Raw genomic sequence first — 58362 nt, forward strand, 5'->3', positions numbered from 1 at the left:
GGGTTTTCATACTCTTAAACCCTCAAAATTTTTCTTGTGTTTTAATATTCTTCTATGATATTTCTTACGTTATTTGCAATCTCTAATCAAAACCTACTGTAGAAAATCCTTTTACACTTTGTAATAACATAACACAATATAAAATAAATTTTTTAAAATATTTAGTTGTTTAAAAAATTACTTGGGTCGTCTCCCAAGGATCTTGATTCAGTATGATTACATACTATTATTTAGTACACATAATGGTTTACAAGTGACACGTCATTTAGCCATCTACTCTATAAATGTAATACTCAGTTTTTCACTAAAATGTTTGAATCTTTTTAATCAACATTTGAATTTTTTTGAGCCCACTGTGATATTTACCCTAGCAACATTGACTTTTATACATTTAAGCTTTATAATTTCTTGGAATCGAATGCTCATTAGAGGAGAAGGCTTATAAGCAAGAGAACTCCAGAATGACTAGAAAAAGTACACTCTTTGTTAACTTAAAAAAAAAAAAAAAAATTGTAAACATGTGACGACAAATGGAAAATAAGCAAATGATCAATGTGTTAAGTGGTTTATGAATCCACCATATAATTTTGGTTCACTTCAATGGCTATTATAGAAACCTATTATTAGTATCCTAACTTCTTTGAGTGCTTTTTTTTTTTTCTTGAAGAGAATTTGTATCTTCTCCCATCACTATGATGGCAGTTGGCGCCAATAACCAACTTATGGGTTGCTTGTTGCCGATGTTTGTAATAATTTATTTACAAGTTAATTATATACATTGCTTTAATTTTCTTATCTTAAAATTATATAATTATTATTTTCAATAGTAAATATAACATTTTGTTTTATTATTTTGTTACTTGTAAATGTCCAAAACTTTTTACAAAGAGAGTATAACAATGACACAATTTCTACACAAACATAGTCTGTACAATATTTGGTCACATTACCAACTAAAAAAAATAAACACCATCGAATTTAGGTGTATAAATATACAATATAAACAAACTAGTAAGTTTTTATTATATGCAATTTATTTCTTACATTATTAAGATTTTATAAAATTTAATTGATTTAGTAAATATGGATGAGAATAAATTAGTGTGTGTAATAATGGTATATGATAATGACTGTTACTTACCAGCTTTTATTTTCACTCAAGAGTGCTTAGAAAAGCAGAAAAGAAAATTTAAAGTTGTCTCTTTTAAGTTTTTTTAAAAATTAAATTATTCTGGCGTCCGCCCATTAAAAGCGTGCGAGTTTGCATGGTGTTGGGGCTCACGCGTATTCTCGTTAAAAATTTAAATAAATGGGTCTGGTAGAATTTTAATCAAATTAACTAATTTATATCTCTTCCTTAATTTCAACTTTATTTCCCAATTTTCTCTCCTCGCTTTTATTTTGGTGATTAATTTTATTCAATTTGATCCCCAATTTGTACTTTAATCTTCTTCTTATTTCTCCACTACGATGCCTGTGACAGAAACAAACTTTGGTTCTACAAAATGAACAAAAAGATAACGAAAAGCCATGTAAATAAACCCTACCTGTTGGTTCAAGAAAAAATAAGGACAAGTAAGCTTGAAAAAGAATCATAGTAGTAACAAAGTAATACTTCATTCAATTATTATATTGCAAGAATGCATAAAAACTCTTTTTTGACTTAAAATTTTATCATCAACAAAGATTTACATTTTATGGAGAACTGAAATATTTAGGGCAAATGATTGAAATCTACGGAAAAAATAATAATAATAATAAAAATAAATATCAGTTTCTTTAAAAATTCATGGTTAAGGAACTTGTTGCTGACTTATGTTATGGACAAGTTAGTGGCACGCAATGAGTTACACCCAGCAGGAATCCAGAACTGGAGTTGAGGCTGTTGCATATAATAAAGTATGCCAATAGGTAGTTATTAGTAATACAATGTCCCATTTAAGGCAAATATGATTCTTCATGGCAGCAATTATTTGAAAGACACTTATTTAGAGGGTCTCTCTCTAGTGTCAACCTATAACGTACAAATTGGTTGTATAGACTCCTAATTCAGATCTTAGTAAACTAATGGGATGTTGTTGATGAGACTCGGTGTGATAATAATGACCAATTTCAAAATGGGATTTTTGTATGGTGATGATGATGATCTTGGACAACAATATGGAGTTTAAACATAGGTTTGGAAAAGATACTAAGTAACATACACCAACTGGAGATATGTGAAGAGATATTGAGCTCTCCAAGTTATAGAACTAATGGTGCCTATTTTAATATGAAGCTGAAGGGCTGCAAGAGCTACTATGTTGACTCTTTTGGCCTTAATAACCATTTAGAGAGCAATGAGTACCACATCATCTGATAATACAGACGCTCATTCTATGAGAGAAGCTCATGTACAAGGTATTATTCAACCACTGTTTGGCCTCATTGGCCGAATGTCATATTGTATAGAGATAGAAAGCATTCAAGGGTGTTGTAATAAAGTATGCAATGGTTAAAGGTGTTCAACCTCAAATTTAAGAAAATGAACTAAATATAATAAAGATTGTTTGCAGACCCTAAATGCTAATCGTTATTATATGCAAGTAGCTCACTTTAGACAAGTTATTTACATAGCTGAAAACAAATGATACAAGGATAGATAAATTAAAATTAGTTCTGTTGCTCACATAGCTAATTTGCATAAGAGCATATATAATTCAAGGCCAACAGCTAAGAAATCTGAAGAAATTGTGTTAAAATGAGTTAAAAATGAACATGAAATTTAGTAAATGTTGACACACAAAAATAATGTCTCATAATTAATGGAAGGCTCATACAAGTAACAATATGAGAAGTTTATGTTACTACACAGATGAATTCTCATTAAGCAATTCAATTTCAATCATATTAGGTTTCAGAGAAAAGTGTAGCATGAATTTCACACCTGATTGTTGCTTCTTTATGTAATATGATTGGTTAGTTTGATTCCCTTGATCTAATTAGAAACTCCATAATAATAATACTCATGGTCAAGAGAATTTTCTGGATCAAATAACTTCAAATATATAGGACTTCCTTTCTTTAATGAGCTCCACAACTTAGTCATATCGACACATGGTATAACACTCACAAGATGCCTATGATGCCCTCAACTCCACGGTCTCATCTGCATGGTAGCCACGACAATTCTCTTTTCTTTGATAACAGAAAGAATTTCCATAGAAGAAACCCTTGCTAGCCAGTTTAGTAAACTCCTCTCATTAGTGTCTATATACGTGCCCTTGTATGAACCTCCTTTCCCGAACATAACAGTTTAAAGATCACCTCGAATACGTGAAAAACACCAACTTGATATTGAGCATGACATCTTAGGAACAAACGTCAATTATTGCATCCCTCTTCCATGAGATGAGGCATTGATACTAAATTCGGCAGGCATCCCTATCCATTCACAATACTAAGTCCTACACAGAATAGAGTCCATAACTCAGGATTGGTTTTCATGAAAAACCTCAAAATTCTTCAAATACTATAGATATGATATACAAGGTCGCTAAAGTGCGACATGATATTCATTTCAGTAGAAAATCTCAATCCTGAGATATTTTGTGGCTAAACCTACATATAAAAGTACAAAAATGAAGAAATGATCATAAAATGAAAAACACCACAATTTCGACTCCCTAACAAAGTAGCCAAGTTGTCATAACCATGGTGACGTTGAGGATTCCAAAATCATTCGAATAAGTACAAAGTCAAAATTAATCAATTAGGGTTGGGATCAAAAGACAATGATAGAATCTTAGTACAAGAAATATACATGACAAGTCAGTGTGAGACACTCACCTTGTTGGTGTAGACTAATCATTTCAAACTTTCTTTACATGTCAATTTTTATGCCCTAGCTACGTTTAGGCATCAACTAGGTGATGGTAGGATGGGTGAGAAATAAAATTTGGGCGTGGAAGGGCATGAGAGGAAAGAGGAAACAAGCGGACTTAATACCACTAACCATTTCTGACTAGTGTGGGAAGAGTATAACAAAAGGGTTTTTGAAGCACTTGATAATGTGAATGGGTTTGACTTACTTAAAAATAGATAGTTCTAGATTCTTGATTTTTTTTAATGGTTCATCCTCTTTATTCAATTGAGAATTTAGTGGATCTTATTGATACTATAACTGATTTGTAAATATTTATACATGGTTGATACCCCCTGATACCAATATTATTATACTTTATACTTTATATTTCAAGAAAAAATATTTATGCCCTCGCTAATATACATGTATTCTGCTGTCATTTATTCATTCAAAATTTAAATTAACAAAAAGCTAATTATAGTTGACATCATTGAACTCAAAAAAAAGAACATATCAAACACATAGAAGTTGAAGCGAGAATCCAATCAAAAATAAAAATAAATATAAGTATAAAAATAAAAATAAAAATAAAATAAAATAAAAAATAAAGAATGATCACTTTTTGTCATAAGATAATTATGGGTTTTCTAACAGTGAAAAAAAAAATCTTTCCTCCATTAATCTAATATTTACTGATTAAATAGAACTATGAATAATAATTGAACATGAAAAAGAATATAAGAAATGAACTTACTTTCCAGAGCTTGTTAACATATTCCTTTGAGATAATCCATGGTGCCTGTGGCTTGCAGACTTAATGCTACCAATATAGACATTTAATGAAGTTGCTATTAATCCCACAATGCTACCAGTATAGACATTTAATGAAGTTGCTATTAATCCCAGGAATCAAAGATATGTTACTCAAGCTTCACTACTAATTTCCTAATATAACCAATATCTATTTACAATCCGACAATAACAAATAAATAAATATCAGTAGGCTACTCACTCTTTTGAGTGAGCTTTCGGAAGGATAAGTATGATTCAGTCATTTACCACCTTTTATCAGGCTTCTGATTCCTTCACCTGCTTCTTTCTATCTGTTTTCACTTCTTTGTATACTATCTCTATTTATCTCTTTGTGATCAGCAAAAATGGGAAACCTTCCCTTCTATTTTAGTCTTCTAACCCAACTATCTCCAGATCAAAAAAGAAAACAACCTCTTCAAATCTTTCAGTCTCTCATTTTTCCAATTGTATGCACTTCTGTTGTCCTTTTTTATCATTATATCCATCAAGCTTTTTAGCTCTTCTAAAAATTCTATTTGTAATTTTTGTTCCCTTTTTGTTATTCATTATTAATATTCATGCCCATTAAGACTTTCCACATCATGCTTTCTAGTGGCTGTATTTCTCAACCCCCCTTATTCTTGCTTGTATGGCTATCGATTCTCAATTTTGTATGTTTTAATTGTTCATACTCGTTTAGCAGTCTCTCCATGTTTTCTAAACTATTTTTTCCATTATATATTCTCTTGTGGCTATTCTATTCTTCATCTCTTGCCCCTCTAGTGGCTCATGTTCTTCGAATTCTTTTAAATGGGATCTATCTATTTTTAAGACCCCTGAATTTTCTATTGATCTTCACTAGGACAATTGTATCTATCATGTACTAATCGAGTTCCTCTTACTTACTCATCGTTTAATGTCTTGCAAGACTTCACTTCCTTTTATTCTAATTCTATCCCTTTAGAGCTTAGTGTCTTACCCATAAATGTTTTTCTTCCTGCAATATTAAATCCTGATCTGTTTGTTCTTCTCAAGATTTCTCTTGGTTTCATCAACTAATCTTCATTTTTTAATTGTATATTCTTCCCTCAATATGTTTGTTTTATTCATGTTGTCTCTCATTTATCTAATATCTAGGTGATTTTCCACCTTCTCTTATATTGAGTGCCAAAATGAGTTTAATCTCACAGTTTCATTCTTGATTTCAAATGCATCTCTAGCGTTTTCTTATACTTTAGGCCATTCAACCCTTCCTTCCTCCAAGCTTTCAATTTCTTTTGTAAGTTGTCACCTTGATTCTTGAAAGCATATTCTAATGTCTTTAGTGGTTTCCCGTTCTAATTGATGGTTCTTGCATTTTACAACTTTCTAATTTCCATTCTTAATCCTTTCCCATGTTCTATTTATAATTCTTGATGCTTTCTACTTGACTCTTGAGTTCTCCAAGAGTAAATTCTCTTCTTCAACAATCTCAACTGCATACGCATTCTGGAATTCTGAATGTTTTGAGTTTTAACACTTTCATCTTTCTTCTTCTATGTGATCATGACATTGATTTGAAAAGTACTGGACTCTTCTAGTCTTCTCTCAAAAGAGCATGCCATGCCCTCATCTATTATAATGAAATCTTTTTTTTCAGTTTGGCGCTTTCAGCCTCTTACTTGATTCTACTTTTTCTCACATTGAAAAATTACTTCAACCTAGATTTCTTTATCACACTTCTCAACTCATTCATTAATTAGCACTTTCCACCTTGATTTCTCTTGGTAGTTCACAGCTTCTTATGCCCTTTCAAAGTTCACTTTTCTTTTCTGTTCCCTATGGCTATGATTACTCCTGGGGCTAACTTGGCTTCCATCAGCAATGTAATAGCATCCTCTTCCCATACATCCTACAGTCTCTAGAAAGTCGTCTTCTACATTCATATATTTTGTTTGCTCTAAAAAGAATTACCTTTAACCTTGATTTATTGCTCGTCTCTAGGAATTCGAAGATTTTTATATATGATTCCTTTTCACCCTTACAAAAGGGTAGTAATGAGTCAATTCTGACCATGACCAAAGAGCAATTTCCAAGAGCTTGCTTATCAATTTCTTCCTTGTTTCATCAATAACTAAAATCCCAATAAGCCTTAAGCAAGCCTTCTTGACATATGATCAAAATTAAAGATAACAAGCCACGCAACTACATCACCAAGTTGTGACAAAACTCTCCATAATGGATAAATTAGATTGAATAGTCATTACAGTGATCTATAATAAAATAAAAATCACAAATTTTGCTTCACTTTCGAAGGATCCTCCAAAATTCCTAGTTCAATTATCCACCAAGGTACAATAGTACTTTTATTTTTCACTTTTGAAAAGAATTCTCGCAAGAGCTTAGTTGAAGTATTTTCCAAGGTACAACCGCTATGAATGTAGACAAGATCACAACCTCTAACAATGATGACACCAGAGAAAAGTCTCATACTATGTCTACAAGATCTGTTAGAACTCCATTATATTTTATAGTGGTTGAAGTCATCTAGAAGACCTTCTATCCCATCATACTCATTCAACTGCAACAACTTGAATCTGGAGGAAATGAGCTCCTTCATTATGTCTATGGAGAGAGGGGACTCACTAATATAGCATAAGCAATTACCACAAGGTGTTCTCTACTTCCTTGAAACACATGACGTTTCCTTTAATGCGGCCATATCTATGTCCTACCTCTTCCCCATTATTTTTCTTGGTATTTTCAAGATATCTTCAAATGTTACTCCTAAGACCTTTTTTCTTATATCAACAGATAGTCCAGCTTCATGGATAATTGGCCTCTATCGATGCTCTTGAATTCACTATCCTCATGGACATAGAAATCATTTATTTTTTCTATTCAAATTGTTTTGCATTGATTGATTAGGGATTAGCTAGCTTCTTGATTTTCAGTAATTTGGCACTCTTTCCAAAGTCATTACCTCAACCACCATAGCTTAGGTCACTATGTTAGTTGTCAGGTTACCAAAGATCTTCTCTTTTTGGGTGTATTACCATTAGCCAAATCATCACCAGGCTAATCTTCCTCATGCATAATTATTATCTATTTTGAGCACTAAACCATTGTTTTTTCCATAAAAGATACCATCACGAAAGTAGTCCTTGCAAAACGAGGGTAAGTTAGTCATGCCATTACAGCAGGAGGACCTTTAATCGCAATTGAGAAGTTTTGAAGAATGAAAATCAAATATGATGTTACAAGGTAAACATGATTCCCTTTACACACCCCCAATAAACAATCCAACTTCCTACGCAAATCATACGGCTGTGTTTGGAACAAAAGATGCAATTAACATTATTTTACTTCTATTCTATAGTTTACAATGATTTTAGAAGACAAAACAAAACAAAACAAAAAACTTTATTGTCCACCACAGGCCAAATAATTTAAACTCTTCAAGTTCGTTCTAATTTTTAATATTTTGTATCACTAAACGTTCAATAACATAACGCAGACAACAAACAGGCTCAAAAAAAAGGATGTAACTATAATATAGAAAAGAGAGGATACACTGCCAAACCAGCTGCAGCTAAAAAGTCAAGAAAACTAAATATGTGTTAACTATAATATAGAAAAGAGAGGATACACTGCCAAACCAGCTGCAGCTAAAAAGTCAAGAAAACTAAATATATGTTTACCGATAGATCCAACAGAGAAAGGCTGCTCTGCCAGATAACAAGGCCTTCTCTGAGATCACTTTCTTCCTGGCACTCTCAACAGAACCGCAGCCATAAATGAAAATCCTGCTAATTTTAAATGAATTAATGCAACTTGCAAATGAATGTCATATTTTCTTTAGTTCATTTATTCCAAACATAGTATAAATAAACAAGGCCATGACATAAAAGAGGGACCTCAATGTATGTATGAAAGATAAGACTTAATCATTAATGATCATAATTGTTTGCCCGATTATCACACTCTTACATTTCATTCTCACAGAACACAAGATAACTAGGCTTCCCATCATTCAACACTTACCTTATTCTTCTTTTCATGACTAACATCCATCACAAAGAATGAAACAATAAAATATTCAACCAAAAAATGGCAGACAAGAATAATTTGATTGTTAAGGAGTAGAAAAGTATGTGGAAAGGATCTGACCGTCTCCCTCAAGTTATTTCACAGCAATCAAACAATTCATCAGAAGGAAGAGAGCCCTGCAATTTTTCGAAACTTCTCATAAGAGACCCAGAACACAAATTGCCAGGGTCCAAGCCTTGCCCACGTAGGAAAGAAACCTTTCCACAAAGCCCTTAACCCTTCATTTCTAACGGTCATCACCAGACAATCATAAGAGCTCTTATACACAACTTTATCGTCCTTGGTGGCTGCCTGATACATCATTCTTGTCTTCACAACATCAGCAGGACAACTTAAAGCAGTTGCAGATAGACCCGACATAATAGATGCGAAGGTGTGGGCATATATGTTATCATTTGCTATCTGGTTTTGAATGACAAAACGTTTTGCATGGTCATAACAAGCTAATTCTCCCATATTCACTAAAAAAGCTCTTTGGACATTTGGGAGAACGCCTTTCCAAAGCCCTGCAAAGCCTTCTGTTCTCACAATCTTGTTCAAAGCATCAAATAGCCCTGAGTATCTAGGTTGGTGACCTTGGCTCATCATCTGTCCATCTGCCTGCATTCTCACTTTAACAAGATCGGCAGGACTTACCACTACCTGTGCTACTAACATAACCATTAAGAAAAAACTTTTACTCTTCAAGCACATGTTAAGTGCAAAGAAATCGAATTAAGATTTAGAGTTGACAACCTTTTCCACTTATATAAGATGAAAAAGATATCTTAAGGACAAACAGGCACACGTATTTTCCAAGTCATTACCTTAGAAGCCATTGACTTCTTGCACATGCGTAGTAAATAATTCTCCAGATCAACGAGAAAATGAAAACAAAAGGCATAAAAACTAAGTTCTCCAAATAAAAGGGAGAGTTAAAAGAAGGCTCCACATGTTCAGATTCTTCTTCATACCTCTTCCATGGAAATTAATGTAAACATTACCTCTCTTTTTTTCGCATTTGATTTCAACAGAACTTAAGTAGCGTTCATCAATAATGTAAGATATCAATTGAATACAAAAATGTTAGAAGAGAGGGTTAGTTACCTGGGCCATCTTTTAATGAAAAGATAAAAATTATCAGAGAGGAAAATAAAGGTACAATAGCAGAGGACTAGTTACCTGGGCAATGACACCGGAAATCCCACTAAGGAGAGCTTTAAAAGAGAGAGGAATAGAGGCAACGTCATCATCAGCGTTAACGACCAAGTTCCTCAAGTTCTCGTAACCCACGATCCTGATAGGGGTGTAGAAGAGGTGCCTGGTAATCGCAGGAGACAATCCCTTGTACAACCCCAAGACACCCTCTTGCCGCACGATTGTCGAGACAACGCCAAGTGCATTGGTCGGCCGAGCAGCCGTGGCGGAGGAAGAAGTACCCGAGCCGAGAAGCTGTAGCCTCGTCTTCGTCAGGTCTATGGGAAATGTTGCCGTCTCCGCCACCATCGCCGAGAGTGAAGTCAGCAGGATTCTCCAGCGATTCCGGGTTTCTGGGAGAGTCGGATCATCTAATTGGACTCTTTGGGTCGCCTTCATCTTAATAGAGAGAAAGTGTACCCCAAGCCAACGAGCCGATACGCGCAAGAGAGAAGACAGAACAGGATCTTTGTTGATGTTTTTTGAAAACAAAAAACAAAAAAATAGTTATGTGTGACGACATTTTTTTCCCCTTAGGAAGGAAGAACGAAAACACATCTATGTAATGTGTCCAATTGAGTTGGTCAGCATTTGTATTCGTTTTCTGAAGATTATGAGAAATTCAGATATTCTAATTATACAAAAAAAGCTCCCTAAGCTCATAATCAACATTTGTGGCCGATGTGAAAAGTTTATCCATTTATTGCAAATGTTTGACAGTGAAGAGTGAGTTTATCTTAAGGACTTGTTTAAATGATTTTTATTATAATTTATTAATATACGGTATTATATTATAAGTGCAGAATATGGTAATATTAAAATTATATTATATTTGAGAAGATTGTGTATAGTATGGTAATTGTGGCTATTTTTATTTGAATTAATAGAATAGAATAATTGTATATTTAAACAAATTATATATTTTTCTCATTTTTTATTATATGTAATATAAAATAAAAAAATAAAAAGATAAAAGATAAACATATATATATAATTAAACAAATATATATTTAATTATATATATACATGTATATATGTAATTAAATATTATATATATGTATATGTAATTAAATATACAAATATATGTATGTATATAATTAAATATATAATAAATTTGTATATATAATTATATGTGATAGCTTGAAAATAACTTTGAGTTAATTTCTTATGTTTGATATATTTAACTTAACATTTATATATGTTTGAAAATATATAATAAGGTTTAGAACATAGAATCAAACAGAAAAATGATGTATAAGGATAAATAAGTGAGAATAAGCATGAAGATACATAGAAAAAAGGTGGGAACCTTTGAAATGAAGTGGTATAATAAAAAGTAATAACTATTAGATAAAATAATATAATAAAAATTAACAACTTTTAGATGAAGTGACATGTGAAAAGTGATAACTTTTAGATGAAGTGATATGTGAAAAATGGTAACATTTTAGATGAAGTATATGATGAAATGTGACAACTTTTAGATGAAATGACATAATAGAATGATAGCAATCTTTCTCTTGTGGCTCCCCACTCTTATAAACAGGGGATAGGATAAGGGAGGAAGAGACATTCCATATGAGAGAAAAATAGTGAGAAGTATAGAGGTAAAGGAAAAAAAAAAATGGAGTACAAAGTGTGTAATTTTTTAGAGTATTTTGAGGTTTTAGATCAAAAATATTGAGAAAACTCTATTAAATTTGTGAGAGTAGATGAAGATGAAGAGAAGAAAAAGAAGGCAGACAGTCAAAAGGAAGTTATAAACCATTAGAAAAGTAAGTTTTTCCTTAAGTTTTGAAGTTCGGTTTCTCTTTAATTTTTGGGATTAGTTTTTGAGTCTTGTGTTGGATATTTTTGAATCAAGAAAGTGACAAAAAATTATCTCGAAACTCTGCTGAATCTTTAAAATGAAAATATCATAAATAAAGTCAGAACTCTGCCAAAATTGAAATTACGACTGTTAAAGAACTAAAATAAGTGGACATTATGGATTCATACCTTACATAGTTTTGAAGTATTTTATGTATTTTCAATATAAAAATATACAAGTTTAATTTGTCTTTCGTACTTGTTAAGTAAGTATTTGTTAAAGTTTTAGTTTAATATAAGTGTTATTTCACTTTGTATTTTCAAAATATAATTTTGATATGTGTGCATCACTCATTATGAAAATGAGTTGTTCCAAAACCACCTACATTATGTTAAGTTTTAATGTGGTCGTACATAACCATTTCCGTATTCGAGTGTATTAGCGAAGTGATAAGTGTGTACTCGTACATAACTATTATGTGTTCTATATATGCTCATTACTTTTATTTCCAGATGTGTTGAAACAGGAATCTGAACCTAAATGCCTAGCAATAGAGCACAATACTTAAGGGATGCACGATTATTAATAGAGAATACTTCTCTTGAGATACATTTTTGTATACACCCGTGTTACGATTGTAGTTGGGATTTCATTTGTAATGTTAGGTTTATTATATTGACCTTAAGTTTTCTGTGAATTCAATGTAAAAATATTTCATACATTTTTTTTGTTGTTATAGAAATTAAGTTGGATTCGTTTTATGATGTGTGTTTATATGCAGATAGGTTGATAGGTTATCATAACGCTACCGTATTTGGGATGAGGAGTTATAGTTAGTATCAGAGCATAATTCTAGGGTCGAGTGTTATGTAATAGATTGTACAATCATTTACAATCCGAGAAAAAGAAAACTGACTTGGGCTGTTGAAATGTAGGTAAACAAAGGAGGCAATGAAGAAAGGTAGAGGTCGACCCCAACAGGGATCGACACTAACCCTTCAAGAAACACTGGCGGCACCCTATAGGGCACCTTCCTTCCAGCAAGTACCATTCTCTGCCTTTCAAGGACTGCCCCCTTACTCACCAGTACCACCCACTACCTATCAAAGGCCTCCTTCTACTTCCTAGACACCGCCTATGGAGCATACCGCTGCCCATCAAGATGATTTCAACCGATTGTGCAAAGTAGCTGAGAGTCTGGTCAAGATGATTAAGGAAAGGGAGTTACAGCCGGAATCATCCTTTCATTTACATCAGAGTGCTGGTTAAGGTGGAGTGGATATGAGCAACATTGAGAAATACCAAAGACTCACCCCCCAGCATTCAATTGAGGTTCTGACCCACTAGTGGCAGAGGATTGGATCAAAGAAATTGAGAAACTATTTGATATGATAGAAGTGACTGTCGAGCAAAAATACAACTAGCCACTTTTATGTTAAGAATGTCTACAAAACGTTAATGGAATCTGAAGAAAAGAGTCCTAGTTCCCCTAGTAACTTGATAAGTATTCCTAGAAGCCTTTAATGCTGGATATTTTTTCTATTTTCTCAGGTAAAGGAAAGAGACTGAATTTTCAGAACTGTGTCAAGGGAAGTTATCAGTGGCAGAATATGCAGAGAGGTACATAGCTTTGAGATGTTTTACTCCAAAGGTCATGATGAATGAACTGAAGAAGGCTAGGCCAGGAGGTTTGAGAATGGACTGAGACCGGAATTGTACCACTAGATAGTTGTGTTCACCTTACCTACCTATCAGGCAATATTAGAAAATACATAGTTGATAGAAACTCTGTATAGAGAACATACTGAGTACAGTAAAGGACCCCCCAACTATAAGCCGTTACCACCATCCTCTGATCTGATGGAGAAGAAACAAAGGATAGTTCAAGATTTGAGTCGGGATCATTAGATACTTTTAAAAAATATAGATTGTATGCGTTGTCGTAGGAGTCATGAGCGGCCATGTACAACTATCAATTGAAGATGTTACAGATGTGGTAGTACCCAGGATTTGGTACGTGACTATCCCATATCTAGGGAGCACAATAGACTGATGGTTCTAAGTAAAGTGTTTGCGCTGACAATAGAGTATGTAGATGCCACCCTATAAGTTATTCAAGGTACATTTTATATTTTAAATTTTTCTACTAAGGTTCTAATTAATCGAAGGGTGACACATTCGTTCACCTCGCATAGGTTTGCATCAAAGTTGAAGGTAGAGCTGGTAATGTTAAAGTGTATACTCATGGTATCCACACCAAATAGTGGCACCCTATATACTGATATAATTTATAGACCATACAATATGGAAATAGCTTAGAGGAAATTAGAAGTGAATTCGATTTTATTATATATTAGCAACTTGATGTAATATTAGGTATAGATTGGCTAGCTGCACATCATACACATATAGATTATTTTCGTAAGGAGGTTATGTTTAAAATTCCTAACGAGGAACTTTTTTCCATATAAAAAAATGTAAAGTGTTAATAAAATACAATAAAACAACATTAATTGGGCAAGATAATTGGTGAGTGTATCTTTATTTTATCTATATTCTGTACTCATGACTTTTATAAATGCAATATTGATATCCTTGAGTATATAGATTACAAGGTAAAATTCTCATAAGTGTATTTGATAGGGAACGGGAGCAAAAAAACCATGTTTCAGGAGATACCGATGGTCCAGAACTTTCCTGATGTATTTTCATATAGCCTCCCGAGGCCACCACCAGACAAAGAGGTTGAATTCACTATAGAGCTACAACCAGGAACTCAACCCATTTCCAAGAACCCGTACAAGATGGCAAGATCAAAATTTTTGGGATTGACTAAACAACTACAGGAATTATTAGACAATAAGTTTATAAGGCTAAGTGTGTCTCCATAAGGTGCGTTTGTGTTATTTGTAAAGAAGAAAAATGGGACCATGCGAATGTGTATAGACTACAGAGCTTTAAATCATATAACAATAATAAATAAGTATCCACTTCTAATGATAGATGACCTCTTTGATTAGCTATAGGGAACTCAAGTATTTTTAAAAATAGATCTATGTTCTGGATTTCATCAGTTGAAAATTAGGGCAAAGGATATAGCGAATATGGTTTTTGCACTAGGTATGTGCATTATGAATTCCTTATTATGACTTTTGGACTAACCAATGCATATGCAGTATTCGTGGACTTGATGAATCGAGTGTTTAAACCTTTTTTGGATCATTATGTGATTGTTTTCATAGACGACATAATGATATACTCCAAAAATTCAGAAAAACATTCTGAACATCTGACGGGTGTATTAAAAATACTATAAAAGGCCAAGTTGTATGCCAAGCTTAGTAAATGTGAGTTCTGACTCGATCATATATCGTTTTTGGGACACATTGTGTCGAGAGATGGAATATTAGTGGATCCGATAAAGGTGGAGCTAGTGATAAAATGGGATAAGCTGAGCACTGTGTTTTTTGGGATTAGTATGGTATTATCGCCAGTTTGTCAAGGGGTTCTTGAGTATTACAGCTCCACTTATGAGGTTGACTAAGAAGAATATAAAATTTGAGTAGAATGACGATTGTGAGAATAATTTTAATGAGCTCAAATAGAAACTCACTACGACTCTAGTATTGGTTATTCCCTCTAACGGTGGGGGGGTTATGCAGTGTACAGTGATGCATCTTGTTTAAGGTTGGGGTGTGTATTACTACAACATGAAAAAGTAATTGCTTATGGTTCCAAGCAATTGAAGATACATGAAAGAAATTACCTAAGACATGATTTGAAATTGGTTACAGTGGTATATCCGCTGAAATTTTGGTGACACTACTTGTATGGGGAGACCTTTAAAATTTATACAAATCATAACAGCTTACAACATTTATTCACACAAAGAGAGTTCAATATACGGTAGAGGTGGTGAATGGATTTGCCGAAAGATTTTGACTGTAGAATCCATTACCATTCGAAAAAGAAAAATGTAGTAACATATCCCCTCAGTTAAAAGAGTATAAAGGTACTGACATTTAATGGTATTTGTGTGGGAGCTACGTTGAGCCATGTAACAGGTGGAAATTCAAGAAATTGAGGTAAGTATGTAGTTAGTTTGAGAACCCAACCAACCCTGATTTAGAGAATTAAGGGGAGTCAAATGGCATATGTCAGTTTATAGTTGATCAAGAAATGAATAAAACAAGGGACATCAATAGGGTTCTGTTTACATGATAATTAAGTGCTCAAATTTAGGGATAGGATGTGTGTGCCCAATGATAATGACTTACAAAATGAAATCCTCAAAAAAGCACACAATACAAGATTTGCCATATATTCAGAAAGTACTAAAATGTACCAAAATCTACAAAAGCATTATTGATGGTATGGAATGAGACGGGACATTGCTGAATTTATGTCAAAATTCTTTATGTGTCAACAAGTAAAAGTTGAACATCAGAAACCTGGGGGATTGTTGCAACCCTTACCGAAATCGGAATGGAAGTAGGAACATATCTCGATGGACTTTGTGACAGAATTGCCAAGAACCTATAAGAATCAAGATATTATCTGACTAATTGTGGATCATCTAACTAAATCATCTCATTGTCTAGTTATGAAGATTTTTGATCGGTTGACCATCTAGCCAAGTTATATGTAAGAGAAGTGATCAGATTGCATGGAATTCCTATCTCCATTGTTTCAAATAGAGATCTCAAATTTACATCTAGATTTTGGAGAAGTTTACAACAAATAATAGGCACAAAACTAAAATTTAGTATGACCTTTCATCCGTAGATAGATGGTAAAACTGAGAAAATTATATAGGTACTGAAGGATATGTAAGGGCCATGTGTCATAAATATCGAAAAGAATTGGGAAAAGATGCTACTGTTGATAGAGTTCGCCTATAATAATAGTTATTATGTAAGTCTCAAGATGACTCCCTATGATACTATTTATGGTAGACCCTATAGGTCACCGATTTATTAGGATAAGGTTGGAGATAGGCAGTTATTCGAATTGAAATTAGTGGAAGAGACTAGTGCCAAGCTATCCGTGATAAAGAAAAACCTGCAAGCAGTGCAAAGTAGACAGAAAGGATATGCAGATAACCGAAGGAGGAATCTAACCTTTGAGGTAGGCGATCATGTATTCTTGAAAGTGTCATTAATGAAGGGTCTATTGAGATTTGAAAATAAGAGAAAACTGAGCCCCTGATTCGTTGGGCCTTTTGAGATTCTTGAGAGGGTGGGTACAATTGCTTATAGGATCGCACTTCCTTCGAAATATGCTAGAATGCATAATGTGTTTCACGGCTCGATGTTATGAAAGTATCAGCCTGATCTGATACACACTATACAACATGAGATTCTTTAGTTGGAGAGAGACTTGATGTATGAGGAAAAGCCAATCTGTATCATTGAATGACAAGAAAGAAAATTGAGGAGCCAGACAATACTGATGGTGAAAGTACTATGGCAACATCACTTTGATGATGAGGCAACTTAGGAGAAGGGGACAAGATGAGAACTAACTATCCGCAACTTTTTGAGGTAATGTAATGAAATTTGAGCAACCAAATTTCTTTTAAAATGAGAGAATATTATAATATCTTAGTATATAATTTAAGGGGGCTGAATTAAATATGCTCTTCGGTAAGGTATTAGAATGGATGACTAGGAGGAGGTAGGCATCTTCAACAGTCGGGATTTTAGTTAGGCTGGGTATAAAAGGGAGCTCTAGGCAGACAAAAAAAAAGAAATGGAAAAGGAAAAAGAAGAAAAAAAAGTAGAGAAAAATCAAAAAGTGAGTGAGAAACAGGAGGAAACGAGCTAGGGCGAGTAGAGTGGGAGAGCAATGTTTAACCAGAAATTTCTAAGAAAAGTGAGGATTGGAGTGGACTTTTGCTGAAACATAGGAAGATGGAAGTGAGAGGTTAGGAAAATTTAGAATTTCAGACTCTATTATGGCAATGTATGTTTGAATTTCTACATCTCTAGTTTTGAATGTTTTGTGAGTCATAGAGCAAGGAGTGGAGAGGAATAATGCAATGAAAATCAGAGTTAGACTGGAAATATTAATTTGGAGTTTGATAGAAGTAGAACCAGTTAGGAATGAGGATTATTGAATACCGATTAAAAAGGATAGATGGACGAGAGGAGTTCTTGTGATAACCGAAAGGTGAGTGTAAACTATATAGTTTAGTGTGAAACAACTAGAGTTGAGGGGAAATAATTTAGGTTGTGTGGAATAAGAGGAAAAGGATGGTGCGAGAATTGTTAGTGTATTCTTTGGTGTGACTGAGGTCGATGAAGAGACATGTGCATATGTGGCCTCCACCGACTGGTAATTTACAGGTTTTGGTGTACGAATTGGTAAAAAAGATATGTGTGTGGTGTGGCCTTCAATGGTCGGTGTTTATAGGGTTGGTGCATCGATTGAGGGGAGGACTTATGTGTGTGTGTGACCTTCCATGATCGGTAGTTATAAGGTTTGGTATGTTATTACTAGTGAGATAGTATATGTGTGTGTGGCTTTTAATGGCCAGTGTTTATAGGTTTGGCGTGCTAATATAGAGAAAAGCACGTGTTTGTGTGTGTGGTCAACAATGACTGGTAAGTTTATGATTTAGTACTAGTGCTGCTGGAGTGGTAGGTGTGTGTGTGTGGCCATTTAATGCTTGGTGCTTACATATTTTGGTACTATTGTAGGTGGAACAGTAGGGGTGTGTGTGTGGGGCCACTTAGTGGCTAGTGGTGGCATGGATAATGCGTTAAATTTATCCGGTTAATCTTAATTGCTGTGAGATTAAGTATGTTGTATGCTTCATAGCTTGGGAAAGGCGTTTACATTACTTGTTATTACATTTATCTATAGCCAACTAGGTGGGCAATCTGGGTGTTAGATTGTGGCTGGTAAGGGTCGAGTATCATTTTATATTAGAATGTGAGACAAGCTGAGGGTTCAGGGGCAGAGGTTGATGAATGGGGTGACTGGAGTGTGAGTATAGGTTTGGAAGGAATATGGACACTTAGAGAGGAAAGAGGAAGGAACATATAACAAAGAGGGGTCTCGCGAGTATGTCTTGTTGACTGGAAATAAAAAGGAATCATGGGAGTTGAGGAGTTACTATAAAAAAGAGTGAGGTTAGAGGGAATGAAGGGATGAGGTATAGAGGAAATAGATAGGGGAACAATGGGATGGGAATTTAACTAGTTTCCATAATTTAGTTTCAAGTTCTAAATTTTTATGTTGTTGAGTCGTATATGCTCATTACTTTTATATCCAGATGTGTTGAAATAGGAATCTAAACCTAAATGCCTAGCAATTGAGCACAATACTTAAGGGAGGCGTGATTGTTAATAGAGAATACTTCTCTTGAAATATATTTGTATATACACCCATGTCACGATTGTAGTTGGGATTTCATTTGTAATGTTGGGTTCAATGGATTGACCTTGGGTTTTCTGTAAATTCGATATAAAAGGATTTCATACATTTTTTTGTTGCTATAGAAATTGATTTGGATTCGATGCATGATGTGTGTTTATATGGATATAGGTTGACAAGTTACCAAAACATTGTTGTATTTAGGACAGGGCATCACAATATTAGTGTTATTTCACTTTATATTTTTTAAATATGATTTTGATATAAATGCATAACTCATTATGAAAATGAGTTGTTCCGAAAATACCTGCATTATGCTAGGCTTTAATGTGGCCACACATAACCATTTCCGTATTTGGGTGTATTGGCAAAATGATAAGTGTATATCCATACATAATCGTTATGTATTCGGTTATATGGAAAAATAGTCTGATTTGCATACCATAACCGTTTTTGTGTTCGGAGGGTAGGAGTGTTTCAAGGTACCCATGTATGTTGTTCCGTGTTCGGGTGCATGGAGAACCAGTAATAAATATATGTGTCTACGCATAATGTATGGTTATTAATTAACCTTTTATAATAGTGATGAAGTATACAACGAAGCAATTGTGAATTTATTTTCTTATTTGTGCAAATGTCTACTGATTCGTATATGTTTTGCAAAAATTATATTATATATATTTTGTTGTGTGTAAAAGAACTATAATGCATGTACTATACTGTGATTTCATAATATCGTTTATTGATATATTTTATCTCACCCCCTATCACCCTCTAGATATTGAAGATGTTGCTGCAGAGTGAACGATGGTATGGAGAAAAATTTTGAAGCTAGACTCTAATATTAAAGTTACTATTTCGTACTTTTGTTTAGTAATGTAAGTAAAAAAATTTAGAGTATCGTATATATGTTTATGTTTTACATTTAAGAGATGTAACACTTTTGATACTTTGTTATAATTAATAAAATTAAGTTATTTTGTTTAATTTAAATTTATGTGATTTAAGTAAGTATACTCTGGTCATTACTCTATAAGACGGGGTATAGTTTGTAACATTATATATACAAATATATATATATATATATCTTATTAAATATACAGATATGCGTATATATATAAATAAATGTATATATATATCTATATATAATTAAATATAAAGATATATGTATATATAATTAAATATATATATACATGTATATATATGATTAAATATATATATATATAAGTAAATATATAGATACATGTATATATAGTTAAATATTATATATATGTATATATAAAATAAAATAAATAAATTGTATTAAAAAATCAAGTGACAATAGGTTATACATATATATATGCATGTATACATGTATAATTAAATAAAAAAATTAAGAAAAAAAGAAGATATTTTTTAATATTTATATTATATATAATTAAATGAATAAATGAAATACAAAAGAAAATCAAGTGGTTATATGTATGTATGTATGTATGTATGTATAATTAAAAAAATTAAAAAAAAAAAAAAAAGTCATAGTTATAAAACAAAACCCGGATTGAAAAAGAGAGAAGATAAGCAAAAACGTAGCTTAATAAAATCTTTTTCTTCGTATTAAAATAAATAGAAAAGAAGGAAATCATTTAAGAGCTACCATTTTCATTAAAAGAAGAAAGAGAAAGATAAAATTAACAAAGCAAAAAGCAAAAACATTAGTTTGAGAATGCCAAAAAATAATCAACATTGGTTTCTGCAAATTAAACCCACATTTCATACTTATTTGAGAATAGAAGATGAAGTTGTTGCGACGGAATGGAAGACGAAGCTCGTGAGAGGTACTTGTTGCTGCAATTTCTCAAACCCTTGTTTGAGAAGAAGAAGAAGAAACATTGTGTTTCAAAAAAGAAAAGGGTAAATGGGTATATAAAAATGTAAATAAGAAAAAGATTAAGGGTATAAATGAAAAAAAAAACCAATCCAAACTACATTAAACAACCAATTCGGTGGTTTAAAAAAATGATAAAATTGTAATTTTTGAACCATGCAATAACCGTGAAAAAAATCATTCCATGTAACGACCCTAGAATGTCCAAAAGAAATAAATTATAATTTAAGTGCGGAAGCGTAATAAATAATTAATAGTTTACATTCCTTACACAATAACTTAAGGTACCGAATAGTACTATGAGAATTACCCTTTTAAAAAAATACAAAAAAAAATAAGAAAATAAGCGCAAAAATAGATAAAACTAGCATCCTACTCGCAACCCTCTTGTGGATCGGGCTCTGAATCCTAGTTTTCTTGATTTGAAATGGTTAAATAAATAATGAGCTACACTAGCCCAATAAGAATATCACGCTATTCACGGACACAGATATGAAGGTTGGTAGAAAATCAAAACAACTAATTTAGCACTTAATTAAACAAATACATTTATTAATCATAAAATTATTTACTGTCCACTTACCGTAGCGAAATTTATAAGAACAACCTATAGAGACAATAACATAGCACTTATCATGATTTCATATGAAACCGGTAACATACACACATTATAAATCTATATTTAATAAATCAAAAAATAATTGTCTCTTTCCATCAGCTTGCTGGTATCCATTGGAGTCCATAGAGATATCCCCACTACTCGTAAACCCTTTCATTTATCATTCTCAATTAACGGCCATCCCTATACCCTATCCGGTATGAGTGCCAAATTACTAAACCTCAATACCCCATCCGGTATAAGGGTGAAGCGGACCGTCTCCATACCCCGTCCGGTATGAGTGCCAAATTACCAAGTCTCGGTACCTTGTCCGGTGTAAGACAACGTTCACGGCAGGGTTCCCTATTGTACCCGATCCGTCCACCATCTCTCAGGATATCCAGTGAGGCTGTTGTTTCATCCATTCACTTAATCACACAATTTTTTGTTTTTTTTTTAGTCTCCATTTTTTAATTTAATGGTAATCACATAAATCAAATAATACATGCATTCAAAACTATAAAATCGATCAATGAAATATTATCATGCAATTAACTGTAAAATAATTCAACAGAATCAACAATAGATAATTTCCGGTTCTGGCTCTATTAGTAACTCGTAATTAATTATGAATATTTTTTAAATTATATAAAATACTGTATTATTATTTATTTAGACTTTAATTTTATAACAGAGAATAGAGTGAGAGATTTCTACTCAATTTGATGCCTGAAAGGCTAAACTGTTGACTGCGTCTACTAGCGGTCCCTAGGTTCTCTGAATTTTTCTTTGGGGATTAAAACGTGCAACAAAGTACCTACAAATATCCCAAAAAAATTCAAAAACAGTGTCAGGACCCACTTTGGCCAATTCTAGTATTTCGGTACGGCGGCTCTCTCGTACTTCGACGACGGCACCACCGCCCATGGTGGCGGTCCGCCTCGGGTCGGCTGTTTTCAACTATTTTTGGCCAAATTCGGTCGATTTTGCATCAATCCTTGTGAGAAAATACGTTAAGGGGCATTGGTTTGTCAAAAAACACAAAAAACCAAAACTCACCAGCGGCGGGGCTCTCTAGTGCGGTGGCTCCTCCAGCTCACATTGTGGTTGGGTGTTTTGCTCCAGTCAATCTATAGAGAAGGAACGGTGATCACAATTGTGGAAACATTACACAAAATAGGAATTAGAAAGGGCCTCATCGGAGGCATTTTGTGAAATTTTCTGCAGCCGCCGTTAGGCTTTGCCCGCAGTTTTAAGCCAATCAACTGATCCTTTTGCTCTGATTTGGCCATGGGGTTGTTAAAAATTTAATTTCGAGCAAAGACAGAAATTTTTACCTTTCTTGGCGGTCGGAAGTAGCTCCAGCGCAGTGGCGGGTGGCGGCAACCTCCTTCCCGACGGCTGAGTCTTCTTCTTCGGCGAGGGTGGTATGGCGACTAGGGTTAGGGTTTGGTGTGAAACGGGTTATTTATATCCGTCCTAATTTAATCTGGGTCATCCATCGCGTTTGATTTGAACCATCCGATTGCGATTAAATAGAGAGTTGATCTGGACCGTCCGATTGCATTTAAATAGAAAGTAGATCTGGACCGTTGATCGCGTTTAAATCTGACTGTCCGACACGTTTGGGGAGGGAACGCATCCAGGCCGTCCATGCAGGAACGAATCTGGATCGTTCGACCACAGGCACCCGAATCGCCCGTGTGGCCTCCCGCGTCAGCTTTCGTTGCCACGCGGCACGTTCTGGTTTGTCGGGGCTGCTGACTGGGCATCCTATGTGGCTTAAGTTTTTAAAATTGTATTTTGACTCCTGTTTTTCAATTTGTCTTTCAAAAATACTCGCAGAACTCAAATTTTCACTTATTTTCTCAAAAATCGTTTTCAATTTCATCCTCCATCAAATTTTCTTCATTTTTACACTAAATTAAAATTAAAAAAATTACATAAATTAATTTAATTTATATTAAATTAAATTTGAGCATTACAACTCTCCCCCTTAAAAAAAAATTGGTCCCTCAAATTTGTTTCTCTCACTCACCATCAAATAATTGGGGATATTGGGCTCTGAAATCTGATTCTAGCTCCTATGTGGCATCTCTCAGTGTGTGATTCTGCCATATGACCTTAACAAAGAGAATTTTCCGATTGGGGAGTAATATGTTTTTCTAGTCCAGAATACCAACTGGTACTTTCTCTTATGACATATCCTCCTGGAGTGAAAGAGGCTTGTGAGCCAAGATGTGAGAGGGGTCCGGGTTATACTTGCGTAGCATGGATACATGAAACACATTATGGATCCTGGAAAGTTCTGGAGGCAGTACCAGTCTGTAGGTGACGGTATCAATTCTATCTAATATTTCAAATGCCTCAATAAACTGGGGATTGAGTTTTTCCCTCTTGCCAAACCTACAGATTTTCTTGAAATGAGTGATCTTAAGGAACACTTGATCGGCTTTCTCAAATTTCAAATCTCTCATTCGAGTGTCCGCATAACTCTTATAGCTGCTTTAAGCCATCTGAATGTTTTTCCTGATCTTAACTACAAGGTCTGGGCCAAACAGTTTTTTATCACCCACTTCCTCCCAATATATCGGCGATCTGCATGGGCAGCCATACAATGCCTTGTATGGAGCTATGTCAATACTTGTTTGGTAGCTGTTATTATAGACGAACTCTATCAGGGGTAGATGGTCATCCCAATGGCCCTCGAAGTTAATAACGCAAGCTCGGAGCATATCTTTAAGGGTGCAGATCGTCCTTTATGACTATTTATCGGTCTGAGGGTGGAATGCAGTACTAAAGGACAGTTTCGTTCTCATGGTTTGCTGAAAGGTAGACCAGAACTGAGAAGTGAACCTAGGGTCCCTCTGAGACACTACTGTCACTGGCACTCCATGTAGTCTGACTATTTTCCGGATGTACATTCGTGACAACTTGTCCAAAGGATCAGTCATCCTAATGGCCAAGAAATGGGAATACTTGGTAAGTCGGTCAATAATTACCGAGATAGCATCATGTCCTAAGTGTGTCTTAGGCAATCCTGTCACAAAATCCATAGTGATATATTTCCACTTCTACTCCGGAATTGGTAATGGCTGAAGTAGCCCACCTGGGCATTGATGCTCTACCTTGACCTGCTGACATACAAAACACTTAGAAATAAAGTCGACTATATCTTTTTTCATCATGTTCCACCAAAATTGGGGTCGTATACTTTGGTACATCTTAGTGCTTACAGGATGCATGGCAAACTTTAAGCTATAGGCCTCTATCATAATGTCTATTTTCAACCCATTGTCACCTAGAATACACACTCTGTCCTAGAATCTGAGCAACCGATCGGTAGAGACTCAGAATTCTGAGTTAACTCTTTATTCTGTATCTTTCTTAAGGGCTGCTAGGGTGGGATCGACAGACTGGGCTTCCTTTATTCTCTGGATTAACTCAGACTGAACAGTCAGGTGGCCCAAACATGTGACTCTCTTCAAGTCCTGAAGCCGTACTTGTTGTGGGGCCCTTATCTGCCTGCATTATGAAGCCATCAAATAAGCCAATGTACCTGTATTTTTTTCTGTTGAGTGCATCGGCTACCACGTTGCCCTTACCCGGGTGATACATGAGGTCACAATCATAGTTTTTGAGGAGTTCTATCCACCTTCTCTGACGCATGTTAAGATCATTTTGAGTGAATATATATATTTCAAGCTCTTATGATTGGTATAGATCTGAAAAGTCTCCCCATACAAATAATGACACCAACTTTTCAATGTATGGATAATTGCAGCAAGTTCCAAATCATGGATGTGGTAGTTTTTCTCATGACTCTTCAATTGCCTGGACCCATAGGCTATGACCTTCCCATGCTACATTAAAACACAACAAAATCCTAGGTAGGAGACATCACTGTAAACAGTATATCCACCCGATCTGCTCGGCAAGACCAACACAGGTGCGGTAGTTAACCATTTCTTTAGCTCTGAAAAGCTTCTCTCGCAGTCCTCGTTCCACTCAAACTTAACGTTCTTCTTTGTGAGTCAAGTCGGAGGAGCAGCTAAACTAAAAAATTCTTCCACAAACCTGCAGTAATAACCTGTCATCCCCATAAAGCTTCGAATCTCCTTAATCGATGTCAATTTTTTCCAATTGAGCACTGTTTCAACTTTTTTAGGATTCACAGACACTCCATCCTTTGATATGATGTGTCCCAGAAAGGTAGTCTACTCAAGCCAGAACTCACACTTACTCAACTTTGCATACAACTTCTTCTCTCTAAGAACCTGCAAAACTTGAGTCAGATAGTGAGTGTGTTCCTCTCTACTTTTTGAATAAACCAAAATGTCATCGATGAACACAATGACAAACTGATCCAGAAATTATCTAAAAATCCTGTTCATCAAGTCCATGAAGATGGGTGGAGCGTTGGTTAATCCAAATGGCATTATCAGGAACTCATAGTTTCCGTATTTAGTTCAAAAAGCTGTTTTGGGAATGTCTTCTACCTTGATTTTTACCTAATGGTAACCTGAATGCAGGTCTATTTCGGAAAAGATCTGAACACCTTGCAACTGATCAAATAGGTCATTGATTCTGGGGAGGGGATACTTGTTTTTGATTATGACCCTATTCAGACCTCTGTAATCAATACATAACCTCAACGTCTCATCTCCCTTTCTTGCAAATATGACTCCGGCACCCCAAGGGGACACACTATATCGGATGAATCTACTATCCTACAATTCAGTGATATGTTTCCTCAGTTCCTCCATCTCAACATGGCTCATGGGGTAAGGAACAACCGAAATAGGTTGGGTGTCTGGCTGAATGTCTATAGTGAATTCGACTTTTCTGTCCACTGGTAGTCCAGATAGTTCATCCGAAAACACATCTGGAAAATCTCGGACTACCAGAATCTCTTGAACACAGATTTTTTTCTTAGGTTTACCTAGTTAGAGAAAACAACAGGATTAAAGTACTTGATAATAAAAAAATTTGCCATGAGGGAACAAACATTAAAACATTTTATTAATTTGTAAATGACTCCTCATTAGGAGGGTTGAATATAACCTTCTTGCTAAAACAATCTACAATTGCGTGATACGCTGCTAGCCAGTTCATTCCTAAAATTACATCAAAGTCTCCTGTGTAAATTTCTATTAGGTCCACACTCAATTTTCTATCTACTATATATATAATACAGGCTCTGTATACAACCTCCCCCAGTAGTGTTCTACTCCCAAGAGTAGACACAAAAAACACATAATCAAATTTTTCAGATAATATATTTAATTTTAATGCAAAAACATGTGAAATAAATGAATGAGATGCACCAATATCAATCAAAACATGAGCAAGATAGTTACAGATAGTGTACATACCATGTACAACGACGTTCGGGTTGGCTTCTGCATCCTGTTGAGTGAGATTATAAGTCCTGTCCTAGATAAGAGGTCTGGTCTGGTTCTGGTTCGTCGGGTATTCCCTTACATAATGTTAGGCGCTACCACATATACGACAGGTGTTGTTGAAGTGATAGCAAGGTCGATCCCCATGATCCTTGCTACAATGCTGACAGATCTTACCATGTCCTGCTGCTGGAACTTGAGTGGGAGCCTGAGTCATCAGCTTGGGTCTCTTGTTCTATTGAACAGGTGCTGTAGGTGCTGGTATGCGGTGTGGATCTGATGACCTGAGGTTCCCTACTACTTGAAAGAATGTGCGAAGATTCCTCTCCACTAACTGTACCTTGGGCAGAACAACCGAATAAGTATTGAGCTCAGGCACGAACAACTGCTGTCTAATCTTAAGACAGAGACCCCACTCGAATCTTCTAGCCTTCCTACCTTCATTCATCATGCTCTTAGGGAAATATCGACCCAACTCTAAGAACTTGCGAATATATTCTGATACAGTCATATCCCCCTGGATCAAATGTGCAAAATCCATCTCCTTCAGATGTCGAAGATGCTCTATGAGGTATTCTTCATGAAAGGCCATCAGGAACTGTTTCCAAGTGACTGAAACGGGTAAGGTGATCTGCTTGAGTTGCCACCATCAGTCTACTTCTCCCACTAGTATGTAGGTAGCCAGGATAATCTTCTGTTCAGGAATCACCCCAAGGGTCTTGAAGGCCTTCTCTGTCTCAGCTAACCAGTACTTGGCCTCTTCAAAGGAGAATCCCCCTGCAAAATAGATGGATTTAGTCTTTTATACATTTCTATGTAGTTTGTGTCCATAATAAGAGGAGCTAGGTCCCGTGGATGAGGGACTGGACTGTGCTGAGGATGGATTGGATGGCCCTGCAGTGGTACTTGATGGCACGATGGAGGCACCACATTATACCGTGGTGGTGCTGAGTGATGCGGTGGCTGGGGCACCAGATCATACTGTGGTGGTGCTGGGTGGTACTATGGAGGAGCAAAGTCATATCAGGGTGGCTCGGGATCCTTCTACTGTAGGGGTGGCTCAACCTATGGCAGCGGGGGAGGGTCAGGTAGCTCCCTCCTTTCCTCCCAGGCCTGTTGGGCAACAATGAGTCTCTCCACCATCTCAAATAACTGGTCAACATCCTCTCTAGGCGAACCCTCTCAGGCTGCTCGGTTTACTGGGAGTCTTCCTCTCCTTATCTGTCTGTACTTGCATTTCACAAGGAATGGTTGAGTGACAATTCTTTTTTTTTTTTCCTAAGAATTTTATGTAATGAATGGATCCGAGGAACGCGGCTCTGATACCAACTGTAACGACCCCAAAATGTCTAAAAGAAATAAATTATAATTTAAGTGCAGAAGCATAATAAATAGTTAATGGTTTACATTCCTTACATAATAACTTAAGGTAACGAATAGTATTACAAAAATTACCCTTTTTAAAGAAATACAAAAAAATAAAGAAATAAGCACAAGAATAGATAAAACTCGGGCTCTGGATCCTGATCCTCTTGATCTAAAATGGTTAAATAAGAAATGAGCTACACTAGCCCATTGAGAATATCACACTACTCACCGACACATAAATGAAGGTCAGTAGAAAATCAAAACAACTAATGGAGCACTTAATTAAACAAATGCATTTATTAATAATAAAATTATTTACCGTCCACTTACCGTAGCGAAATTTATAAAAATAACCTATAGAGACAATAACATAGCACTTATCATAATTTCATATGCAACCGATAATATGCACACATCATAAATCTATATTCAATAAATCAAACAACAACTATCCCTTTCCATCAGCCTGCTAGTATCTATGGGAGTCCATAGAGATATCTCCACTATGTGTGAACCCCCGTCTGATATGAAACAACATTCACGGTAGGATTCCCTATTGTATCCGGTCCGTCCACCATCTCCCAGGATATTTAGTGAGGCTGTCATTTCATCCATTCACTTAATTACACAATTTTTCATTTTTCTTTAGTCTTCATTTTCCAATTTAATGATAATCACATAAATCAAATAATACATCCATTTAAAACTATAAAATCGATTAATGAAATACTATCTTGCAATTAACTGTAAAATAATTCAACAGAATCAACAATAGATAATTTTCAGTTTTGGCTCTATTAGTAACCCGTAATTAATTATGAATATTTTTTAAATTACACAAAATACCGTATTATTATTTATTTAGACTTCAATTCCATAACAGAGAATAGGGTGAGAGATTCTTACTTAATTTGATGCCCGAAAGCCTAACCTGTTGACTGCGCCTACTGGTAGTCCTCGGGTTCCCTGAATTTTTCTTCGAAGATTAAAACGCGCTACAAGTACCTACAAATATCCTTAAAAAATCAAAAACAATGTCAGGGCTCACTTTGGCCAATTTTAGAATTCTGGTACGCCGGCGGTTCACCTCGGGTCGGTTATTTTCAGCCGTTTTCAGCTAAATTCAATTGATTTTGCATCAATCCCTACGAGAAAACACGCTAAGGGGCCTCTGTTGGCCGAAAAAATAGAAAAAATCGAAACTCACTGGCGGGGCTCTCCGGTGCGGCGGCTCCTCCGGCTCATGTTGCGGTTGGATGTTTTGCCCCGATCAACCTGTAGAGAAGAAAACGGTGATCACATTTGTGGAAAAATTACGCAGGATGGGAATCGGAAAGGGCCTCATCGAAGGCGTTTTGTGAAACTCTTCTACGGTGGCGCCGCCGGACTTTACCCGCAGTTTTCGGCCAATTGGCCAGTTCTTTTGATCCGATTTAGCCATGGGGGTGTTTAAAATTGAATTTCAAGCAAATAAATTTTTTTTTACCTCTTTTGGCAGTCAGAAGTAGCTCCGGCGACGCGGCCTCCTTCCTGGAGGCAGGATCTTCTTCTCCGACAAGGGGGGTCTGGCTGTTAGGGTTAGAGTTTGGTGTGAAGAGAGTTATTTATATCCATCCTCATTTAATCTAGGTCGTCCACCGCGTTTGATCTGAACCATCCGATTATGATTAAATAGGGAGTGAGTCTAGATCGTCCATCGCGATCCAATCTGGACCGTCCGATTGCGTTTAAATAGGAAGTAGATCTGGACCGTTGATCGTATTTAAATCTGGTTGTCCGACCGTGTTTGGGGAGGGAACGCATCCAGACCATCCGTGCACATGTGAATGGATATGAGTCATTCGATTGCGGGCACATGGATCGACCGCGTGGCACCGTGTCAGCGTCTGTTGCCACACAACACGTTCTGGTTCGTCGGGGCTCTTGATCGGGCATTCTACGTGGCTCAAGTTTTTTAAATTGTATTTTGATCCTTGTTTTCCAATTTGTCTTTCAAAAATACTCATAGAACCTAAATTTTCACCCATTTTTTCCAAAATCGTTTTCAATTTCATCTTCCATCAAATTTTCTTCATTTTACACTAAACTAAAATTTAAAAAATTACATAAATTAATTTAATTTACATTAAATTAAATTTGGGAATTACATACTATATGTCTGAAAATGCAAATAGACAACGTAAAACAAAAAAAAAAATCATATTATACATTAATATATCATCATCTAAACAAAACCTAAGAATTAGTTTCCTAAGCCTCTTATTCCAAACTAGCTTGAGGCCTTTGAGAGCACCAAAGTCTCGGTAATAAGAAGGCTACTACACTCAAGGTGATACACAATCATTGCCACCAATTACCATAGTTATAGTGAATGAGGCCTTAAGCAGAAACATCTCTAGGGTATCAAAAGTAGAGTCGTCCATATGAAGCTTGAACTAGTGATTTGGTGGGGCAAACCTCCTCGCGTCAAGGCCATGATGGCAATTTTTAACTTGCAAGCTATTGTTGTTAAGTTGATGAGCCATCTGGAACTCCATTGCTAGGCTGGTAATCTCAGCACTAGGAGGGCCCTGAATGCATCTGTATTATCAAACATAATTCTTTCAACTTTTTTCAAAGTATCCAAATAGTAGTTGAGAAGATGGCCTTATAACACATGATGCCTTAATCACTAATTTGTAAGTGATCCATTAAGAGAAGCACAAAAAAAAAATAATAATAATCATTATACATATTATCAATAAGTTATTCTCATACCTATTTAAAGGTTTGTAGTCTCTGAGCGTATGGGTAATACTATCATTGTTATCTTAACATCTAGGGCATTCATCATCTTATGCGAAGTGATGATGTCTCCTTTCTGCATCCATATGGATTCTTCCTAAAGCTAAAAGCCACATGAATTATCACACTCTTTTAGGTATCTAGAAGGGCAAAAATAGTTCTCTAGTGGCTATTTTGTCTAGAATTACTATTCTGCTTAATCCACTCGTGAGTTATCCACACTTTAAGGTTAAAATTGGTCCTAGTTAACCTGTCAGGGGTCTTATCATCTTTCGAGATGCAAATTTGGAATATTTTAAGATAAATCTTGTGTTGGAGAAGATCTGTAGCTCATCTCATTTCCATGTAACATCTAGATGAATCTAAGAGTCAATCAAACAATTTAGGTTCCCGAGGGTTACCCATTATTGAGCAATAGTAATGAGTAGATGGTCATTCACCCAACTACCTTTTTAAAACTCAATTCTCCGACCATTGGCAAGCTTTCATCTAAGGCTCGATATAATAACTTGGATATGCTTACACTAATTATGTCAAGTTCGAGAGCCCCTAAAGTATGGGTCCTCTAAATTCAGAACACTAGTAATCATGAAGGATTTGGCTTTAAGGACTTAAGTTATAGGCTCTCGCTCAAAGTCATGAGACTTAAACATAACTTCATAAGGAAGATCTTTCTTTGAACAATCATGTCCTGAAGTCCTAGTCCCTTTAAATTCTTACAAGTGCAATTAGTAGCGAATAACCATATAGATATTTCTTGTGTTAAAACCTTTGCCGTAAATGAAGGTTTTAGTGAGTTTAATAAGCTAGGTAATAATAGAAGTAAGGAAAAACGCCTATATAAGATATAAGGACTTAAGAGAGGATAGATTTCACTAAAATGACTTTCTCAACCATAAATAGATGAAGAACTTCTAACCAACGAGCTTATTCTTAACCCAATCAACTATCTTTTAGTACGTGTGTCTAATAATCAAATAGAGTTTAAGCAAAGCTCCCAAATATCTTTCAAGATCATTGGTAATAGATATAATATTGAGTTTAATTAGGTTCCTATTAATATTGATACTAACATTTTTAGCGAATAATATCCTAGACTTAGCTAATTAATATTTTGGCTAGAGCTTTTATAAAAAACATAAAAGGAAAAAATTTATAATTATTAATTTGAACCAAAAAATAGTGTAAAAACATTATATTACTCTAACTAATCGTTAAAATGAAACCCAAGTTAGTCACTGCAACAACAGACTAATGAGTTAGCCATAAATTTACTTTATCAAATATTAGGAGTCGACAACTGTTAGCTTTAATATGCTTATAAATAACAAGTTATAAGTTATTAATAAAATTTGAATTTATAATTTTAAGAAAAATTAATACCTTAACTACTAAATTACTATGTTGTTGGCATATTGTCTTTATTGGTAGAATAATATTATTCCACCTAATCTTTGAAATTGAGAATAGGAGAGAGAAATGATTTAACAAGAAAAAATCAATTTTTTAAAGTTACTCTCAGTATGTATTAATATATTATAACAAATATTTATTTATTTTATTGAGTTAATTATCTCCTATATTTTTTTATTGTTATAGCTATGATTTTTTTAGGTTATGAACGTTTTAAACTCCACTGTTTATGATGTACATTCGTGCAATCTTAATTTATAATTTTATTTTATTTTTAATGTATAATTTTATATAAGTTTGTATATAGATTGTAATAAATTATAATCGGTAGGAATTAAAAGAAAAATTATTGTTCATTTTTTTGTTATTTATTTATTTATTTTATGTTTTCTATCATATTAATATCATATTTTAACATTCTTATGACGACTTTACTTTAATATTTTCTCTCATGCACTGTTTCTTTTTTAGGCTACTCAAGTAGAACCTATACTTATTAAATTATTTTGTTAGATTGTTATAAGTTTATAATAATATTATTTTTATTTCTAATATTTCTATATAAATTTTCCTTTATTTGTTGATTTTTTTTATTTTAATTAGATTTTAAATATGTTTGTTTCAATTATTTTATTATTCTCATATAATTTTATTAATTTATTTTTAATATACATTTTAAAATTTTAATGTAATGCCCAAGTTTAAATTTAATACAAATTAAATTTATTTAAATGCAATTTTTTAATTTTTTTTTGGAGTAAAAATGAAACAATTTTGATGGATGATGAAATTGAAAATCATTTCAAGGAAAATGAGTAAAAATTTAGATTTTGTGAGTATTTTTTAAAGAAAAATGAGAAATGGAGTCAAAATACAATTTAGAGAAGTTTTACCACATCAGATGCCCGGTTAGCAGGCTCGATGAATCAGGACGCGCCGAGTGGCAGCAGACACTGACGTGGTGTCACGTCGGTGATCCGCGTGTTCGCGATCGAATAGCCCAAATCCCTTCCCGTGCGCATGGACGACCTATATGCATTCTCTCCCCAAACGCGATCGGACGACCCATATTTGATCGCGATGGACGGCTCAGCTTGGATCGCGATGAACGGTCCAAATTCACTCTCTATATAATCATGATCAGATAGTCTAGATCAAATGCGATGGATGACCCAAATCAAAAGTAGACGGATATAAATAACCCACATCCACACCAAACCCTAACCCTAGCTGTGAGACCCTCTCGCCGGAGAAAAAGACACAGTCGCCAGGAAGGAGACCGCCGCCACCCGCAGCGGCATTGGATCCCTTTCCGACCGCCAAAAAAGGTGAAAATTTTGCTAAGAATTCAATTTTAAATGCACTCATGGTTAAATCGGAGCAAAAGGACCGACTGATTGACCGAAAAATGTGGGTAAAGTCCGGTGGCGCCGTGACAGAGAATTCCACAAAACACATCCGATGAGGCCCTTCACAATTCTCGTTATGCGTGATTTTTTCACCGTTGTGATCACCGTTTCCTTCTCTACAGGTTGACTGGAACAAAACACACAACCGCAACGTGAGCTGGAGGAGCCGCCGCACCGGAGAGCCTCGCCGCCGGTGAGTTTCGTTGTTTTGTATTTTTTCAGCCAACCGAGACCCCTTAACATGTTTTCTCACAAGGATTGATGCGAAATCGACCACCCATGGCAGACCACCACTGTGGGAGGCGGCTCCGTAGCCGAAGCACGGCGGAGCCACCGTGCTGAAATTCTGAAATTGGCCAAAGTGGGCCCTGAGACTAATTTTGGGATTGTTTGACATATTTGTAGGTACTTATAGCGCGTTTTGATTCTCGAAAAAAATTTCAGGGAACCCGAGTACCGTCTGTAGGCGCAGTGAACAGCTTAGCTTTTTAGGCACCAAATTGAGTAAAAATCACTCACCTTATTCTCTATTATAGAATTGAAATCTAATTAACAATAAATATGGTATTCTATACAATTTAAAAATGTTCATAATTAAATTACGGATTGCTAACGGAACCAGAATCAGAAACTATTCTCTGTTGATTCTTGTTGATTGTTTTTACAGTTTAAATGCATGATAGTGCCTTATTGATTTATTTTATAGCTTTGAATACATGTATTGTTATTTTACGTATTTATGGTTGAATTAAAAAAATGGAGGTTAAAGGTAAACAGAAAACTTGTGTGATTAAGTGACTGGATGAAACGACAACCTTACTGAATATCCTGGGAGATGGTGGACAGACTAGGTACATAGAGAATCCTATTGTGAACTTGTCTCATACCGGACGGGGTATGGAGGCTTGGTAACTTGGCGCTCATACCGAACGGGGTATGAAAACGACCCGCTTCACCCTCATACCGGACGGGGCACTGAGGTTTGGTAATTTGACGCTCATACCAGACGGGATATAGGGACGGCCCGTAATTGAGAATGTTAATGGAAAAGGTTCACACGTAGTGGAGACATCTCTATGGACTCCAATGGATTCTAGCAGGCTGGTGATGAAAAATGGGTAATTGTTGTTTGATAATTTGAATATTAAAATATAATATGTGCTATGTTGCCAAGTATATACGGAATCATGATATATATAATGTTATTATTTTCTATATGTTATTTTTCATAAATCTCACTATGGTGAGTGGATGGTAAATGATTTTATTATTAATAAATGAATTTGCTTAATTTAATACTCTATTAGTTGTTTTTTATTTTTTTCTACCAATCTTCATTTCTGTGTCGATAATATAGTGGGATATTCTTACTGGGTTAGTGTAGTTCATCCCTTATTTAACAATTTCATATCAAAAGGACCATAATCTAGAACCTAATCCATAAGAGGGTTGTGAGTAGAATGCTAGTTTTATTTATTCTCCGTTCATTTCCTTATTTTTTTGTATTTTTTTCAAAATGGTGAATTCTGTAATACTAATTGGTACTTTAAGTTATTGGAATGTAAATTTTGGATATTGATTTCGTTTTCGCACTTTAATTATCATTTACTTCCTTTGGATATTTTCGGAATCGTTACATTCAAAGCCTAAATAATAATATAATTATGCAAAAAATAATAAATATTTAACTATAGTGAGATGGTGATGTTAGTAAAGTAAAAATAACATTTATTTTTTAATGCTCCTAAGAGTCCTAATATTTAAACATTCACATTCTTAGTAGAGAGAAAATAAAATAACTAATAAACTACAACAATGGTTAAGGTAAACAATATCTTATTTATCCATCCATTGTTAAAAGAATATATATTTTTTAAAAAAACTAAATAAAAATCAATAAAATTCAAAATTTTATCTTAACAAATTAATTTGCAGATGATTTTTTTAAAATTTTAATAGAAATTTAATGCCTAAACTTAAACTAAACATTTACATTATATTTTTTTTTGATAAATATACATAACATTTACTTTATATTTTACCATAATTCTAACATTTCTATCGCATTTAAATTTAATTTAGAAACATATAAATATGTGAATTTAATATGGAAAATAATTATATATTGTTTTTATACATTTATATTATAATTTACCATAATTCTGATATTTCTATAAAATGTAAATTTGACCTAGAAACATATAAATATATGAATTTAATAACAAAAATAATCATAAAAAAATGTCTACAACTCTTCTTGTCATCCCTTAGCATATTTTATCCATTCTAGCATTAAATTCCGTCGACCTAAAATGACGTCGTTCTGTTCATGTGGGGCAGTCAGTGATACTCCTCCCCCTTGCTGGCGGCAAACTCAAAAGATCCTGTGATGAAACGCCCGTTTCTCATTTTCAAATTTACCACCTAGTGATTAGGGTTTCAGAGATTGAAAAAGAAAAGTCAGAATCTGCACACTGTGTATGAAGAAATGGAAGAATCGGCTTCCTTGGCTTGCAATCTAGCGATTTTAGACAGCCTGACAGACGATTCGATCCAAGAAATTATCGAAAGCTACAATGTATTCTGTTCTGCCACCGAGTCTCTGCTCAACGGTTCTGGTAATCTATCAGCAGGACCGGAGTTCGTGTCACACGTGCATTGTCTCTGCAAGCACGGTCTGGACTCCCTGATCCGTGATCAGTTTCTTAGGTCACTAGAGGTATACAATCGCCTCCTATTTCCCTCCCCGTATTTGAAAAATAATTTTGGGCATGTCTTAATTCCAAAAGAGTCCAATATATTCCTTTTTTTTCCCCTCATGCCCACCTTAAATTTTGATTTTTCTCCACTGAAGAATACTCAAGTACTTGTGTTGCTGGACTTAGAACGTCTATAGTTTAATTCTTATCTTTATCTTTGGCAGGAGACGTTTGAGAAAAATGGTGCGTCGAAATTTTGGCGGCATTTTCATGTTTACAGCAATATGGAGGTTATAGGCGAGAACAAATTACCTGTATGTATGCAGTGAGAAAAACTTGGCAGAATAGCTACTAACTCATTTTCAGCTTAGAAATATATAATCCTAATATTTTGGGAAGAAATTCTGAGAAACAAAAATCACTGTTAACTACCTTATTTTTTACTTGGATAATATTTTAATTTCTAAATGTTTCAGGTTATAATTTGTTGTCTTAATTGTTAGTTTGCATTTTTGATCCCACTAACCCTCAAGTTGGGTAATGGTGGTTAAGAGTGCCGAGCTTGTCTAATAGAAAGTGAAAGCAGTTACACTTGAAAGCTTAAATGAAAAGATTAGCAGGCTGAAATTGAGTAGGATCACAGTGAGTACTGATTATCTTGGATTCAAATCGTTCATGACGAAAGTGGCAATCATCAATGTGCTCGGGCTGCTTGTGAAAACTAGCTTATCAACAATGTTATTAGGCGGATCAATTGTCCTGGTATATAAATATTAGATTGATTTCAAGAGAGAGTAAGATTAGCCAACAAACAATGGAATCACACTAAGTCACTATTTGTTGTGGCCTTGGGTTGATATTTGGCTTCCCCTGAAGTGTGGGAAACACTGGTATTCCAACAGATAGGGCAATTCCAAAGGAAATAAAGTAACTAATTATGGATCTTCTGGTCATTGGGTAACTTGCCCAGTCAGCATTATAGTAGGTTCTACTGCTGAAGTCACTGCTGGTGGGAAGGAAAATATCTTGTCTAGGAGAAGCTTTAAGATAACAAAAACTTAGATGGCAGTATCAAGATGTGGCTAAAAAAGGTTTATGCATAAACTGACTAAGAATCTGCAAGATATGTGTGATGTCAGCGGAAGTAATAGTAAGATGAGTGAGATGACCAATTAAGTAACAATATTGGCTTGGTTCCTTCAAAGCACACTGCAGTCAGAACTCAAAAGGGTGTTGTTCTGGAATAGGAAAAGATGCAGGCTTACCACTCAATATGCCCGTTTCCTTCGAGATACAAGAGTGTACTTTTGTTGGGCAAAAAAAAGGCCTTCGGGCAAATGGCCAACTTGGAGACCAGGAAGATATTTGATAAAAAACCATTAAGATATCTCTTGGGAGCCTGAAATTCTGAATCATCATTACTTCCAAAGACCATGTCATCCACATAGACCAAAATGAGCAAGAAAAGAAGTATCATTTTGAAAGGAAAACAAGGAATTATCATACTGAAATTGCACAAAAATCAAAATTTTTAATTTAGAAAGGGAGCTTTTCAATCATTGTTGAGAAGCTTGCTTCAAAACATTTATGAAGCTTGTACATATGGTTTTTTGTGGTGTTCTGAAATCTGGAGGAGGATACATATAAACTTCCTCATGTAGGTCATTATGAAGAAATGCAATTGTAACGTCTAGCCCATGAAGTTCCCTCTTAGTTGAAACAACTACTAACAGAAATCAAATTGCGGTTTATTTTGCTGCTGGAGAAAAGGTATAGATGTATTGTCTACACCTTCAATCTGAGTTTAGCCTTTAGCAAAAACTAATACAACATCGAGGATCCTTAACACCTATGTGAATGACTTAGATTCTCTATAAGTAGATTAAGGAAAAAAGCTTGATAAGGAGTAAAAGAGAGAATATGACAGGAAAAAAGATATAAGATACTGAAATACCATAACAAAACATATTGGATGCAGCCAACAGATGGTGATTGCTTATGTGTTCCATCAAATTTGAAGATATAGTTAGTCAAGTGAGAGGGTGATTGTTTGTTTCTTTGTGGTTGTATAGGAATGTAGAAAAAGAATGGTCTCCGGTGTCTGGGGGACTGGAATCAACCAATATATCACTAGAAGATGGTGGGATTGTTTCAGTAGTCATGGATTCAATGCTTACGGTTTATGTGAATGACTCGAGAGAATTTAAGGAAAAAATTTTATGTTACTCCCAATCATAGACTCTGCAACTCTTTTGACCAAAAGGATAACCACAAAGACACATGGTTGTGAATGAGGAGAAATCTTGTCCTTTATCTTCTCTTTATTCTGGACATAAGACACACCCAAAGACTTGTCATGTGATTAGGATGGGAGTTTTGAGAACTAAATTTCATAAGGACCATTACTAAGCAATTTTGAAGTAGAAGTATAAATTATTAGATATGCAGCAGCCAACACAGTGTCAACCCAAAATTTAATTGACAAATTTGCTTGGAATTGAAAAGCAATGGCAACTTCCAAAAGATGATGGTGCTTGTGCTCTACTCTTCCATTTTGTTTTGGGGGTCAACACAAAAGTTTTCGTGCATGGTACCATTAGTCTAGAAAAAGTCCACCAACTGTATTTTCCAAAGCGGTATTACTCATGACCTTTTTAATGCAAAGACTAAATTAGTCTGTACCATGTTTTTAAACTGAATAACTATTTTGCAGCATCTGATTTGTTTTTGAGGAGGAAATCCAAGTGCCTCCATTGTAATTATCCATAATGGTAAAAGTAATATTAGGGCCTAGGAATGGATGGGGTTCCATAAGGACCCCAAATATCACACTCTACTAATTCAAAAGATGATTGTTGTTTACTGAACCTTAAAGGAGAAATTTTCGAGTTTGGTTAGCATGATGACATATATTGGAACACTTACCAAGATTTTTATAAGACAAACCAGACAATTGAGGGATCAAAGGCAAATGAACAAATAATAGATTGGTTGCTGAAATTTTGTGCCCTGAGTTTTGAGAAGGAATGTTGAAAGTAATTGCAGCAAAGGGTATGCGAAGTCCATATAAGTTGTATAATTCATCAAATACTTCACCAATACTGGTCAACCTTTTGCAAGGTGACATCTTGTATAATATAAAAAAGATCAGCAGAAGAATAACTGCTTGGTTAACATAATTTGTCAAGTTACTTATTGAGATTAGATTACACACGAAGAATGATATCTCTAGATTACACTTGAAGAATGGTATCTCAAGAACATTATGTAAAGTGAAGTTAGATAGAGAACTTGACAATATAAATGTATAGGCATGGCGGATCTATCGGGCAATCTAACAAGAAAAAATAGTAAGTACATTTCATATCATGGAGAGATGATTCATCACATATTGAGTGCAAAAAAATGGTGAGTTCTAAAGGTAAATTGATTGCCTTTTAAGTAACACTGCCCCACCGCATAGAACACTGGTAGGAGCTCCTTCCTTTATACAGGTTTGGACTGGTTTTGGGGACTTAATGCCTTACTAATCAAGGCTATAGGTTTACCTTCCTACATCAGTACCACACCTTACCTTTATCACTAACCTCATTTTTCACTTGGAAAGGTTCTCCAAATTTTGGCAACTGGAGCACAAGACTGGAGGACATGGCAGTCTTGAGTTATTGGAAAGCCTTGTTGGCCTCTACGTTCCACTAGAAAGCTCCTTTTTTCAATAGGCTACTGAGGAGTTTGGCAATAATCCGATAATGTTTGATGAATTTCCTATAGTAACCAGTCAACCCCAAGAATTCCTGCAGTGTTTTCAAAACTTTTGGTGGAGGGTATGTTAGCACTGTCTCAATCTTTTTAGGATCTGGCATGACCCTTAGTTCAAATATGATGTGGCCTATGTACTCAACTTCAGACTGTAGGAACGAACACTTGGACCTCTTAGCATATAGCTTGTGTGTTTGCTACACTTTCAATACACTTCCTCCAATTGCTCAAAATGTTACTGTTCATTCAAACTATAAATCAAAATATTATTGAAAAATACCACCACAAATTTACAGAAAAAATCTTTGAAAATATGGTTCATGAGAGCCTGGAAGATTGCCGGTGTGTTAGTGAGGCCGAAAGGCATCACCTAGAACTCATAATGTTCTTGGTGTGTCTCGAATTCAGTTCTAGGGATGTCTTCTTCTCTAACTCTTATCTCGTAGTATTTTGCTTGTAGATCAATCTTAGAAAACATTAAAGTGCGATGAAGTTCATGTAGCAGATCAATGATGATGGAATAAGAAATTTGTTCTTCACTATGAGAGAATTGAATTCTTTGTAAACCACGCAGAAGCATCAAGGCTTGTCCTTCTTAACCAACAAAACAAGCCGCGAGAAGGGATTATGGCTTGATTTAATTATGGAGTCCTTTGACATCTTCTAGATTTGCTTCTCTATTTCATTTTTCTGGTTATGTGAGTGTCTGTTGGGGTGTATGTTTATTGAGACTCCCTCTTCCACCAAGGAGATTGCATAATCAAAGGCTCGGGGTTTGGCAAGCCATAGGACTCCTCAAAGACATCATTATATTGCCTTAACAATGCTTCAAATGGTTCACTCTGCCTTTCGATGCCTCGCATATTCTCAACTTTAGGACCCATAACCAAGAAAATTGTTTCCCCCTCTATGGGTTGCACATGTTTCAGCAATTTCTGAGTTGTGGCTCCTGATAAGTTCCTCTAGTCATTCCCCTTTTCTTTTCCTCTGAGTAGTATCAGCAAGTCTTCATAATGAAATTTTACAGTTGAGTTAACAAAATAAAAAATCATGGGATTGAATTGCTTCATCCAATCAACCCCCAAAATTATATCATAACATCCCAACTTCAGTACTCTGAAGTTATAACAGAATTTGTATCCTTGCATCACTCGGGAGACATCCATGCATTTAATATTGCTTAGAGATTTTTTGGCCATTGGCCATTATTGCTGTCAAAGTCTATTACATTACCGCCTTATTCTAGATCTGTTTAGTGACATTCTCATCCAAGAATGAGCGTGAGCTACCATTGTCCAAAAGGACTAATACATCATGCTCCTCAAACAATCCTCTAATTTTCAGAGTGCTATCAGTAGAGATACCTTAAATAGCTTGAATAGATTTAATACCTGTGTTATCCTCGTCTCCAGAAATTTGTTCTTCTATCTGATGGTAGTCCTTCATCTCTTGGGTAATTAATTCCTCTACGGCCATCATGGTTTTTGATTTGTAGTGGTGGCTTGGGAAGTAACGTTCATTGCACTTGTAACAGGAGACTGTTTTTCTATCTTCATTCTCTTTCGTTGGTTGCTTTAGAGCCGTGTTTTGGGAGCGGACCGACTCCCTAGTTTCTGAGGGTGTTGAGTACTGGCTACTCCTTCCTATGAAGTAAGCACTTCTCGACATCTCATTGATAGATTGCTGATGTAAAAGTTTATGTTCAAAAGCTTGGTTAAGGGACCATAGTTGCAGCCTTATCATAGGATGTAGTTTTGGCTTCAATCTGATGATAAAACTTGAAATGAAAAACATCTCTGTTAGGATCAGATTATTTACCTTTCATTAGGGCCCTGAAATATTCAAACTGCTTCTCGTAATCTGAGACAGGTCCAGTCTGCACTAATTTGTTGAATCCTCAATGAAATCTTTTCTAGCAGCTGCTTCTTGTACCAAGGTTGGTTAGCAGAGAATAAAGAATTGGAGGGGAGGAACTTTTAGAAGATTCCATTGAGGATTTCAAAAAAAAAAAGAGAGAAGTAAACTTTTTATTTAAAAAAAAAAAGAGAGAAGTAACTTTTACTTTTTGCCACTCTAGAGTGCCATGAACCAAAAAATACTTGTTATAGCGTTGGACCCAGGCTCTTGGGTTCATCTCTTTGGAGGGAGGAATTTCTACTTTTGGTAGCATCACAAAAGGGGTCACCACATTCCTGGTGTGGGAAGTATAGTGGATATCCTCGACATTGTGCTCACTGGCATAGGAAGTACTCTGGCAACCATGAAAACAGGGGCTTTGTGGCTGCCCTGTTAATTGACTCCATGGATCACGAACGGAGACTTAACACCTCCATCATCTGATCAAATTGTTGTTTGGGTTGGTGCTGCCATTCATACATTTCCTTTATAAACTCCATAAGCCCTTGATCCACCTCCTTCACTAAATCCTCCATCTGTTGCAGCTTTTGTTGCTTCATAACAACTGCCTTTCCCTTTGATCGTGTTCTTGAAGCCATAGAATGGTAGGTCTCACTGAGTTCCACCTATTTTGATAACAATTTGTCAGAAACTTTACTCATCGGCCTGACTAGAGTTGGTGGCAATCGAGAGAAGAAGAAGTTGACAGATTCCTGAATTTAGGATTTGAATCAAAATCTGTTCTTCCCTCTAACTAGCTATATATACTAGCTGTAGGTGCCCTTTTAGTTAAATTTATTCCCAACTGTATCCTTTAAGTGGTTTCCTTACAGGTACATGTTCTATTATTTCCTTGTGAGAATCACTCTTGCAAATTTATTTGCATGTAATGAGTTGTATTTGCATGTGTCGCTATCATGTAATCCCCAAATTAAAGCATTAAACATTCAAGAAATTATCATAACATTTTATTTTCTCTAAGCACATAATTCTGGAAAATCTTCTTTACATTTGGTCTAGGATACATGCAAGAACCGTGGTTTGTTTTTGGCTCAAAGCTCATTTATCATTGCCTTTCTCCGTGTTGGATTATGTTCTCCTTTTAGAAGTCAAAAGACTAGATGTAATACCCGAATCCGAAAAACGACTCGAGATATTTTTTTTATTTTTATTTAAGTGAAATTTTGAGGAAAAATGAATTAGGGACGAGATTGAAAATAATTTTGAAAAAAAATGTGAAATTTTAAGGGTGTTTTTGAAAGAAAAATTGGAAACAAGAGGTGAAAATGCAAAAAGGAAAAGTTTGACCACGTAAGACCATTTAGTCAGTTGTCCCGACAAACCGGAGCACATGGCGCGGTAAGACACGCTGACGTCGGTGTCACGCAGGAGGTTACGTGGGTGATCCGCGTGCCCTGTGATCGGACGACCTAGGATCGATCTCGCGCGCATAGACAGTCTGGATTCGTTTCTCCCTTAAGCACGATCGGACGACCGAGATCAATCGCGATAAACGGCTCATATTTGTTTTTTACTTAGACGCGATCGGACGAACGAGATTGATCGTGATGGACGGTCCAGATTAATGCGAGATGGGTATAAATACTTCGCGTCACACAAGAACTTAAACCCTAGCTGCCAGCCCCTGCCGGAGAAGAACTATACTCCAGAGAAGGAGGCCGACCACTGACCGCCGCCCACCAAAAAAGGTCAAAATTCTCCCTACCAAATTCCAAGCACTCCTGTAGCCAAATTGGAGCAAGAATAATGGCAAGTGAACTGAAAATTGCAGGCAAAGCCCGGAACTGCCGCGGCCAAAACCCCAAATTTCCTCCGATGAGCCCTTTTCTACTTCTCATTTCACGTGATTTTTCGGTCATTGTGTTCACCGTCCTTTTCTATGCAGATTAGCCGAAGAAAGAATCTCAATCGCGAAGGAGGACCGGCGGAGCCGCCGCACCCAGAGGTCCCTTCTCACCGGTAAGTTCGGTTTTTGTAATTTTTTTGGCCAATTGAGACCTCCTAACGTATTTTTCTACAGAGACACGTGCAAAACCGGCCAAAACTGGATAGATCAAGGCGAACTGCCGTCGTGGGCGGTGGAGCTGGCACCAGAGCACGGCGGCACTGCTGTGCCGGAATCCCAAAATTGGCCGGAAAGGATTTTGAACAGCGATTTTAGATTTTTAGGATATTTTTAGTTACGTGACGAGTGTTTTGAATTCTGTAGGAAAACTTCAGGGAACCCTGTATCCGTTAGGAGGCATGGTAGACAGCGCGATATCTCAAAATACCGATTCAGATCAGAATATCTCACCTTATTTTCTGTCATGGTAAATTGAGATTTAACGATGTGTAATTTTCTGTTTTTATTAAAAATTAGAAAATTCTAAAAATAATTACAGATCACTAGTGCAGCCGGAATCGGTTAGTTCACAATTGTCTTGATTTCTCGTTTATTTTCCTATATTGTCCTACTCGCTTGATTTTTGTATAGTATATGTTCTTAATTTATAGTTTTAATGGTTTCATCGATTTATCTGGTTATTTTGGTTATATACCATTAGTATAAATGTAGTTTAATTGATTTGTAAATGTACAATGAGATATTGGTATGCGTTTATTAGTTGTTTATTGATGGAAATTTGTATGTGAAAGACTTACTGGGTATGCGGAGAAAGGGCGGACGGGGCCAGTGCATAGGGAATCCTACCGTGAACGTTATCTCAGTTGGACGGGTTAGAAAATTCCCTTATTAGAAAAGTTTGGGAGATATGGTTCATTCTTATACCGGACGGGATATCAACGCGATGAAATGTTTGACGCTCATTACTGAACGGGGTATGGGGTCCACGGGTAGGGAGGACATCCCTATCGACCCCCAAGGGTACCAGTAAGCAGGTATAGAAAGAAAAATTATTATTTCTTGTTCTCTCATGCGTGAAAGTGCAAAGTGGTATGGATATGGGTCTTTGTAGGTTGTTTTTGAAAAACTCGTTACGGTAAGTATCAAACAAACGTCTTCAAGTTTAAAGATATTTAAATAAAGGGTTTCATTAATTGTTTTCAGATTTTTACCAATCTTCAGTTTTCCGTATATATAATTAGTGTGATATTCTTATTGGATTAGTGTAACTCATCATTTCATTAACCATCTCAGATCAAGAGGAGTAGGATCCAGATCCTAATCAGTAAAAGGGTTGTGAGTAGTTCACCACCCGAACTCCCTTTAAGTACTAGTGAATGTTGTTTTAGAGCACTTCTGTATTCGCTCTTTTTTTTTTTTATTTCTTTAATTAATGTTTGATTTTTATCAGGGATGTTCCCATAACTTTATTGAGCATTCTAAATTATTATGTGAGAACTATAAACTTTAATTCTATTAATCGATTTCGCATTTAATTTTATGAATTCATTTCCTATTTAAGTTCCGAGCCTTTACACTAGAATTTTCCATTGTCTGAAGAACTTGGGAAGCAGGGATAAGAGAAATCATGATCAAGAACAATATTTGATGCTGAAGTTTTAGAAACAATGGAAGAAGTTTCTTTAGCCATGGTTGGTGAAAACTTCAAATTGGTGAAGAACACTGATTAATATCTGTTCTGATATCATGCAAAAAATTGGTAGAATATCCAACTATTCCATTTTGGCAAATATATACATGATAGAAATATTACAAGCCTAAGATTCTGAAAAGAGATCAGGAGAAAAAATTGCTATCAAATAAATAGAGAATGAATCACTTAATTTTTGCTTCAGCAATATCTTAGTTTGTAATTTACAGGTCTAACTTGTTATTGGATAGTCGACTCCAATAAGCACAATGCGATGTGCATGTTTTATTTATGCCATAATTGATTTGTTTCTCTAGTTCCCTAATTTTTGATAATGTCCAAAAACACTGCAAGCAGGTTCATGATGGTGATTTACAGCACGTGCTATGTGAAGCTTTGGAGGACATATCCGTAGAGAAGAAATATCAGGAGAGGTGCTTGCTGATGCTGGCTGATGCACTACAGACACAAGAGGAGTGTATGTCAGAAGGAAGCCATACTTATGATGCAGAAAGAATCAGTCTGTTTTCGAGATATCAGTTATTGGTGTCCTCGGTTCTTATGGCTAGTCTTCCTAGGCATTTTCCTGGTATGTATGTCTCTAGTGGTTGGGTATGGCATTCTGCAGTAAGTTATTTTTGCTTTAAGTTTTAAGAATCTGAAATATCTTTTGACAACCAATGGTTAAACATCCAATCCAATTCTGCTTCTCTCTGTGTTATTTTTTTTTTCCTAAACCCACTTGTGTAAGTAGGATTTTCGTTCAAGAGAACTCATGTTTGCCAAAGGAAAATAGATAGAGCTGAAACACTACCATTGTTTTAGATTGCCCTGTTGGTATGTCTTGTTTAGTTTTTTCCCATTGCTACATGTCTCCAATTTTTAACATAACGTTGCCGCAATTATATTCACTCGTCAGATCGTATGTTGCTGACTTTTGCAGTAGGGATCTATCTTATGAATTTGTTATTAACTGAACGAATTTTTTTTTTGAAATAAAAGTAAGATATGTATTGATGTAAGTGCCAAAGGGCACCGGCCATGTACAAAATTTACAAATCGCTTAGAATATCTACAATGAGACGAAGATTCTCATTACAATCAAGGCTTTGCGCTAGAACAATTGAGTCAAAATAATGGAATCAGTTATCCTTGATAGTATTAAAATCAACCTCTTTCCCCTCAAACGCACGATTGTTTCTTTCTTTCCAAATGACCCAAAAGATGGTGAGAGGTACAAGTCTCATTGATTTATTACTTCTGAATAAGCCTTCCCAAGCCAGTAGTTTGGTGGAGATCTTCTCTGCCATGACCCAGGAGATGCCTAAGAGGATGAGAACCATAGACCAGAGCTTGAAAGAAGCTTGATTGTTAAGTGAAGGAATTTGTTATTGTTTTTCTTTTCTTGGTATCATTTTGTCTGACAACATAATTACTATCTCTTTCTTCCTCCATATTATGTTCATAGAAATACTCCACTGGTATTTTAAGGAAAAGCTGGAGGAATTAAGTATGCTCATGGATGGAGAGAACAAGGAAAATGAATTTTATGGTAAAGATGATATGGATTTGGATGAAAAGAATAAATGCAGAATCGGTGAAATGGATATTGGTGAAAACAAACTGGTGAAGAACATCGGAAAGGTTGTTCGTGATCTTAGAAGTCTTGGATTTATTTCCATGGCTGAAGATGCCTATGCTTCTGCTATCTTCTTGCTTCTGAAGGTGGACATCTGATTTATTTTTCAATCAATTTCAAATATCTTGTTCACACTTGAAAAGTATTGCAGTAATCTTTTACTCGATATTTTATCCTAAGCCCCTTTTTCGTATTATTTTGCAACAATTCATTGACTCCATGATTCATTAGTGTTTTCTTGACACAAATCACTCCTAAAAGCATTTTAGTCACAGCTCTCTCTTTACATGGCAGGATAAAGTGCATGATGTGGCTGGGGATGACTACAGGACTTCCGTTTTGGAGTCTATCAAAGGGTGGATACAGGTTTTTATGTTTGTAAAATCTTTCTTCTTTTGGTGCATCCCATGTAATAGCATGATGTCTCTTATAAATTATTTTTTTCAATAATATCTTCCTTGTCTGTTGAAAGAAGGGCGTTAACCTTTTTCTATCAGACAATATGTTATATATGGTCACATGACTATTAAAAGGATAAGCTCATTGATAAATGACCAAAAACTTACTTGGTATAAATTAAATGTGTGGTTTTCTTGGTCAAAAACAATTACTTTTTTATATGGGTTCAGATTGTTCAATGAATTGTCCTTTCTCTCTTTAGCCTGTCCAAAATTCCTGAAAAGTATTCTGTTTATCCATGCCATCGTATACTGTCTATAAAATTATTTTTTGCTCCATGAAGTTAATTTTTTTTAATTTTTTTTTTGCTTTCCCTGAAGATTTATAGCTTCTCCCTGCAAGCTATTGCATGTTTTCATGTTGGTCACAAATTGTTTCTTATACTTGAAACTATTTGCACAGGCTGTGCCTCTCCAGTTCTTAAATGCACTCCTCACTTACCTTGGTGAATCTGTTGGTTATGGTGGTCCTTCATCTGGTGTGAAGTCGCCTTTAGCTTCATCATGCAATCCTGGAGTTGTTACTCCTTCTGAAGGACTTGTTAGGTGGCAATTGCGGCTAGAGTATTTTGCTTATGAAACATTACAAGATTTAAGGATAGCCAAACTATTCGAGATTATTGTGGATTATCCTGAGAGGTAATTCTTGTTTGTACTATCACTCAAATTTCCCATTTACATTCTCTTTGTAAAAGCAGGAAATGATAGTTTTCTGTTGTTATCATTGTAGTTTCATGTTTTCAACTTACACATGTTCTGATTGTATCCACGTTAACTTTTTTAAAATGATGCAGTTCTCCCGCAATTGAAGACTTGAAACAATGTCTGGAATATACTGGGCAACATTCTAAGCTTGTTGACTCTTTCATTTCTGCACTGAAGTACCGCCTGCTCACTGCAGGTGCCTCAACCAATGACATATTACATCAATATGTCTCAACAATTAAAGCACTCCGGACGATAGACCCGGCTGGAGTTCTCCTTGAAGCAGTGGGTGAACCAATAAAAGACTATTTACGGGGAAGGAAAGATACCATAAAATGCATTGTCACCATGCTTACTGATGGTAGTGGTGGCAATCCAAATGGATCTGGAAGTACTGGGGATAGCCTTCTTGAAGAATTAAATAGAGATGAAGAAAGTCAAGAGAATGTTGCTGTTGATGATGATTTCACTACTGATGACAAGCAAGGGTGGAGTAATGCTGCATGGTATGTGTGTTTTATCATGGTTATATTTTAAGTAATGGAGTATCGGAAATATTAAATTCCAGTATACTAAAAATTTTAGCCAAGAATGTATTCTTTTCCTCTCCATATTGCACACTGACTTATTTCTTCGCGTTCCTTTCAGCTGGGAGCCTGATCCTGTTGAGGCTGACCCATCCAGGGGTAGCAGAAATCGCAGGAAGATTGACATACTTGGTATGATTGTTGGAATTATTGGATCAAAAGATCAACTTGTCAATGAATATCGTGTTATGCTGGCTGAAAAGCTTCTAAGCAAATCCGATTATGATATTGATTCAGAGATACGTACGTTAGAACTCCTCAAGGCAGGTTTCTTATCTATAATATTCTGTTATTTGTTCAATGAAATGACTCGACTGAGTTCTGTTGGATTCTTTTGGATTTTTGTTGATTTAAGTTATTCACCTAAACATGCCAATGTTATCTTCATTTCTTTTCTATCAATCTCCAGATACATTTTGGAGAGAGCAGCATGCAGAGATGTGAAATTATGCTCAATGACTTGATTGATTCCAAGAGGACTAACACCAACATTAAATGCACTATTGCAAAACCATCTCTATGGGGTAGGTTTTAATTGTTGAAAACTTACTGCTGCTTGGTAGGTTCCTGGCCATCATTTTTTCCTTGCACTTTTTTTGGATGCATCTTTAGGTGCTGAGAGTGGGATATCTCTGGAAATTCTTGATGCTACAATCATATCTTCAAATTTCTGGCCTCCAATCCAGGTAAAAAAAGTGTCATACATTCAAAGTTTGTAGATGTTAGAAATTGGTCCATTTATGAGAGCCCTCCAGTTCCTTGTGGATATGCGAACTTTGTAGCAGCTCTGGAAGTTTCGTAGCTTATTTTCTTTGTGCTAGCTAAATTAACTTTTTATCTATTCTCCATTGGATGAAGGTTTTTTCCCCTTAAAAATTTTTTTTCAAGCCCTGAAGCAAACCAAATGGCTGGCGAGCCTGAGAAGATAGGGAAATTTTGTCTATATATTGCTGTCCCCTTGTGGTATTTGCAAACCCCAGTTCACCTATTACTATTGCAGAACATTTTGGCTTTTGCCTATTTCTCTTCCCTAACAATATGGAGGATTCTCCGAAACCATATTTGATAAACCTGTGTTAAATAAAGACTTCTTTTCTCTTTAAAGGCACAGGCAAATTGCCTGAAACAGACCCTAATGCATAATGATTTAATTTCTGTTTTACTTTGGAAAAGATTCTATGCAGTGCCCATTTCATACTGATAGTTAATATTCTTTGCTTCCAGTTTCATTGCAGTATAATAAGTTTTTAATAGTCTATTGATATTATAGTGCAGTATTTTATCAGATATAGGAAATAGATTATGGTCCTTGAATTATACAGCATATAATTCCCTGTATTTTTTAAAAAATTTGTTTATAATTTCAGTTTTAAGTTTTAATTCTTATGATTTCAGTATATCAACTCTTGTTTTCATTGTAAGTAACTTTAAGAATGCAATATCAGGATGAGCACCTTATCATACCCGAGCCTGTTGACCAGCTGCTTGTTGATTATGCAAAAAGGTTCCATGAAATCAAGACGCCTCGTAAACTATTTTGGAAGAAAAATCTTGGTACCATCAAGGTTTGATGCTTTCATCAGACACCTGTTTCTTGATACAAATAGCGTTAGTATTCACTTTCTGCAGCATCTAGCTTAAAAAGAAAATTACTGCTTTTTCCAATTCTCGCATTTCCAATTCCTGTTCTATGACTTTAACATCTTTGTTTCCTTTTGTCCTCCTTTTATCTCGGTGAATGGATTTAGTTGGAGTTGCAATTTGAAGATAGAGCAATGCAGTTCACAGTGGCTCCCATACATGCTGCAATTATCATGCAATTTCAAGACCAAACAAGGTAAAATTCAATAGTCATCCCAATAGTTTCTATGTCATTGGCAATGTAATGATGAATTAATTTCTAATTTCAGCTGGACCTCCAAAAGCCTTGCTGTTGTGGTTGGTGTACCCATCGATGTACTGAATCGGAGGATAAACTTCTGGATAAGCAAGGTATGTTTCATAAATTCTAACAGTGTTCCATTATCTGATAATTGGACATATTCAATACTTCCCTTTTTCATGACAATAAGTTCATTGTAAACAATTAGTTAACTGCCAAAATTAGTATCACTGACTTCAGTAGCTTTTCCTTTCATGAGCTTGTTTGGTACTCCAGATGTAAATCAGGGAAGTATTTTCAGTTTCTTTGGTAAGAAAAAATTTCTTTTGTATTAATTTGCTGACCTGTTGGAGATTTTGACCAAGACCTTTCTGATGTTTGAATCACTTAGCTGCAGTTTTCTCATGAACTAGAACTGTTTGTTTGCAGGCAGTAGCTAAAATTGCCCTAACTTGTCCAAATTCTTTCTTATCTGACATTAAATTTAATCTTCTTAAATTGGTAGAATTTGAATCGCAGCCTAAGTTTTGTGTTGTTTTCCCAGGGAGTTCTTGCTGAATCACAGGGGACAGACTCCAATGACCATGTTTTTACCCTCTTGGAAGGCATTGTTGATCCTAATAAGAGTGGCGCTAATGATGGAAGTTCTGATGAGCTTCTACCAGGTGATGATGAAGGAAAAATGTCTGTGGCATCCATTGAGGACCAAATACGAAAAGAAATGACCGTGTACGAGGTGTGTGATTTGATGCTAACATTCTCAATCTACTGCTATGATTCATATTCTTGGATGATTAGATTACTGTTTGAAATCAACAATATGTATTCAAAGTATTCATTATGTATTCAATGCGAGTTTTGACATCGTTCTCTATGCAATATAAAAATAATTTTTTATGAAGTTTGTGCATAAGAGCATCCTTTCATCCATGGATTGGGGACCGCGCTAGCATTTGTTGTTTCACTATCAAATTCTCATTTCATAAATTTGGAGTTCTGCTACTATCTTTCTCAACTTTTCCTTTTGATCTAACCCTTGATATGAGAGATCAAAGGTGCAGATATGTAACTTTTGTGAAAGAAATATTACAAAGCCTGCTTTTATGAACATTCTTTCATCCGTGGATTTGGGGTTTGGGCTAGTATTTGCTGTTTTACCACCAAGTAACTCCAGTAAATATGTAGTTCTGCTACTATCCCTTTTAACTTTTCCCTTTTGACATAAACCTTGATATGCTAGGGAAAGGTGCATGCACATGTTTCTTTTTAATATGTTATTGCTCCTCTATATGCTCCTCAGTGGCTTTTCCTTTATGTAGAAATTTATCATGGGGATGCTCACAAATTTCGGTAGCATGGCATTGGATCGAATTCACAATACTCTCAAGGTAATTGATATGCTTATTAATTTGAATTTGGTATGACCAATGTAATTTCTATAGTGGAGATAGAGTGGTTTGTTAAACAAAATAACGTCATAGTTGATACATGTTACTTTTTGAATTATGCTTCTGTAGATGTTCTGTATAGCAGATCCTTCCTATGATAAATCACTCCAACAACTGCAAAGCTTTTTATCTGGTCTAGTTTCAGAAGAGAAGTTAGAATTCCGGGATGGAATGTACTTTCTGAAGAAGTAATTAGGTTGAGATAATCAGAATAGACTTTGCTTTGAAGTTGTACCCGATTCCATTGGTGAGATCGTCGTTTTATTGTTTTAATGTTAGTAGAGGCTATTTGTTTTTGTTTCAATCTCAAATCTCTCCTGCTTACCTTGCCAAAATACAAATTGAATTTGAATTGTTAATGATGGAAACTCGATGTTAGAGCAGTCAAAGCATCAACACTTGACGAACGTTTGGAATAGCTTTGACAAAGTAACCAGGATTACTGCAATCCCGTGGAAATTTTGGTCATTGGTAATGTTACAAGCCTATGACAGCCAACGATACACAGGTTTTTGAAGAGTTTAGATTTTGCAGCAGTTTGTTATTCCAATCATCCCAAATATCCTGTTCTGGAGTTGGAAGTTTTCTTCAACACTGTAAATTATTAGGGTCTAATAGTAGCTGGGTCTAAGAAGGTTGCTTTCAATTTATGTGCTGTAAAATTTTTCTTTTTGAAGGAAAAAAAAAAGAAGGCTGCTTTTTCATCTTGCCTGCAGAAGACTCTTCTTACTTAATGAGCATGGAGTCCAGAATTAGGCAGGCCTGAAATGTTGATGAAATCTCATAAACGGTTACTGACATTCTTGTGTATTTTTATCAAATTTAGGATGGAATAGTCGTAGTAATTTGTATTATGTAGAGATACTCCTATCTTAAATGAAATGCCCTGTAGTTTTGGCACCCTGCATGTTGAAAACTTAAGCAGGAACTGGAATTGACCACCCGTCCCCTGATAATCATAGAACTGATGTTGCAGTCGGTAGAATTTGATTCCCAGCCTCTACTGTGAGAAATTGCTTCAATGGTCATCTATGCCATCTTGCTTGATGGGTGAGGTTCATAAGTTGTGAATTAAACTTAAGCAATTATAAAAGGTTACAGGGTTTTTAAGATTGGTCAAGATTGTATATCTTGGGAATTGACATTTCTATTGTAAAATTAATGGCTTGAGTTGACTCTTACCCTTTATTATTGAAAATCATTTGCTTAAGTAATTATAAGTAATTATCTGTGTCTTAGTAAGCATCCAAGGTTTGATTTCCTTCATGTGATATTGCAAGGATATCTTTGTTTTCAATATAGATGTATTGTTTCTTAATCGAATTAAGAACAAACTCATGAAAGTTAGTCCGAACCACTAGAGTAGAAAAAGTAGTATTCGTTTACTTGCAATGTAAATTTTATTGTAGTCTTAAAGATGCCACCTGTTGAGGTCAGTTGTCTATCCTAATAATCTAGTGGTAGAGGTACAAGTTCAAGAAGTTACTTTCAAAAGTTTACTTCAGTCCCCAGGTTCAGCTTAGAAGCTACAACTACAAGAATCTACGTTTAGAAGTTTATTATGCTTTTAAAGTCTAAGTTGGAAGTCTTATCTTAGAAATATACTTGCTATCCGCAGAGGCTTGTTTGGAGACCCAGTAATGCAGATGGAAACATTATAGTTTCTTTCTTAATTCATTTGATTTTATGACAGCATCATATTCTACATCTTTCCGAACTTAGCAAGTCTTTTTTGTTTTTTAAATAAATGTTATAAATCATAATTTACTTCCTTGTATAGGGTATGTCAATTTACCCCACACTCTATTACTAATTATTAAATGTTCTAAATATATATAACATATTTTATAAGTAAATAATTAATTTCAAATTTTTTTTTAATCAAATAAGGAAAGGAAATTTAAATACATCAATTATGTTTACAAAATGCTATTGAATTACTTCATAATAATGCATTCCTATTTGCCAAATTCAACTCCTCCAAATCAGCTATTGGCGTTATATCAAATGTGGGGCCAAAAATATGGGTAGAAAAAGGGCGTGGAGAAACCTAAGTGACCGTTACAAATCCTCAACGATTATAATATTCTAATTTTTATTCATTTTAATTTAATTTCATAAAATTATTAATTTCCCTTAATTATTGAAAATATTTAGATATTTTTTCTTTATAATCTATTTTTAAAGAAATAAAAAATTATTGAGCAATTAAAGATTTTAAAGAATTAAAGGTTACTATTACTATAAATCTCTAAATAAACTAAAATTTCAAGTACTTGAAAAGTAATTTGTTAATTGAAAATTCACTGTGCCCGGCTTTGGTCGAAATCTCAACCCCAGTCACCTCTTATTTTATTCTTCAAAAAATGGGAAAGTAACCGTTACGAACCCTCAAATTTAAAATCTACAAACTGAAACAAACTAAAACCAAGAACGATTATACCCAAAAAGAAAAAAAAACAATGAGTGAAGAAGAAGAGCTAAAGCAGCAACAGCAAAATCTAGAAACAGAAGAAGCGTTAATGCAACAGCTTAGATCCAGAGCCACGGAGTTCCTGCTGAGAAAAGAATGGCAAGAGTCCCTACAAGCCTTCTCTCACTTTATCACTCTCTGCCATCACCAAATCTCAAAGATCAATCAACAACCACACTCCGATAACTCAGATCGTCTCCCCAAGCTACAGAAATCGCTCTGCTTAGCCCTCTCTAACCGCGCAGAAGCCCGATTCAGACTGCGAGAATGTAGTGAAGCCCTAAGGGATTGTGATGAGGCGTTGAAGATTGAAGCCACCCACTTCAAGGCCCTGGTTTGCAAAGGTAAGATCCTGCTCAGCCTTAGTAAATACTCCATGGCTCTCCATTGTTTCAAGACTGCGTTGCTTGATCCTCAGGCTAATGGAGACTTCGAGGACCTTAATGGGTATTTGGAGAAATGCAAGAAGCTTGAGTTCCAATCAAGAACTGGAGCGTTTGATCTCTCTGATTGGATCCTAGGTGATTTTCGTGGTGATTCACCGGAACTTGCTGAGTACATTGGTGCACTGCAAATCGAGAGATCTGAGATCAGCGGACGTGGATTATTTGCAACGAAGAACATCGATGCTGGGACTTTGATTTTGGTCACTAAGGCAATTGCCACACAGAGGAGCATCTTGCCGGCTAAAGATTCAGGCGAAAATGCTCAAATGATAATGTGGAGAAGCTTAATTGATGAAGTTGTAGATTCCACCACGAAATGCCAAAAAACTCGGGAATTAATCAGTATATTATCCACTGGTGAAGATGAGGATGCGCTTCCGGTTCCAGACATTAGTCTGTTCAGGCCTGAGTCCGAGATGAGAAGCAGCTCGTATGAAAAACTGGATACTAACAGGATTTTAAGCATTCTGGATGTGAATTCTTTGGTTGAAGAAGCAGTTTCAGCAAAGGTAATGGGGAAGAACAGTGAGTATTATGGTGTTGGGTTGTGGGTGTTAACATCCTTCATCAACCATTCATGCCATCCTAATTCGAGGCGCTTGCACGTAAATGACCATGTAATACTCCATGCGTCAAGGGACATCAAGGCAGGTGAGGAAATCACGTTGGCTTATTTTGATGTGCTTTCGCAACTGGGCAAGCGCAAGGAAATGTCCAAGAAATGGGGCTTCGTTTGTAAATGCAAGAGATGCAAGGTGGAAGAAGGAGCTTACTGTGAGCAAGAAATGAGAGAGATTGAGGTAAGTCTAGAACGAGGAGTGGATGTGGGTGGAGCAATTTTCAGGTTAGAGGAAGGAATGAGAAAGAGGGTTGTGAGAGGAAAAGAGAGAGGTTACTTGAGAGCATCATTTTGGGGTACATACTCTGAGGTTTACAGTACTGAAAGACTGATGAGGAGGTGGGGCAGGAGAATTCCTGCAATAGAAAGTGTGGTGGATAGTGTTGTAGATGCTGTGGGCAGTGATGAGAGGATACTGAAGATTGTGATGGAGGGTTTGAAGAAAAATGGTGGTGTTGGCAGCGGCAGCAGCAGCAGCTTTTTGGACATGGAGAGAGCAATGAAATTAGGAAGAGGAGTTTATGGGAAGATTGCCAAAAAGAAAGCAATGAGGTATCTTCTTGGGTTTGACTGACTTTCATGAAGAAAGGTATTAAACTGATAGTTATTCAAACTTCAACTTTGTGTTTGTGTGTGTGTGTTCTATTTGGAAAATGGTAATTAACCGAGCAATCAACAGGTTTAGATAGAATCTTGGCTCAAATTCACTAGTTGCCGCCTTATAATTGTAGGAAATCCAGGAAGTAACAAGAAATAGAGTTACTTTACCGAATACTTCTCCCCATGTTAATAGTTTGAAGAAAAATACATTTACCACACAGTCTTTGACACCAGAAAGATTTATGGGTAATCAAAAAAATAACAATTAGTTAGAGCATTGTGTTTATTTTAATATTTCTTCTTTATGCTCTGGAATATTGGAAGTAATATTATTTTAGTTACTCTGTAGTTTAAGTTCGGAAGTTGTACAAGTTTTCTTGTAATTTATGGTATAAGTCATACTGCTGTGTGCTATCCAGAGCTTATTACAACTTACCATCACAGTTTCAGACTTTTGCCGTCCAAAACATACCTTTGGTATCTAAAACTCAATGGTGTTCATTATTTGACCTCCCCCTCCCCCCCTCCAATCAGTGGTTATTCGTTTTCTAATCAATCTGATTCATTATAAATAAATAAAGTTTCAGCAAGCTCGCAGAATAAATAAATATATTTTTTAATGATTAGAGAGCATGAATTTGTAAAGACTTATAGAGTGGACATGGAGATTCTTTAATTTAGATATTTAAAGTTGTGGATATACTTGTATTATTGTTTGCCAAAAAATGTTTGAGGAACATCAATCAAGAAAGAGAGTTGTTCTTCTTTCAAAAGCTTGTTTTTAAGACAATTTTGTATTTTAGGTTAAATTTAGTTAATTTTTTATTTTATAAAAAAATTAAGAGAAAATATAAAGATTTCTGGCTAATTTATGTTGTAACGAAATTACATTTACATATTTTATTATTATATTTGCGTTATCCCTGTATAGAGGAGATTATTAGCATCACCTATTATATTGTTGTTACTAAATAATTGTGAGATTGTCACCAACTCTGGAGATTCATACGGCTCAATTAGATCTTTTAATAAGATACTTATAAAAATAATAAAATCATCCATTAGTAGAGTTAATAAATTTTTCCAAGTCTACGATATAAACATATGATTTAAAATGCCTGATACTTTTTCATAAATTAAAGCCAAGCATAATAATATATATATATATATATATATTTTTTATTCTACGTGTGGTTAATTCCCCACCCCCCATTTAATGCTTTATTAAAAAAAAGAAAGAAAAAAAAAAAAAAAGAGAGGAGTTTGGGTCAAAAAACGACAAGCCAAAAAAAAACTACGCGTTGGCTTGATTCACAGAATATTCCTGTCTTTGCGTGCTAAGGAATTTGTAATAACCAGGTCGCCACGTGGCATCTCGATCTCAATCGAAAGAATCAAGTTTAAAACCACCGTGAGACGATTAAAGATACCCCAGTGGGGTGAGCTGGAAAGATAAGAACCACGGAGTGAAGAAAATTGGAGCCTGAATTTTCTCATTGTGCTTATCCTCCAGGTTCGCAGTCAACCAGATACTTGTGGTCGGGACACGTGTCACTGTGTGAAAGACTGGACGCCCTCGAGTATGGAAAAGAGAATACTCGCTTCGTTTGTTATTCCATATGAATACGCAACCAAGCAATCAAAGTTTGACATTATTGTTTT

At 35.4% G+C, this 58362-nt stretch overlaps 3 protein-coding genes across 5 annotated transcripts; 2 read left to right on the plus strand and 1 right to left on the minus strand.

The window, feature by feature from the left end:
- Positions 1–8541: 8541 nt before the first annotated feature.
- UCP3 (Mitochondrial substrate carrier family protein) lies at positions 8542–10560 on the minus strand. The gene is made up of 2 exons (XM_022054620.2): positions 9887–10560; positions 8542–9367 (listed from the first exon to the last, which is right to left on the minus strand). Exons 1-2 carry the CDS (start codon positions 10298–10300, stop codon positions 8825–8827), a joined length of 957 nt encoding a protein of 318 aa, XP_021910312.2. The 5' UTR covers positions 10301–10560; the 3' UTR covers positions 8542–8824.
- A 25636-nt stretch (positions 10561–36196) lies between these two features.
- Positions 36197–53462, plus strand: APC2 (anaphase-promoting complex/cyclosome 2). 3 transcript variants are annotated; one of them, XR_002541492.2, is made up of 17 exons: positions 36197–36651; positions 36856–36945; positions 46201–46432; positions 47312–47568; positions 47777–47848; positions 48344–48579; positions 48735–49151; positions 49294–49495; positions 49642–49756; positions 49845–49918; positions 50678–50797; positions 50981–51069; positions 51143–51224; positions 51659–51850; positions 52434–52502; positions 52632–52809; positions 52947–53462. XR_002541492.2 is itself a non-coding variant. In XM_022054612.2 (16 exons), exons 1-16 carry the CDS (start codon positions 36421–36423, stop codon positions 52752–52754), a joined length of 2601 nt encoding a protein of 866 aa, XP_021910304.1. In that variant the 5' UTR covers positions 36197–36420; the 3' UTR covers positions 52755–53462. The 3 variants fall into 3 exon arrangements, 2 of the variants coding, with proteins under 2 accessions (XP_021910304.1, XP_021910305.1); XM_022054612.2 differs by having other exon boundaries at positions 52632–53462; XM_022054613.2 differs by lacking the exon at positions 36197–36651 and adding an exon at positions 44945–45187 and having other exon boundaries at positions 52632–53462.
- A 1398-nt stretch (positions 53463–54860) lies between these two features.
- Positions 54861–56974, plus strand: SDG35 (SET domain protein 35). Its single transcript, XM_022054477.2, has one exon. The coding sequence runs from the start codon at positions 55025–55027 to the stop codon at positions 56672–56674; it is 1650 nt and encodes a 549-aa protein (XP_021910169.2). The 5' UTR covers positions 54861–55024; the 3' UTR covers positions 56675–56974.
- The last annotated feature ends 1388 nt before the right edge of the window (positions 56975–58362 follow it).

Source organism: Carica papaya, chromosome 2 (assembly GCF_054855325.1).
Source record: "Carica papaya isolate Zhongbai chromosome 2, ASM5485532v1, whole genome shotgun sequence".
Taxonomy (NCBI): domain Eukaryota; kingdom Viridiplantae; phylum Streptophyta; class Magnoliopsida; order Brassicales; family Caricaceae; genus Carica; species Carica papaya.

Coding starts and splice junctions, on each gene's coding strand:
- UCP3 (XM_022054620.2), bottom strand. CDS start 10,300: ATGAAGGCGACCCAAAGAGTCCAATTAGATGATCCGACTCTCCCAGAA. Junction 9,368..9,886: donor TTTCCGGTGTCATTGCCCAG/GTAACTAGTCCT, acceptor TTAGTAGCACAG/GTAGTGGTAAGTCCTGCCGA.
- APC2 (XM_022054612.2), top strand. CDS start 36,421: ATGGAAGAATCGGCTTCCTTGGCTTGCAATCTAGCGATTTTAGACAGC. Junction 46,433..47,311: donor TCTTCCTAGGCATTTTCCTG/GTATGTATGTCT, acceptor TTATGTTCATAG/AAATACTCCACTGGTATTTT. Junction 49,919..50,677: donor ATTTCTGGCCTCCAATCCAG/GTAAAAAAAGTG, acceptor ATGCAATATCAG/GATGAGCACCTTATCATACC.
- SDG35 (XM_022054477.2), top strand. CDS start 55,025: ATGAGTGAAGAAGAAGAGCTAAAGCAGCAACAGCAAAATCTAGAAACA.